Source organism: Thermobia domestica, chromosome 6 (assembly GCF_964235325.1).
Source record: "Thermobia domestica chromosome 6, izTheDome1.hap1.1, whole genome shotgun sequence".
NCBI classification, from domain to species: Eukaryota; Metazoa; Arthropoda; class Insecta; order Zygentoma; family Lepismatidae; genus Thermobia; species Thermobia domestica.
The window spans coordinates 26728967-26801055 of record NC_137459.1 but is presented as its reverse complement, the minus strand read 5'-3'; the positions used below and the strand labels follow the sequence as shown (position 1 = coordinate 26801055).

Below are 72089 nucleotides of genomic sequence, written 5' to 3'. Positions count from 1 at the left end.
AGATTTAATAGTGGCGGAACTCTTGGTCATTTTCGTCCCATCTTGGAAGCCCATTTTGACCCACTTCCGGTGACGCACTAAACGTGGAAATAAGGGCACGAAACGGCACGAAACGTTCACTAATTGATGCGAAAGGAAGAACCTCGAAATTCGGTAGTGGCGGAGCAGTGGGTCATTTTCGTCCCACCTTCGAGGCCCATTTTGACCGTCTTTCAGTGACGCACAAAACGTCGAAATAGGCGCACAAAAGGGTACGCGATGTGAAATTAACGACCTCGAAATTCGATAGTAGCAGAACTCTCGGTCATTTTCGTCCCATCTTGGAAGCCCATTTTGACCCACTTCCGGTGACGCACTAAACGTGGAAATAAGGGCACGAAACGGCACGAAACATTCACTAGTTGATGCGAAAGGATGAACCTCAAAATTCGGTAGTGGCGAAGCAGTGGGTCATTTTCGTCCCACCTTCGAGGCCCATTTTGACCGTCTTCCAGTGACGCACAAAACGTCGAAATAGACGTATAAAAGGGTACGCGATGTGAAATTAACGACCTCGAAATTCGATAGTAGCAGAACTCTCGGTCATTTTCGTCCCATCTTGGAAGCCCATTTTGACCCACTTCCGGTGACGCACTAAACGTGGAAATAAGGGCACGAAACGTTCACTAATTGATGCGAAAGGAAGAACCTCGAAATTCGGTAGTGGCGGAGCAGTGGGTCATTTTCGTCCCACCTTCGAGGCCCATTTTGACCGTCTTTCAGTGACGCACAAAACGTCGAAATAGGCGCACAAAAGGGTACGCGATGTGAAATTAACGACCTCGAAATTCGATAGTAGCAGAACTCTCGGTCATTTTCGTCCCATCTTGGAAGCCCATTTTGACCCACTTCCGGTGACGCACTAAACGTGGAAATAAGGGCACGAAATGGCACGAAACGTTTACTAATTGATGCAAAAGGAAGAACCACGAAATTCGGTAGTGGCGGAGCAGTGGGTCATTTTCGTCCCACCTTCGAGGCCCATTTTGACCGTCTTTCAGTGACGCACAAAACGTCGAAATAGGCGCACAAAAGGGTACGCGATGTGAAATTAACGACCTCGAAATTCGATAGTAGCAGAACTCTCGGTCATTTTCGTCCCATCTTGGAAGCCCATTTTGACCCACTTCCGGTGACGCACTAAACGTGGAAATAAGGGCACGAAACGGCACGAAACATTCACTAGTTGATGCGAAAGGATGAACCTCGAAATTCGGTAGTGGCGAAGCAGTGGGTCATTTTCGTCCCACCTTCGAGGCCCATTTTGACCGTCTTCCAGTGACGCACAAAACGTCGAAATAGACGTACAAAAGGGTACGCGATGTGAAATTAACGACCTCGAGATTTAATAGTGGCGGAACTCTTGGTCATTTTCGTCCCATCTTGGAAGCCCATTTTGACCCACTTCCGGTGACGCACTAAACGTGGAAATAAGGGCACGAAACGTTCACTAATTGATGCGAAAGGAAGAACCTCGAAATTCGGTAGTGGCGGAGCAGTGGGTCACTTTCGTCCCACCTTCGAGGCCCATTTTGACCGTCTTTCAGTGACGCACAAAACGTCGAAATAGGCGCACAAAAGGGTACGCGATGTGAAATTAACGACCTCGAAATTCGATACTAGCAGAACTCTCGGTCATTTTCGTCCCATCTTGGAAGCCCATTTTGACCCACTTCCGGTGACGCACTAAACGTGGAAATAAGGGCACGAAACATTCAGTAGTTGATGCGAAAGGATGAACCTCGAAATTCGGTAGTGGCGGAGCAGTGGGCCATTCTCGCCCCACCTTCGAGGCCCATTTTGACCGTCTTCCAGTGACGCACAAAACGTCGAAATAGACGTACAAAAGGGTACGCGATGTGAAATTAACGACCTCGAGATTTAATAGTGGCGGAACTCTTGGTCATTTTCGTCCCATCTTGGAAGCCCATTTTGACCCACTTCCGGTGACGCACTAAACGTGGAAATAAGGGCACGAAACGGCACGAAACGTTCACTAATTGATGCGAAAGGAAGAACCTCGAAATTCGGTAGTGGCGGAGCAGTGGGTCATTTTCGTCCCACCTTCGAGGCCCATTTTGACCGTCTTTCAGTGACGCACAAAACGTCGAAATAGGCGCACAAAAGGGTACGCGATGTGAAATTAACGACCTCGAAATTCGATAGTAGCAGAACTCTCGGTCATTTTCGTCCGATCTTGGAAGCCCATTTTGACCCACTTCCGGTGACGCACTAAACGTGGAAATAAGGGCACGAAACGGCACGAAACATTCACTAGTTGATGCGAAAGGATGAACCTCGAAATTCGGTAGTGGCGAAGCAGTGGGTCATTTTCGTCCCACCTTCGAGGCCCATTTTGACCGTCTTCCAGTGACGCACAAAACGTCGAAATAGACGTATAAAAGGGTACGCGATGTGAAATTAACGACCTCGAGATTTAATAGTGGCGGAACTCTTGGTCATTTTCGTCCCATCTTGGAAGCCCATTTTGACCCACTTCCGGTGACGCACTAAACGTGGAAATAAGGGCACGAAACGTTCACTAATTGATGCGAAAGGAAGAACCACGAAATTCGGTAGTGGCGGAGCAGTGGGTCATTTTCGTCCCACCTTCGAGGCCCATTTTGACCGTCTTTCAGTGACGCGCAAAACGTCGAAATAGGCGCACAAAAGGGTACGCGATGTGAAATTAACGACCTCGAAATTCGATAGTAGCAGAACTCTCGGTCATTTTCGTCCCATCTTGGAAGCCCATTTTGACCCACTTCCGGTGACGCACTAAACGTGGAAATAAGGGCACGAAATGTTTACTAATTGAAGCAAAAGGAAGAACCACGAAATTCGGTAGTGGCGGAGCAGTGGGTCATTTTTGTCCCACCTTCGAGGCCCATTTTGACCGTCTTTCAGTGACGCACAAAACGTCGAAATAGGCGCACAAAAGGGTACGCGATGTGAAATTAACGACCTCGAAATTCGATAGTAGCAGAACTCTCGGTCATTTTCGTCCCATCTTGGAAGCCCATTTTGACCCACTTCCGGTGACGCACTAAACGTGGAAATAAGGGCACGAAACGGCACGAAACATTCACTAGTTGATGCGAAAGGATGAACCACGAAATTCGGTAGTGGCGAAGCAGTGGGTCATTTTCGTCCCACCTTCGAGGCCCATTTTGACCGTCTTCCAGTGACGCACAAAACGTCGAAATAGACGTACAAAAGGGTACGCGATGTGAAATTAACGACCTCGAAATTCGATACTAGCAGAACTCTCGGTCATTTTCGTCCCATCTTGGAAGCCCATTTTGACCCACTTCCGGTGACGCACTAAACGTGGAAATAAGGGCACGAAACGGCACGAAACATTCAGTAGTTGATGCGAAAGGATGAACCTCGAAATTCGGTAGTGGCGGAGCAGTGGGTCATTTTCGTCCCACCTTCGAGGCCCATTTTGACCGTCTTCCAGTGACGCACAAAACGTCGAAATAGACGTACAAAAGGGTACGCGATGTGAAATTAACGACCTCGAGATTTAATAGTGGCGGAACTCTTGGTCATTTTCGTCCCATCTTGGAAGCCCATTTTGACCCACTTCCGGTGACGCACTAAACGTGGAAATAAGGGCACGAAACGGCACGAAACGTTCACTAATTGATGCGAAAGGAAGAACCTCGAAATTCGGTAGTGGCGGAGCAGTGGGTCATTTTCGTCCCACCTTCGAGGCCCATTTTGACCGTCTTTCAGTGACGCACAAAACGTCGAAATAGGCGCACAAAAGGGTACGCGATGTGAAATTAACGACCTCGAAATTCGATAGTAGCAGAACTCTCGGTCATTTTCGTCCCATCTTGGAAGCCCATTTTGACCCACTTCCGGTGACGCACTAAACGTGGAAATAAGGGCACGAAACGGCACGAAACATTCACTAGTTGATGCGAAAGGATGAACCTCGAAATTCGGTAGTGGCGAAGCAGTGGGTCATTTTCGTCCCACCTTCGAGGCCCATTTTGACCGTCTTCCAGTGACGCACAAAACGTCGAAATAGACGTATAAAAGGGTACGCGATGTGAAATTAACGACCTCGAGATTTAATAGTGGCGGAACTCTTGGTCATTTTCGTCCCATCTTGGAAGCCCATTTTGATCCACTTCCGGTGACGCACTAAACGTGGAAATAAGGGCACGAAACGTTCACTAATTGATGCGAAAGGAAGAACCACGAAATTCGGTAGTGGCGGAGCAGTGGGTCATTTTCGTCCCACCTTCGAGGCCCATTTTGACCGTCTTTCAGTGACGCACAAAACGTCGAAATAGGCGCACAAAAGGGTACGCGATGTGAAATTAACGACCTCGAAATTCGATAGTAGCAGAACTCTCGGTCATTTTCGTCCCATCTTGGAAGCCCATTTTGACCCACTTCCGGTGACGCACTAAACGTGGAAATAAGGGCACGAAATGGCACGAAACGTTTACTAATTGATGCAAAAGGAAGAACCACGAAATTCGGTAGTGGCGGAGCAGTGGGTCATTTTCGTCCCACCTTCGAGGCCCATTTTGACCGTCTTTCAGTGACGCACAAAACGTCGAAATAGGCGCACAAAAGGGTACGCGATGTGAAATTAACGACCTCGAAATTCGATAGTAGCGGAACTCTCGGTCATTTTCGTCCCATCTTGGAAGCCCATTTTGACCCACTTCCGGTGACGCACTAAACGTGGAAATAAGGGCACGAAACGGCACGAAACATTCAGTAGTTGATGCGAAAGGATGAACCACGAAATTCGGTAGTGGCGAAGCAGTGGGTCATTTTCGTCCCACCTTCGAGGCCCATTTTGACCGTCTTCCAGTGACGCACAAAACGTCGAAATAGACGTACAAAAGGGTACGCGATGTGAAATTAACGACCTCGAGATTTAATAGTGGCGGAACTCTTGGTCATTTTCGTCCCATCTTGGAAGCCCATTTTGACCCACTTCCGGTGACGCACTAAACGTGGAAATAAGGGCACGAAACGTTCACTAATTGATGCGAAAGGAAGAACCACGAAATTCGGTAGTGGCGGAGCAGTGGGTCATTTTCGTCCCACCTTCGAGGCCCATTTTGACCGTCTTTCAGTGACGCACAAAACGTCGAAATAGGCGCACAAAAGGGTACGCGATGTGAAATTAACGACCTCGAAATTCGATAGTAGCAGAACTCTCGGTCATTTTCGTCCCATCTTGGAAGCCCATTTTGACCCACTTCCGGTGACGCACTAAACGTGGAAATAAGGGCACGAAACGGCACGAAACATTCACTAGTTGATGCGAAAGGATGAACCTCGAAATTCGGTAGTAGCGAAGCAGTGGGTCATTTTCGTCCCACCTTCGAGGCCCATTTTGACCGTCTTCCAGTGACGCACAAAACGTCGAAATATGCGCACAAAAGGGTACGCGATGTGAAATTAACGACCTCGAAATTCGATAGTAGCAGAACTCTCGGTCATTTTCGTCCCATCTTGGAAGCCCATTTTGACCCACTTCCGGTGACGCACTAAACGTGGAAATAAGGGCACGAAACGGCACGAAACATTCAGTAGTTGATGCGAAAGGATGAACCTCGAAATTCGGTAGTGGCGAAGCAGTGGGTCATTTTCGTCCCACCTTCGAGGCCCATTTTGACCGTCTTCCAGTGACGCACAAAACGTCGAAATAGACGTATAAAAGGGTACGCGATGTGAAATTAACGACCTCGAGATTTAATAGTGGCGGAACTCTTGGTCATTTTCGTCCCATCTTGGAAGCCCATTTTGACCTACTTCCGGTGACGCACTAAACGTGGAAATAAGGGCACGAAACGTTCACTAATTGATGCGAAAGGAAGAAACACGAAATTCGGTAGTGGCGGAGCAGTGGGTCATTTTCGTCCCACCTTCGAGGCCCATTTTGACCGTCTTTCAGTGACGCACAAAACGTCGAAATAGGCGCACAAAAGGGTACGCGATGTGAAATTAACGACCTCGAAATTCGATAGTAGCAGAACTCTCGGTCATTTTCGTCCCATCTTGGAAGCCCATTTTGACCCACTTCCGGTGACGCACTAAACGTGGAAATAAGGGCACGATATGGCACGAAACGTTTACTAATTGATGCAAAAGGAAGAACCACGAAATTCGGTAGTGGCGGAGCAGTGGGTCATTTTCGTCCCACCTTCGAGGCCCATTTTGACCGTCTTTCAGTGACGCACAAAACGTCGAAATAGGCGCACAAAAGGGTACGCGATGTGAAATTAACGACCTCGAAATTCGATAGTAGCAGAACTCTCGGTCATTTTCGTCCCATCTTGGAAGCCCATTTTGACCCACTTCCGGTGACGCACTAAACGTGGAAATAAGGGCACGAAACGGCACGAAACATTCAGTAGTTGATGCGAAAGGATGAACCACGAAATTCGGTAGTGGCGAAGCAGTGGGTCATTTTCGTCCCACCTTCGAGGCCCATTTTGACCGTCTTCCAGTGACGCACAAAACGTCGAAATAGACGTACAAAAGGGTACGCGATGTGAAATTAACGACCTCGAGATTTAATAGTGGCGGAACTCTTGGTCATTTTCGTCCCATCTTGGAAGCCCATTTTGACCCACTTCCGGTGACGCACTAAACGTGGAAATAAGGGCACGAAACGTTCACTAATTGATGCGAAAGGAAGAACCTCGAAATTCGGTAGTGGCGGAGCAGTGGGTCATTTTCGTCCCACCTTCGAGGCCCATTTTGACCGTCTTTCAGTGACGCACAAAACGTCGAAATAGGCGCACAAAAGGGTACGCGATGTGAAATTAACGACCTCGAAATTCGATAGTAGCAGAACTCTCGGTCATTTTCGTCCCATCTTGGAAGCCCATTTTGACCCACTTCCGGTGACGCACTAAACGTGGAAATAAGGGCACGAAATGGCACGAAACGTTTACTAATTGATGCAAAAGGAAGAACCACGAAATTCGGTAGTGGCGGAGCAGTGGGTCATTTTCGTCCCACCTTCGAGGCCCATTTTGACCGTCTTTCAGTGACGCACAAAACGTCGAAATAGGCGCACAAAAGGGTACGCGATGTGAAATTAACGACCTCGAAATTCGATAGTAGCAGAACTCTCGGTCATTTTCGTCCCATCTTGGAAGCCCATTTTGACCCACTTCCGGTGACGCACTAAACGTGGAAATAAGGGCACGAAACGGCACGAAACATTCAGTAGTTAATGCGAAAGGATGAACCACGAAATTCGGTAGTGGCGAAGCAGTGGGTCATTTTCGTCCCACCTTCGAGGCCCATTTTGACCGTCTTCCAGTGACGCACAAAACGTCGAAATAGACGTACAAAAGGGTACGCGATGTGAAATTAACGACCACGAGATTTAATAGTGGCGGAACTCTTGGTCATTTTCGTCCCATCTTGGAAGCCCATTTTGACCCACTTCCGGTGACGCACTAAACGTGGAAATAAGGGCACGAAACGTTCACTAATTGATGCGAAAGGAAGAACCTCGAAATTCGGTAGTGGCGGAGCAGTGGGTCATTTTCGTCCCACCTTCGAGGCCCATTTTGACCGTCTTTCAGTGACGCACAAAACGTCGAAATAGGCGCACAAAAGGGTACGCGATGTGAAATTAACGACCTCGAAATTCGATAGTAGCAGAACTCTCGGTCATTTTCGTCCCATCTTGGAAGCCCATTTTGACCCACTTCCGGTGACGCACTAAACGTGGAAATAAGGGCACGAAACGGCACGAAACATTCACTAGTTGATGCGAAAGGATGAACCTCGAAATTCGGTAGTAGCGAAGCAGTGGGTCATTTTCGTCCCACCTTCGAGGCCCATTTTGACCGTCTTCCAGTGACGCACAAAACGTCGAAATAGACGTACAAAAGGGTACGCGATGTGAAATTAACGACCTCGAGATTTAATAGTGGCGAAACTTTTGATCGTTTTCGTCCCACCTTGGGGACTCATGTTAACCCACTTCCCACGACGTACAAAACGGAAGTAGACGCACAAAACGGCACAAAACGATGTGAAGGAAACAATCTCAAAATTCATTGGTGGCGGAAGAGCAATAACTTGTTCCGCCATATTTGTAGGCCCATTTTGACCACTTCCGGTGATGCACAAAATGTGGGAATAGGCGCATAAAGCGACACAAAACACGCACAAAAGATGCAAAACAAAGTACAGTGACTCACATTAATATTCGGACACCATAGATATTACACATAATTTGCTTGCTATACATGTAAAAAATAATAAATGGGAAACCAACGGAAAACAAGCAAAAAGGCAATGGTTTAGTCGAACAAATATGTTATCAGTTAATTAAATTATGCAAATTAAGTCCACTTCATGAGCGCGCAATTGTAATAAACTGTATTTTGGACGCCACTTTAATATTCGGACAGTTGTTTTAACGTTTGTTTATCGATAGCGAGCGAGACAGTGGAAGAGTTCCAGTTGCAGTTTAAGTTGTCCCGAGACAGGACATGTGTATCTACTTAGTTTACGAGTGATTAGTGTGACCGAGAGAAAGCATAAAAGGAAAATGGGGCACAAGGGACCAAGTACAACGTTTAAGCAAAGACAGTTAGTAATTTTTCACCGTGCGAAAGGTCTACCGTACAAGGAAATTGCAGATCTACTCAATATTTGTAAAAGCACCATTTTGACATTGTACAAAGATTTAATAGAGATTTTGAATCGAGTCAGTGCCTCAAAAGGGCCGACCTGTGAAACTGAATAATGGAGAGAAAAGCAAATTGATTCAGAAAGTGAAGCAAATTCCGGAATAGGTGCGCTGAAATGAACAGTAGAGCTGTATGAAGACACAGGGAAGACGGTGCATCCTGAAACTGTGCGGCAAGTGTTGTGAAGTGAAGGGTTTAATGGGAAAATAGCTAGAAAAAAGCCTTTTATTAGTAAAATTAACAAAGATAAAAGAGTTAAGTTCGTTAAAGTTCATATTGAGAAGCCCCCAACTTGGTGGAATGGCGTGTTATTCACGGACGAATCACAATTCAATCTCCATGAGTCCGATGCCAAGATAATTGTGTGGCAGAAGCCAAATACAAAGTTAGATCCTGCAAATCTTCAACCTAAGGTAAAGCATGGAGGAGGAAGTGTGATGATATGGGGGTGTATTTTTGCATCGAGAGTGCGAGAATTGGTGTTTGTTGAAGGGATTATGAGAAAGAAGGTTTATTTGAATATTCTCCGGCAAAATCTCCACCAAAGTGCTGAAAAATTAGGAATTATGGGTATGTTTAAATTTTACCAGGATAATGACCCGAAGTGTAAAGCACATGTGGTGCGCAAATGGTTGCTGTATAATTGTCCGAAAGTGCTTGAAACACCACCGCAGAGTCTCGACCTTATCCCTAGAGTGCATATCTGGGATGAGCTACAGCATAAGGTCAAACGGGTACAAGTAACGTCACGAGACGATTGGAAAAGGGCTCTCCGTGCAGCATGGGATGACATATCGCCCCATTCTACCAACAAACTTGTTGGAAACATGTCCAACCCTTTACAGGAAGTCAGGAAACGTCGTGGGTTTCTCACTAAGTACTAGCGAAGCGTTTGTGAGCAAGCAACAACACACACAAAACATCTATGTATTAGGTGTCCGAATATTAAAGTGGCGTTGCAAATACACAGTGTCATCAGTATCTGTAAGTTCTTTCTGCTTCTTTCGTTCAAGACACCATATTTGTACTTCTTTTCTTTCTATAAGTATATGAATATCTAAATACCTAATTTTTTCACTCACACGGCTCTCATTTATTTCATAATCCTTCCTACTTTTAACAAAATGCAAGTGTCCGAATATTAATGTGAGTCACTGTACCTTGAAATTCGTTGGTGGCGGAACAAGTTAATGACGCCGTGAGCACCAATATAAGTATATACTGTAGTTCTTACCAGTTGGCGCGATGGGTCAGTGGTAGAGCGTTCACCTCCGGTGCTTGAGATCCCTGGTTCGATCCCAGCTCGCGCAGTTTGTACTTTGTGGTGGACAAACACCGTGCTCGTGGATTTTCTCGGGGTTCTCCCGTTTCCTCCCACTTTCTTCATTTCATTCATTTCCTATTATCACAGTCTCCTTTAGCCTATCCGGCATAAGCGTGAGACGTAAAACTAAAGATTTCTTATCATTTTTTGTAGTTCTTACCATCAAGGCTGAGAGCTGCACGGTACAATTTTTTAGCCAAAGTAGAAGCCCAACCGGAATAGTGATGTCAACCGACTCGGCTTGGTTCAGCTGAGCGTACAGCTTGAGCTGGCTTGGTTGGGATTACCCATCGACTTGGCTCAATTGAGCCAATGGCTTGAACCGGCTCGGTAAAGACGAGTCATCGGCTCGGCTCGATTGGAGCCAATGGCTCGAACCAGCTCCGTTGAAACGAGTCCATAGGCTGGATTCGAGTTAGCTCAACTGAGCCGATGGCTCGAACAGGCTCGGTTGGGGTAAGCAATCAGCTCAATTCGGCTCGGCTCGTGTGAACCATCGGCTGGAGCTGGCTCGGTTGGATGAGCTGTTGGCTCGGCTCACTTCTCGTTTCGGCTCGATAAGTGAATAAGCTGTGAGCGAGCCGCTTGAGCTGTTGACAACCCTAAACCCGAGCAGTTTTGAACATGTTTGGCTGGAGTCCCATAACTTCTAACAATTTTTGGCTCGAGCCCGAATACTTGCTCCTCCTGAATTCAAACCAAGAACCTCGTGACCGATGTCCTTGCCTCCTGAAGATTTCTTGACGACCGAGATCGACAGTCAACTAATTTTTAGTATTCCGATACAAACCGCCTATATTCCATGTTTATACAGGTACACGGTGTTATAATGATAATTAATTATAGTAGTAGTAGTAGTATCATTGATTATTATATTGTCTATGTAGGATACTTGAAGATAGTAGTACTTGGAACTACACAAAGGATTTAGCTCGAATTGGCTCGACTCGACTGGAAACTCGATCCGAATTCGAGTCGAGTTGGGGGAAATTTTTCGATCCGAGATCTCAAGTCGAGCTCAAAGATGTCTGCTTCGAGTCGAGTCGAGTTTTAAAGAAAACTCGCTCGAACTCGCTGGTGCCCATTCCTATTGTATGCATGACGGGCATATAGAGTTCTTTCGAGGGGGATAGAACCATAAACATAATATATTTTAAAAAATACTTAGTTTCCTGGATTTCTTCCCAGGGGGGGGTGGAAGGGATGGTAGGTATCCAGCATTTCTTATAAGTACCTTATTTGAAATATGTAAAACAATAACAAGTGGACAACACAATACACACACATCTTCTTATCTTCAGTTTTAATTGCTGATTTCAATTGCAATTAACAATTACAAGTTTCAATTGTCAATTGCAATTAACAATTAAATGTTTCAATTGCACCCTTTGTAATTGACAATTAACAATTAAAAGTTTCAATTGCCTGGTGACCAATTAACAATTAACAATTGACGAAAATTTAATTGCAAATTTTATGATTGAATTCAATTGCAATTGAAATTAATTGTCAATTACAAATTGAAATCAATTGCAATTGAAATCAATTGCAATTGATTTTCAGAGCAATTACTTTCAATTGATTGATCAATTGCAATTGATTTCAATTGATTTTGCCCAACACTGTCTCATAGAAGCCCTTGTCCCTAGTGGCAAAAAATTGAGACAGTCGATTTTCACAAACCTCTAATGAAGCGACTTTCTCACCAGCAAACGTGTTCGCCATGCAGAGGAACAGATGGTAATCACTCGGTGCCAGGTTCGGACTATAAGGTGGATGCATAAGAACCTCCAAACCAAGCTCCCGGAGCTTCTGGCGAGTCACTATCGATGTGTGTGGCCTGGCGTTCTCCTGGTGGAACATAATGTCTCTCCTATTGGCCAAAGCTGGCCGCTTCTGGGCGATTGCTGCCTTCAGACGGTCCAATTGTTGACAGTACAGTTTCGAGTTAAGGGTTTGGCCGTAGGGGAGCAGCTCATAGTAGATAATTCCCTGCCAATCCCACCAAACACACAGCAAAACCTTCCTGCCCGTCAATCCTGGCTTGGGCACCATTTGCGCCGGCTCACCGCGCTTCAACCACGACCGTTTTTGCGTGACGTTGTCGTAAGTGATCCACTTTTCATCGCCAGTCACCAACCGCTTTAAAAATGGGTGGATTTTGTTGCGATTCAGCAGCGATTCGCAGATGGAAATTCGGTCCATGAGGTTTTTTGCGTTAACTCGTGTGGCACCCATACATCAAGCTTCTTTTGTATCCAGCCTTATGCAAATGGTTCCACACGGTTTTTTGTGCAATGTCTAGCTCTTGGGCAATCGACACAGTGCTTACATGACGGTCGGACTCGACAATGTCCATGATTTTATCGACATTTTCAACACTTGGCCTTCCAGTGCGTGGTGCATTTTTGACGTCAAAATTACCGGAACGGAATCGACGAAACCAAAATTGTGCGTGATTGGCTGTTACAGTATCAGGATCATAAACACTATTCACATTTGCAGCCGTCTGGCTTGCGTTTTCGCCTTTATCGAAGAAAAACTGTAAAATATAGCGTATTTTCTCTTTGCTAGTGTCCATTTTGACTCGCGTTCACACAACACTGAGTCAACTAATCATAACTATCTGAACAGTGTTTGTAGTACTTAATCTCATCATTTGAACGCCATCTCGTTGAACCCGATCGGACTTATACAACGCGAGATACAGATCACTGAAGCCATCTTTTGGCAAAATAATGGATTACTTTTTACTACACCAGATATATATATTAATACAATATCGTGTTACTTTTATAAATTTTTGAAACATCTAAAAAGGTTGTTCTGATTTTGAATTCCCAATGCAGTATGTTCCTTGGCACACATTTTATTTTATTTTTTCAGTCATACCTAGATAATCCTCCAAGTAACAGGGAATTACCACATAGTTTGTTGATTTTTCACTGGGATCCGTGTAATTAACTCTTAAAACTGGTAATATTTTTGTCCAAAGTTTATTGAGTTATAATGTTACCCACAAACCGGACTGTGGGAAAAAATCAATTCAGTTATCGATCTGAGAAATAAAGATAGTACAACACATTTCCTATCAACAGTCTCGATTCCAAGTCTGTCGAAACTTAAATATTCTGTTAACCTGATCGTATCAAACTTTCGATCCTCAATAAATAATAATTCCTATCCTAAAATTTGATTTAGGATAGGAATAAACAAATAAAAAGGTTTATGACTTGCAGAAAAAAGTTTTTCTATGTATTTGTTTCGGTAATTGGATCTACGAAGGTAATTAAAAAAAAAAAAAAAGAAATTCCGTTTGCGCCTGTGTGAGAAATGGTCGGGAAGAGTGACTTCAGTAGCGTTGTGTGCAGTAGTTTAGTACACAGTGAGCAGTATGAGGAGGAGGAGGAGGTTGTGTTGCAGTTCACTCGTCCGCTATAATAATTGAAAATGAACACTCCAATAGAAAAGTCCGCCAAATGTGAAGTGCGCGCGGTAATACGATTTCTGAGTGCGAGAAAACTTTCGGCAACTTCGAATCTTCGCGAACTGTGTCGTGTTTACGGAACAAACGTGATGAGTGAAGGTGTCGTATGTGAATGGTGTCGCATGTTTCAAGATGGACAAACTGATGTGCACGTTGCGGCTAGAAGTGGGCGCCTATCTGCAACCACTGTATAGGCAAGATTTGGCGCCAACCGACTGCCACTTCTTCAGGCACATGAAACACTGGCTCGCATCGCACTGCTTCGACAATGACAATGCGCTTCACAATGCTGTTAGCGGGTGGCTTCATTCCCAGGGGGATTTTTTTTTTTTTTTAAGAAGGAATTTCAAACTTTGTTGTGAAAGGTTATAACAAATGCCTCAATTTGAATGGTGAATATGCTGAAAAGTAACATAATAATACTTTTCTAATGTGTACGTCATTTATAACCAAACTGTTTTTATTTTTTTTCGAATTCTCCTAGCATAAGGTACTGCAAATCTGGGATAAGCTTATGCTGAGCTAGTGGCGAATTTGGTATTTTGTCTAAAGTTACGAAATGCAGTTATCGTTCAGGATACAGAATTTCAAGTGAAATGCTTCTCAATATTTCTAAGTATGTCAGCATACTATCTTAGAAAGTTTAGATCTATGGAGAAATTATTAATTACTGGAACATCATCTTCATTTAGAAATGAAGTGCTTTTAGTTTGTTACACATCTGCTCGACAAACAATACTAATTTTCAAATTATTTTCCAGCTGAATATAAAAGAGATTGGGAAACTTAGGTCTGTCCTGTTGGTTAAAAACCTTAAGTTGCTGGTTGATTTGGACTTCCCTTCAGCACGGGATTCAAACCACATGAGCTCCCTCCGGGAATCGAACCTGAATCTCCCATGCCGAAACCTTAACTTGTATCAACCGTGAAACTTTCACTGAAGTCCAAACAGAAACCACGAGCAATTCCCTTGCTAGTCCAATATATGTTAATAATTATTACATTGTTAATAATTATTATTTATAATATAATAATTGTTATTCTGTCGTTAGTAAATAAATTTATGTTAATAAAGAGTTTTGTTGATAAGGTGTAGCCGGTAGATATACAGGGTGTTTAAAAACAACATCGACAACGTTTGGGAGGTGATTCCTGACACCAAAACACGAACAACAAGTACAGACCAACTTGGGTGCACAAATGTTTTCTTTCTGACTAACAGGCTGCCGAAATATATATATAAATTTAAAGGTCCATAGGTCCAATATTATCTGGACCTACTGTGGTCGGGTCAAGATTTCACCTATGAACTAGAACGTGCCCTATCCAAATATCAATGTTTCAGAATACTGTGGTACTTCCGCAAAAATTTTTATAGATGTAGTTGTTGAGTACGTTAAATTTTATGCCCTTGGCCAAAGTCCTTCTATAAAAATTGTTGCGTGAGTACCTTAGGATTATGAAATATGTATTTCATATTCATATTCCCACAGTTTTGGACCTATGGACCTTTAAATTTATTTTTTTTTTTCATGTTTTCGGCAGCCTATATCTCCGAAAGGAAGCATCTGTGCACCCAGGTTGGTCTATATTTTTTTGTCTTATCTTAGTGTCAGGAATCACCTCCCAAATGTTGTCGCTGTTGTTTTGAAACACCTTGTATACGGACACTATTTGAAGGAAATTCAAAATAAATAACTTCTCATAAATTATCATTTATAAAACAATCTTGTAAGTTTTATTTTCTAATTCTCACATCTAATTACAAAGCTGTGAGCATTTAGAATTTACAAATTTGACAATATCCAAACGGAAAGTGTCTTGAACATCGTTTTAAGAAAATCTTTTTTTTTTTTTTTTTCCGATTTGTGTAATACATTGAAAACTAATTCTAGAAGTTCATTGAAATTAACTTTTCACTGCACCTAGCTTACTCTCTCTGAAATTTCAACAAACACTGTTCGCTGAGAAATGAAAATACTTCACTACATACAACCTCTAGATGTATTGTTTCCTTTTAACTTCGCAAACAAACAAGAGTAAAACATAAGCGCCATGAGCTGCTGATCTGAAAGTCACAACGCATTTTAAACTACGAATATTGGTGCTTCTCAGCTAAAAACTTTGGCAAGAAAATTGTAATAAACACATAACAACGTAAAGTGGTACATAAGAGAATTACAAACATGCAAATCTTGAGGATAAATGTGTTGTCTTTGTTATGCTAAAATAACAAAGCAGTGGACATGATATTTCCTTCAAGTTGTACAACACTTTCAATTTCCATAATGTTTTGTCCTATCCCTGAATAAAAGACAAATAGCCCAGAGTATTTATTATTCTAGTGCCTTATTCTTGGTAGTCTGTTTAAGTAACTAGTTGCAGGTCCGGAGAGAGTTAATTATACTTACATTGGACACTTTCATATCACGGTAATGGTGAATAGATATAATTTTATGAGATGTCGCATATGTGCTACATTTCTGAGAGATGTAGCACATATGCGACATATCACAAAATTACATTAAACAATGTGATCAGGAGAAAAAAAAAAACTAGCAAACAAAACTCCACAATTTTTGTTTGTACTTGTGTTGCTAATTTGCTTACAACTTCCAAGAGAAAAATACATCTTAATGTTGACGTACACAATAAAAATAGAAACAATCAACACTTCACAGCGCCTTTAGCTTTTCGCTATCACAGACCTAGCACCATCAAAAATCCCTTTCATGACAAAAAATGATTATCATCATTTTTTAAATTAATACATCTGGAAGTTCCTTACGTTAGTATTTGCTACACAATATTTTGTATACAATTAATTCTGTAACATACCAGTAGTGCCAAGAATTACTAATTTTAGAATTCAATCTTTTTCATCTATGCGAATGTTTATCCAAAATTTTTATTATTATTACTATTATTTCAAAGAACTGCGTAAATATTTGACCCGTAATATGCACAGTTTAGAAGAAAAAAGTGATTAAATTTGACCGGACCATAACATACCACAATACACATATAATGAAGAAAAAAACAAAAGATTTTAGTTTAATAAGCACATTTTTTTCTTTCTTTTAAAATTGCATTTGAAAATAATACACACACTTTAAAATCTTAGTAGATAGGTAGGATTTCTTAACATATGAAATGTGCTACTTTAAATACTAGAATGAAGCATACCTATATTCAACGAAAGATCGAACTATCTCAAATATTTACAACATGATTATTTAAAATATATTTATATATTTTATAATACTGTTTGTTACTGAACTTCAGTACACCACCCTAAATATTAATTCTATGAATATGACCAACCAGCAGTCAATGCTAAAAATCAAAAGGGTGTACTGCTGCAGGAAAGACTTACTTTTTCTTTCGTAACATACAATAATTAACGAAATTACACTACTAAAGGAACCTCCTAATATCACGCTTTTTAACATTCTTTTTTTTTTTTTAATGGGTAAAGTACGCACAGCCCGCTCTAGTTTATAACACTAGCAATACTACGATGTGTATATATATATATATATATATTTAACAATGCATTACATGTTTAAACCTAAAATAGCAGGGACAAATAAATGCAAGGTACTTGTGTTAACAGGATAACATAGGAACATCATTTCTTTATTTCTATTTTGCTTCCAGCACGATTCAGAAATATCTTCAACTTGTTTATATATCAGTGTTTTCAATGATATTGCATCGCAAATTTGTACAAAAACATGCCACACAAGTGAAAATAATTGCTTACTGTAATGCGACGAATTTAAATGGTAATTTAACACTGAGGTTAGCAACTTTTTGACCAAAATAAAAACCCAGTGGGTATATAAGAAATAATGGTGAATGCATGTTTTTTTTTTTTTTTTTTTTTACTTCATTGAAGTAGCGGTAAAAATATTTACCTTGCTACAGAACATTCATGAAATGCTATTTAAGTTGAAATAAATAGCATTTCATGAATATATATATATAGAGAGTTTCAAAACAACACCAATAACAACATTTGGGAGATGATTCCTGACACCAAGACAAAAAGTATACACCAACCTGGATGCACAAATGCTTCCTTTCGGAGTTATAGGCTGCCGAAAACATGAAAAAAGGAATTTTAAAGGTCCATAGCTTCAAAACTATGGAACCTACCGTAGTCGGATGAAGACTTCACTTAGGAACTAGCATGTGTCCTATCCAAATATCCAAGTTTCAGAATCCTGCGCTACTTCTGCGATAATTTTTATAGAGGTAGTTGCTGGGTACTTCAAATTATACATCCGTAGCCAAACTACTCCTATAAAAATTGTTGCGGAAGTACCTCAGGATTCTGAAACTTGGATATGTGGATAAGTCACACACTAGTTCCTAAGTGAAATCTTGATCCGATTACATTATATCCCATAGTAATGGAGCAAATGAACCTTTAAAGTTCATTTTTTCATGTTTTCGGCAGCCTATAGCTCCGAAATGACGAATTTCTGCACCCAGGTTGGTCTATACTTTTTGTCTTATCTTGGTGTCAGGTATCACCTCTCAAAACGTTGTTGATGTTGTTTTGAAACACCCTGTATAATGTGTGTATGTGTACCCCAAAAGTCACTATTGAAACTTTCCGATCTATCGTGTAAAAGGACCTTGTCTTCTGAAGAGATCCACTATATTGTTTTAGAATTTATTAATTTATTTATTTACCTTTAATACGTAAGTTATTCAACTCAAGAGTAATTCTTTGGAATGTCCACGCACACATCAAAATTACTTCCATACTCTTTCGTTTATTCCCACTTTCAGACTCGGAGATTCATATAGAATACATAAGTGAGCGCTACCAAGGCGTGGAAAACGTAAGTTCTCAGTACACTGAGGTACCTTCTATAGAGTATACGCATTAATTTTAACAATAATAAACAAATTTTTAAAAAAGATCTCAAGAGAAAGTGGTACGAATACATTAATGTGTCTCAAAGTAAAGATTCGAAAGCAAAGAAAAACAGTGATCTACCCAAAACTGCCTGTGAAATGCAAGCTACAAAAATATACGGAAAAAGATGAATGTTTGTTTATAAAATTAAATGAAATCTTTGTTTTACATTTCACGATTATGTCGTATACGCTGAAGGAGACTGTGATGATAACAAGGAATGAAATGGTGGAATGATGAAAATGGGAGGAAACGGAAGAACGCCAAGAAAACCTATGTACACAGATTTTGTCCATCCCAAAGCCTATTTGACATGAGCTAGGAACAAACCAGGGACTCCATGCACCAGAGATAAACGCTAATCACTGAGCCACCGCGACCGTAAATGCTTGCTTACGTATACATTTGAACTTTCTGACATGGATTTTATCTATTCATCAGATATGTATTTAGACCTACTCTCCATCATGGGCAAGACACGTTTCTAGCATTCTGAGGGGATCGCTGTGGTTCAGTGGTAGAGCGTTCGCATCTGGTTCATGAAGTCCCTGGTTCGATCCCAGCTTGCGATAACTCGGGTACTCCAGTTTTCTCCCTCATTAACATTCCACTCATTTTTCCATTGTCATTCACTTGCCTTAATCATCCGTCTCCCTTAGCCTAAAGGACATAATTGTGGGACGTTAAACTCAAAGATTTCATTTGAATGAGTAATTTGAACATCCATCTTCTCTAATAGTTTCGTTGAGTCAATGGTATAAATAACAAAATATATATACTTGTAAAAGGTGCTAAAAGGTAACTTTTTTTATTTTAATATATAATCTTTGGCTTAGTAAAACTTACAAAGGAAAAGGAAGAATATCCTAACGAAGGTATTATTACGATGCCGAAACGTCACAAGAAATGATTTTATTTTTATTTATTGTTATTTTCATACAAGCCAGGATTTGGTGGAACTTGTAACTGCCTGATATAATAAGTGGTTGTAGCTGGATTGACAGAATATAAACTAGGCAGCTACCTCTTGTAATTAATATATCCGAACACTAAAACCAACGATCTTCCACTTTCTGGATCACAACTCACAGGTGAGTGAGTCCTGGAGAGAAGTTCAATGAATCGGATGGAACAAGATGCTGCTCACAAACTTTGCATTAGCTGTACAACGTAGCAAATAAACGTCTAAATGTCTACGAAATTTGGTTTCTATTTTAATAGTAATTTTTACTCTCGCGCGACGAGGTAGAATAAATACTCCGAAGTGGGCCTCAAGTTGAAAAGGCTGAAAAAGAAATATACCATAAACTAAACCAGAAGAAACACTGTCAGAATTCTAAATGTACTTCAAGATCAGAAATGACATCAAACAGCAAGTGAGTTGAGTTTAACGTCCCATTCACCAGCGAGGCTATATGAGACGTGGACCTACTGATTAAACAGGGAATCCGAACCACTTGAGCTCCCGCCAAACAGCAATCGAGTTCTTGTACGTATTTAACAGCGAGTTCTTTGGAAACCAACTAGCCTTTGTTCTGATCATTTCATGTGTTCTATTGACACTACAATTTGCAGTAATGCAACGACACAATAACATCAGTCTAACTGTTAAACATAGCGGTAAAACGACTACACATTATTTTTTTTTTTTTTTTTTTTTAAGTATACACCTATATATTTTCCTTGGAAACAATGGACTTGCTGTTCTTTCAAAGAAAAATTTACAGAATTGTGTCACGATCACCAGTCCTGGCGCACAGGCAGTAAAAAATAGTTTGTCATAACAACATCGAATCTAAAATTACAGGGAAAAAATATTAAAACACAATTCAAATGAAGACAATGCATTTCCTTCGTTGCTGCACTATTTGATATAAATTTTATTATCTCGCCTTCGTTACTCAACCAATTAGGCTTCTGCGTCGAGAGAGAGAAAGAAAGAAAGAGAGAGAGAGAGAGAGAGAGAGAGAGAGATATGGAGAAATATATATACATAAGAATTTAGGAATGTGGAAGGAAAATGCGGGAAGAATATAATGGAAATAAAATTAGACCAGAATAGCACGAAATGGAAACAATTTATTCAGGCCCTAAGCCGCAAATTTTTAGGATTAGGAGTTCTGTTTTTGGGGTTTACCAGCATCTATAATCTCTTCAAACCTGTTATGTATGAGGCTCGTCCCAAGCCGACCACACTACCCGGACAAGTTAGGAGAAATAAAGAAATTGGAAGGAAAGAAACGGCCTGGGACGTTTATGTTATGTACCATCCCGGGGCTTCCTTGCTGAGGAAAATCTAGGAAAAAGTCTCACGCAGGATGGCTGGCCTAAAAAGGTTTTTACACCTTTCCGACCAAGTATTCCTACCGGGAATAAAAAACCGGGACAGCTATGAATTTGACTACGACCGGAATCGAAACGGGGCAGACGAAAGCGTAGGTGACTACGCTAGACGGGGCCACCCTAAGCCGCAGAAGCTGAAGACAAAATCATTGGGCAATAGTGCACTATAATTTACAAATTCTGCTTCTTATATTGGTTTTGAATTTCATATCAAGCTAATGTAATATGTGGTTTCAAGGCATTAAAATGATCGTAATGAATGCATCTTTTGCTATTTCCTTAGCGCTGTCGCGTAATGCTGGTTCGAAATGAAAGCTAAATGCACCAAATTTCAATTTCAAACCACCGTTATTTAAAATATCTTGGATCACGAAGTTATATTTTACAGCAAATGCAAAGAAAGCTGTAGCAATGCCTTCCGACACCTACAGTTTAATATCGAACAAGTTCTCAGAAAAGAATATTGAGTGCTCACTTTCTCTTACATTCGGATCATGGTATAATATAAACCAGTGGATTTTAAACCGGGATCCGCGAAATTATTTTGCCAATCTGCGTTACGCGGATGCTCTGACATGGTGTCGTGTCATCCATGAAATTTACTCCTGACGTAACTTTCAACTCTAAATTCAGAAACAAGTTATTAAATCAGTTTCCGTTATCTGTGAGTGAAGAATAACCCAATATCAGCAGAAAAAGATTTGAAATTCTTACTGACGTTTATTACATATTTATGTGAAACAACTTATTTTCCTGTCTAGGCAATTAAGGCAAAATTTAAATACTGGCTGGGTGTTGATGATCTTGTGATTGTAAAATTTGTATCTGAAAGTAGAATGTAATTATTGCTCAAAGCTGTAATTTTCTGCATTCATTAACTCAATAATAAACAATAATTAATACCAGAACTGCACATGTAAATGAAATGTGTGCTGCTTTGTACTTTGCCAGTCCGCAACATGTGTTCGTGTTTTCTGCCGGTGTGCGAGTATCTAAAGGTTGAATACTTCTGATATAAGCGAAGAAAATTCTACAGATTCTTAGTTTAACCTCTTTATGGATTCCTTTTTACACTAGTTTCATATATTTTTTTAATACCTTGCGTAAAGTATCAAAAAGAAGTGACAAGACATGGGTTACTTCAAAGATTGGAAACTGCAAACAGAAATTCTTTTATTTTCATATATTCACTAAGAGACACACTGCTATACCACTTGGACTGAGTAGATATATTAAGAAGTGAAAAAAAACCTACAAGAATGCCATACACGCGGATGAAAAGTCGACAAGCTAACATAGTTACGATGTAGTAGCATTTTAAAAAGAAGTTCTGAATCTCTTCCTTTCCAACAATAATAATAATAAAAAGGTTTTACAATAATAGTAAAATGACTTTCTTTCTGTGATTTTCTATAACGCTCTTGTATATTTTGGTAAGTTGCTGATACGAGGGTCATTTTAAAAGTCTTGCACACAGCGCATGCGTGACCATTTGAGTGGTGTGATCAAGTTCAATTTTGTGTCAGTTCTGAGTCAGTTTGGGCTTGATGGTTGTGTCTATGTTTGGTGGTTCACGTGGTTGTGTTGAGAGAAATTTAGTGTTAAAATGGAAGGTGAACCCGACTGAGGTCGGATTACATATAGTGACCAGCGTTCCTATAGCAGAATCGAAACTCTACGTGGAAAGAATCCAACTGAAATTTACAATGCTTTGCAGAGGTTTGTGAAAATAGTGTAGTGGATCGTAGTACTGTATCACAATGGTCAGCTCGCTTCCGTGAAGGTCGTGTAAGCACTGTGGACACCCCAAGAAGTGGAAGACCATCAACTGCAACAGAGTACACCTCTAAAATTATTGTGAATGACATTTTTGAGGGAGGATCGACGAACAACATGTGAGGAAATTGCATATGAAGCCAGAGTGTCTATCACTTTAGTTTACAGAATCATTACTGAAAAGTTATAGATGAGAAAAATAACTACCAGATGGTTTCGGCATGATCTGAGTGAAGAGCAAAAAAGCATGTCGCAAAAGAATCGCAGAAGAATTGCTTCAACGTTACCGAACAGAAGAAGATCACTTTCTACGAAGGATTGTAGCAATTGATGAAACCACCATATAGTTTTGATTTGTTTCCCAAATTGAAGGAACTACTCCGTGGAAAACGCTTCGGTACAATTGGCGAAGCTTCCAGTGAGATGATCCGAGTGATCAGATAGCTCAACAGTGAAAGTGCCGTATCTGGAATACAGAATTTACCAAAACATTGGAAAGTTGTCATAAGCAAGAATTGAGATTATATTGAAGGCTTGTAAAGGTATTTTGTACAATAAATAATTTACGTCCATAATATATTTCAGGGTGCAGAACTTTTGAAATGACCCTCGTATTAAATTTCCAAGTTGCTGATTTAAAGTTGATGATATCAAGTTCCCCCCCCCCCCAAAAAAAAAAGATATAAAATACTAGCAAAAGAAGGGAAAAAATACGTTTAGATCCCCAACTTTTTAATGGTTTACATGGATAAACCTTGTCTAAGAGTTTCAATATTTCCAACTTAGTAAACTTAAAACAGAGCAGCCACAAATCCAAATCAAGTATGTTTCGTGCTTTATATATATAAAAAAATAATCATATTCATCTCTTCTTTTTAATTAAAGCAATTTAATTTCTCCTAATGATTAGACGTGAAAAAAATAAATAAAAAAACTCCAAAATATTGATATTTGTCATGTCATCAGGACTGGGTTATCCAAACAGAAGCCCTTTAACGACGATTGAGAAACAAAATAGAAACAATAGAACTAATAAATGCCGAGTACAAGGTTTGTAAAAAATAAAAATTAAAAAAAAAAAAATCCGTCATTTTATTTTTACCGCTCTTTCCAACCTTTGCAAAAGACGAGAGAGGATTCAATTCCAAAGCATCTAAAAGATCATTTAAAATAACAAAGTTTTGTCCCCTTGCCGTAGCTTTGGTATAACAAAAAATAATTCATTTCTAAAACAAACAAATTAGGATATTTAAACATTAATACACACACGATATATTCATATAAAATAAAGCTCTCTTTAATAAGTTTGATATGATTCTTAAAACTTGATCATGTTTGATTCCACAATATGGCAAGGCACAAGGCAAACTTTCATGTGTATGGGTACAACACGTATAAAATGAGAATATCAGGCTTATTCATACAGGATTCACTCATTGTTGCGTGAGCTCATGACATATACGACATAGATTTGTAACATCGTAAGAAAGAAAAAAAAAATTACATCACAGCCTATTTATTAAAGAAATGTGATACAAGGTTATTGTATTACTACGAGGGTAACTCAAAAATTATCCGCAGTGTAGCTCTAACTTTTCTTACGTTGTTCATAATGACCTATGTCCTCGTTTATTTTATTGTTATGCTGTTCTGGTAATCCTGTCAAAATTTGATCCTGATTCCTCCATTTGTCTTCCTTTTGTTGCAGATAGATCATGGCCGCTCCATCAGAAGTTTGCACCAAAGAGGAACAATGAGCAGAGATCCGGTTTCTGTGGTCGGAAAGTGTATCAAGGGCCGCAATCTATTGAAGACTTTCGGCACAATACGGGAACAGTGTCTTGCCGCAACGGAGTGTCTACGAATGGATTGAAAACTTACAAAAATGGTCGCACAAGTGTTACCGCACAAGCAAGGAGCCGGACGGACTGCGGAGCCTGATACACCTTCCGACTACAAAAACCGGATAGCTGCTCGTTATTCCTCTTTGGTGCAAACTTCTAATGGAGCGGCTATGAACTATCTGCAACAAAAAGGAAGACAAATGGAGGAATTAGGATCAAATTTTGACAGGATTACCAGAACAGCATAACAATAAAATACACGAGGACAGTAAGAAAAGTTATAGTTACATTACGGATAGTTTTTGACTTACACTCGTATATTTGCAGCCTTTATGATGCTTGAACAACAATATTTAAGAAAAAGTTGTCAACTACGTTACCCACCAAAATCCTTACTTTATTTAGGCCTTAAAAGAAAAATCCCTCTTAGAACAGTAGACGGAATAGTTTTAAAAATATGGATGAGTATAGCCGAGTTATTTGAAGATGACTGTACAGTTGAGTTGATGTTTGTTCTTTGTAAAATTACGTTCTTGTGGAACAGTAAAAGCCTCGTAGTTTCTCCGAAATAAAATTAGTGTTCAAACAAGATTTCAAAAGATTGTTATTGCTTTTTAAAGGAATGAAATTAAGACAACGTTATTTCAATTTGACTTGTGTCTTGCCATGGTTTTGATTATATCATTATCTCTCTCTCTCTTTTCTTTCACGCCAAGATTTCACAATAATACTTTATCATTCTTATTTTAAGATAAACGTAATTTCGTTTTTTAATTTTAATTTTCCGAGTGATCTCAAATGTCGGACAATATTTTAAAATGGTTTGATATTATATAAAGTACAAATTAAAAACACTACAATACATGATTATTAAACGAAACCTTCTTGTCGGAAAATCAGCTTCACAGCATTCAGAACATTCTTCACGATGAAGTTGGGCTCCCGAAGCTTTTCTTCGACCGGCAAAAAATCTCGAGGAGAATGATCCAACAAACATTCTGATCTATGCTGCGAATACACGCCCGTCTGAAAGAAAGAAAGAAAAACTCAAGACAGGAGCTCCATCTTCTACATGTAAAAGTAAAATATAAGGTACTAGGATCGTTTTATAGGCGCCCACAGAGAGGAAGACCAGCCACTTTTAACTCATGCCATTATACAGAGTTGAGATTTTATGTAACTATCTGGAATTCAGAATTTTATTCAATACTAGCTGAAATACCCATTCTTCGCATGGATCAGATAAAATATCTATGTAAACAAACTAAACAAAGAAAGGAAAAAAAAATACCGGTCACTTTTTACTACTATTACATATCCCGGTAAACGCCCTCTGAGAACCCCTGGTTCCAAAAAACGCCTCTAGCTCCCAGCTGATGGAGGTTGTATTTGGAAGTCAACGCCTGGGGGAGTATCACCATTGATTTCAGCGACCGCGAAAACTATGAATTTGACACTAATATCGGTCATTTTCCACTACTTTTACATGTCCCGGTAGAGACCCCTCCCCCGAGACCCCCTGGTTCAAATTTTGAAGAAAAAAAAAAAAAAACGCTTCGTCTTGGTCTGGGGCCTGGACCAAGGTACCCGTGACCAACATTTGGTAACTCTCGGTCCACTCGTTTGGTCCCCAGCTCGCACACAGACAGGGACACACACACACAAACAAACTCTTTATTTTATTTATATTAGATTACATTCGATTTCCACTCCGATTGAGGAACAATTCTTGGGCATCACTCGGGTTTCTGACAAATGGGCGCCCTTAGATCCTTCTGACATTAACTGGAAATAATCACTACAAAAGCTCAAAACTTGTAACCATCAGTTGGTTTAAATGTAACTTAACATACGCGATATTCATAAAAGAATAGTAAACTAAATAAAATAAGTTTTTTTTTTTCTTATAGGTACTACTTAAAATATTAAAGAGAGCAATATTCAAAGTTTGAGGTGCGTTAGTCATTGTTAGTCATTGTGTACACTTTGCCACGAAGGAATATATCACGGAAACCTAAATTTTACCATTCTCGATAAGCCATGTCTGCAGTACAGATGTCATCCAACCACAAAGATCACGGAACAATGGAGATAACCACGTCTTTAACGAATTCTCACTGACTGACTGGCTCACTCACTCTCTCTCTCTCTCTCTCCCACACACACACACACACAAAGAAAGAAAAAAAGTAGAAGATCCAACTAACGAAGTGGCCAAGAAGGAAGAAGGATGTCACAGCCAGTCATAACGGATCAAATGTGATCTTCCGCCACTCACAATTGTTTCGACGAAAAGAAAGAAAGAAAAAGACGTGCTTTCTATTGACCGTAGCAAGAACTCTAGACACCTCGAGTATGCACAAACAACAACAACTGCTGACTCGTACCTTACGAAATTGTGGTCCCCAAGTGAGTGTAAATGAACCTCCATCTTGGACAAGTATCTTTCTAATGACAGGTTCCGCGAGGTAGAAGAAATACACAAAGTGTGTAAGAATGTACCGGACCGAGAATCATACTATACAGTTTTGTTACAATGTGGTCTGAGTGGCGAAGCACGCACCTCGAGAGTAATGCTGTTTGTGGCTATTCAGGAGAAGGGCTTGTATGTAATGAAAATTTAAGAACAGAGTTAAAGGAAAAGAAGACTGAAATTGCAAATATCATTTTTGTGGCAATTTAAAAATGTGAATATTAGGTGATGGGAATCTAAATGTAACAAAAGAATTTTTAGTCTCGGGCGATCACGTATCCTCTCGTGTAATTTACTACCATTAGGAAAAAAAAAAAGTAATTATAGTGGACCTCAGGGTTCAGAATGATGCAATTTATCAAATATAAAAAGGTTCACGTTAGGACTCAGAACAAACTCACAAGATCCTGACTCGAAGTATGGGTGGACGACAAAGAACTGGACACCAATCCTGTTTAATGTAAGTTGTATTTTTCATTAACAAAACGCTGTTACTTTTGGTGGCCTAAGCTTTTGTTTTCCTGCGATAAAGTTAAGTCTCAGAATTAATGGCTATCTCTTTTCATATGTAATTATTAAATTGATTTCTGTAATTAACTTTAGGCAATTTAGTGATAATGACGGAAGATTGGCTACACTTCGACCATCAACCATCTTAATCGACGTGCTCCTTACACCGAAAAACGAGAAAAGTTTATTTTGCACTTTGTTGAGATAAACACACAGTTTTCTCGTTTAATGTAAGGAAACACATTGACTGAGTTTGTTAATGGTCGCAGTGTTGGCAACCTGGAGTCTTTATCACTAAATTGCCTAAAACTGCCTGTATCTCCGAAACCAGGCACTTCTCAACAAAGTGCAAAATAAAATTTTCTCTTGTTTTGATGTGATGTACATGTGTAAAGTTTATCGGTTTCCTCCCGGAACACCCTGTATAAGGGTCAATCTAATGATGGCAGATATACTAATGAAAGAAGGAAAGGACCGATTTTTTATGTTACACACCAAATCCTCTATAGGTGTACATTCTAATGTGAAGAGTGAAAAGGTGAACGACTGGACCGACTCGAACCTGGGACCTCTGGCACACGTCGATGCATTAACTACTACGTCACCCAGTCCGTTGCTCAGACTAGGCACCCATTCTCTCTCGAGGTCGGTGCTTTTATCTCTGACCATGTGGGTTGTACCACAGACTCCTGCCTGTGATTGGACAATCCTGTGTCCGTATACCGAGCATCTTATGAAGGTTGTGATTTCATATATACTAATGAAAGGAGGGGGGGAGGGGTATTTTTTATATTAAAGATCAACTTTTCTATAGGCGTGTATTGCGGACTGGGTGGCACAGTGGTTAACGCATCGGCACGGTATGCCGGAGGTCCCGGGTTCGAGTCCTGGTCCAGTTGGTCACTTTTTTTTTCTGTTTACGTTAATGATGGCAAGTTGATCATAATCAAGTAACTAGATTTTTTTTTTTTTTTTTTTTTTTTAAAGGTACAGAGAAAAGATACTACAAAACTTTCCGGATAAATAGAATCCAGCAATAAACTTCAGTCAGAAAGAAATGGTTGAGTCAAGTAATTTGGTCATTTCCGCTCTCAATCTTGGTGGAAGGATCTAAAATTCAAATTTTTGGTTAAAAACAATACGGTCTACTAGATATTAAAAAAGCATAGGCTGGTGTACGTTTTAGTTTATTTTCATGTAAATATGTTTTCCTCCCTTACTTATCTTTGATCTATTTGCTCGTTAAAGTATCCCCTTTCAGAAACTTAAACAAAAATTGAAATTCTCTCTTACTATAATATTTATAAGTCAATGTAAAAACTAACCATTGCAAGTTCCATTCATAGCTCACGACTTTGGAACCCAGCGGAAACACATGAGCAATAAATACTGGCGGAAATACGTCATGCTTAATTTGTCCATAGTCAAAAAGGAGAAAAAAAAAAAAAAAGAGACTAATACTAAATTTCAAGGATTGGTAATCAGTAGCAATCTGGTAGTATACAGACCTCAACTAAGACGCTATAGCATGAATCAGCTCCTTGCTCCCATCCATTGGAGTCTTCACCACCCAACAGATGTTCAATACTCCTTGCAAACTGAGCAACGCGTTTTGAGCTCACAGCTGATCTTTGAAGCAGATATTGGTGATAAAGGTTTGCACCGAATACATCAGTGTTGATATTATCTCTGAAAACAGGAAAAAAACATGATATAGTTCATGTCTATTTATTTTTATAATCTTAAACTATAGTAATGTTTGACACACATGTGTTTTCATGGAAAAAGAACCGGTTTTGACCAGCTTCTGAACCGGCTCAGGCACCATGAACCCATGCTAAAGATAGGAACCTGTCCGGAGCGTTTTCACAAGAACCGGTTCATTTTCCATCCTTGGTTTTCATATTTTATCATTTGCGCCTTCTTCATAGAGCAAGAAAATAACTGAGTAGTCGAAATGATTAACTGCTCGAACCCCTTTCAGTGCACGTTATATAACACGTGGATTTCAGTTTTAACTTAGGGTCAAAACTACCGTGGTCTCCAGTTCGATGCCTCAAGGAATCCAGTGTCTATCAGCTTAAATGTCATACCCATGAGGCGTACAGTTACAGAAAAATATCCACTGCACCGCATAGCATATTCTACAATAAATGGAGAACACTCTAGAAAAAATGATCTAATCGCTCTATTATTAATATCATATCAGGGTTCATACTGAAACTCTGATAATTGATTTCCTTGTATTTCTATGTCTCTGAGTTAATTTTCCCTGATCCGCGACACCGCGAGCACTATTATTTATGGTTAAGAAAAAGCACTTTTTAATTGACCTTCATTATGCCCACCATAACCGTACAACGTGCTCCTTTTTTTTTTATTTTGTAATTGTAATTATAAGCTGACTTTTTTTTCTGTAAATACAGGGTGTTTCAAACTGAATTTCTGGGTTTTAAGGCTTTGTAGTATTTATGACAATGAACTTACAATTATAATACATCAAATGCAAGAGCAACTCAAACAGTTTTGTGCGCATGCACTGTTTCCTCTGTCTGCCGTTAGAAAGCGCTAGTAGCAAAGATGGCGGCTAGTGAGCAGAAAGCTTTTTGTGTTTCACATTTTGCAAAGGCTGACTCTGTAAGGAGACCGTCTGTGTGGAGAAGTATAAGGAGACGCTTAGAACTATTTCTTTACGATTTGCTGCTGTTACAAGCTCTAAAGCTTACAGACTACGGTTTACGTGCTAAATTTGTAAATGAAATGTTGCTACATGAGGATGATGATTTTCTGGATCTTGTCTTCTTCAGTGATGTGACGACATTTCACGTAAAGTAGCGTTGTGAACACTCAATGCTCGCATCTGGGGGAGTCAGAAAATCCCCATGAGATTGTACAGTTACAACGAGACTCCCCTAAATTGAATGTTTTGTGCCATATCCCGGAGGAAAGCTTATGGGTCTTTCTCGCCTATCGACTCGATGTGTGCTGCGTGACAAATGGTGCTCACATTGAACATTTGTAGCAAAAACTGTTTGAGTTGCTCTTTCATTTGATGTACAGGGTTATTCAAAAAGAAAGAACAATTTCAAACATTTATTTCTTCCAAACTACAAAAGATAGAAACATTATTCGAACGTTACTTGATTAAGAAAAGTTTACAATTTAAACAGCCCGGATAGAAGTTCCAATCACAGCCACATTGGAGCTGTTGTTTGTTGTTGTTTGTCTGTAGTGAAATGGCGGCGTCACCACAGGAGAAGTCTTTTTGTGTGCTACAATTTGCAAAACTTGAGTTAATTGTTGCAGTTCAGCGACCATTTCGCCGTCAATTTAATAAACAACCGCCGCATCATAAGCAAATTTACGAGTGGCATCAAAAGGTGGTTGCATCTGCAAAGGGAAAAGCACGGGACGTCCACGCACATCGAACGAGAATGTCGAGCGTATCGGTACACTTTACGAAAGGAGCCCAAAGAAATCCACATCACGAGCAAGCAAAGAACTTAACATTCCTCAACCAACGGTATGGCGAGTTCTAAAACATCGTCTGCACATGAAGCCATACAAACTGTGAATTTGATAACTAGAGACCAGCTGATTCGTGTGTGGCAAGAAATGAGCCACCGTTTTGACATTTGTCGTGTAACACACGGTGCTCGTATTGAATGCTTACCATAATTACTAACAATAAATTGTAAACTTTTCTTAATCAAGTAACGTTCGAATCATGTTTCTACCTTTTGTAGTTTGGAAGAAATAAATGTTTGAAATCTGTTCTTTCTTTTTGAATAACCCTGTATTATCTATAATTGTATGTTAAATGTAATAAGTACTACAAAGCCTTAAAACACCAAAATTCATTTTGAGACACCCTGTACTTATTATAAATCAAACTTTCTGTATTTGGAATACAATAAAACATTACTATCAAATAATAATTATTCATTAACGATATCTTCACTATCTCAGCATTCTGAATACTTATAAAAATAAACAACTAAATGTGTTATAATTTAGCCAATCTGTGATTATCTGCAACCAAGAAACCTAACTTTTTTTCCTGTAACATATGTTTCTTTTTTTAATTTTTATTTAATTTGTTCTTTCAAAGCTTAAAGTTTCAATACCTCTCGGCGCTCCTCAAGCTTCGTTATTTCTGAAGACAATTTTCTTTTTCCAATTTTCCTTTTCTAACTTTATTCTTTCGGGTGTTCTTATGTTTTGTGGTTAGTTCTAATGTTCGTTAATATCGCTTGAGTAACAAAGAACATTCTGAATACTTTTGTGAAATCTGATTGTATTTTTCACTGTCCTCTAAGAAACTAGACTATGTTCATGTCAATTCTGTACAAGTATTTATTTATAGTTTAACTAAACTCTATTGTCACCTTTTAGGGGAGTTCTTAGTCAACAAGCAATTGGAAGACCTATCTCCAGTCTAACCAAAACTCTTGGTAATAGTTAGAAGTGGATTGAATCATTTATTCATATTAGAACTGTAAACATAACATGAAGTTATATCTACAAAATGTAACAGTAGTAATTTTAAATGTACAAGCCAACTTATCGTTGCATATTCAGCTTTCATCATAAATACTGATTATTGTAGAAATAACAAAATAAATAAATAAAAACGACTTCTACAGAATACAGCAATTTCCCTGACTCATTTTAATTTTCCGCACTTTCAAGGTCAGTGTGAACAGTACATACCGCTATACATATGAATAAATTAATTGAAGTTTATGAATGGTCAGAGGGTAAATTGAGTAGCGCACCGCCACAGTTAAGTCAGAGATTTGAGTTTCATGTGCATTGCTCACTCATGCATTTTTTAATATTTTGAAGAAAGAAAGGATGTTTTTTTTTTTTTTTTTTTTTTTTTTTTTTTTTTTTTTTCAAGAACCAATGAAAATCAGTTATTCGACAAGAAAGAAACAGAGTAAATCGTTGGACGAGTAGATTCTCTAATTTTAACAAATTATTTATAGTACTATTAAGAGTACTGTTTTATGACCAAAATGTTTTACTAGAAAACATTAATAACGTCGACAATAACTCTTCTAAAAATGTAACAATTACATTTCATTCCGCTTTATCATCATTTAAATTTATACATAAACTAAAATTTCAGTTTGTAACATGTTTTACGAGCTAAAGACGCACTTCAGTTGGAAACAATGTGAGTAAGTATATACGGTGTGTGTTCCACTCTCTAGCGGTTTTTTTTTTTTTTTTTTTTAAACCATAACCCACAATAAACACGGGAAAAAAAATATTCGTGGACCTACTTTAGTTTGTGGGTTGCCAGTTTACTACATAAAGCTGATCTGACAGATGACTGACTGAAGTGTTAAAAATGGCCGCCATTGGCCTGTACACATATTTGAATGCGACGATCCATGTTAACAAATTTAACAAATCCAGCCCTCTACGTCCATCCATATAAATTTTGGATTTTTAGTAGTTGCTATTCGAGGAAGAAGTAAATGAAAATGCCATTTCCTAATGTTCTACTTCTAACATATTTAACAGAATATACGAGAGATGTTCAGCAATTATTGTCCCTGATATAGAATGCATTATCTGAACCAGACGAAACTGTAAATGCAGCATAATGTACCCTTTGAATTTAGACAAAGTTTCCGACATGTCGGGTGTATAATGTTAATGTTCTGCTTTGTTTTTCAGATCAAGGTGAGGGATGATTGCGAAAATGGACAAATCTGAACAAAGAGCCGTCATTAAGTACCTCCAGAGGAAGAGATTAACACCCAAGGAGATTCATAAAGACATGGAGAATGTATTAGGTAATGGCACCTCTACATAAAAAATCAAGAACTGGTCACGCGACTTCTGGTGCGGCACGGAGAGCTGTGAACATGATCAGGTACAGGCCCGCCCGTAATTGTGTGCGCACCAGAAAACATTAACATGGTTCAAGATCTGAAAATGGCTGATAAACTACTTCCTGCGTCGAGGCTAGCTGAGGTTGTTAGCTTATCACTCGCTCGTAGACACAATTTTACAGCAATACTTGGAGGTGCACAATGTGTCAGGCCGATGGGTGCCACGAATATTAACCATTGATCAAAAGCGTGAACAAGTCCATTGTTCAGAAAGAAATTTGGCCTCGTTTAAGAAACATCCGAGTAACTTTCTTGCTAGATGTGTGACCGTAAATTAAACCTAGGTACATCATTACGATCCAGAGTCCAAGCAACAAAGTATGCAGTAGTGGCACCATAATTCTCCCCCCCCCCATCCTTCCCCAATAAATTCAAGACAATGCCACAGCTGGCAAGAATTTTGGGATAGTACGAGCGCAATGCTCGTTGATTATCTCCAGGGCCAAAAGACAATTACAGATTAGTGTGATTTACAATTGATTCAAAAAGTAGGGAAGGCAATCAAGGAGAAACGCAGAGGGATGCTACACAGGAAAATGCTACTGCTGCAGGACAATGCTCCTGCTCACATAACTCTCTTTATCGCCGCCGACATTGCTGATACCGAGTTTGAAATACTTGAGCACTCTCCATACTCTCCAGATCTTATCCCAATTGACTTTCACTTGTTTCTCAAGCTTAAGGAGCACCTGTGAGGCACAAAGTTACGCAGGGTGTCGAAGAATGGTTTCTAGAACAGCCAACAAGTTTTATTTTTGAAACTGGTATTCGTGCTCTCTTATCATAGGTGGGAGAAGTGCATTACAATGAAGGGAGACTATGTGGAAAAATGACAGATTTTCTGTCAGGGATAATAATTGTTGAACACCCCTCGTAATACAAGAGTAAGAAATTTTGTGAATAATGAAGTTTCATTACCATATTAAACTAACATCATAGCAAAAATGGCTACCTATTGATTTTTTTTTTTTTTTATTTTGCAAAATTAAGCTCATATTTGATTCTTTCAATAAAATACATGAAGCTCATATTTTCGTGTTTCTTTGCTCATGGTAGTATTTTCTTGCCTAATAATTACAATTCAGGCAACCAAACCATCAGGGTTAGACTGGGTTAAACAGAATACCGTACTGAAAAACTTACCCAATTGCATAAAGCCTTTTAATAGGCTGAGTAATGCCCATCTGCTTCGCCTGGGTCAGCACAACATAATGAGCATGATGGTATGTTATTTCGCTCGGTTTTCCGATTAGAGCTGTGTAAATTAAATCGTGGCCTGTAATCTTCTTATAGAGGTTCTCCAAACACAGAAGAAAGGCACCGTGTCCAAATCTGAAACAACAAAGAAAGAAATAAACAATAATAATAAAAAGTAGATTCGTTACCACTAGTATCTATTTAGTTATGGAGATTTTAATAAAAGAAAACTTAATTTTGATATTTGGAAAGTAACTGAAACAATAAGTCTTACTTGTTCTAAAAATATTTATTTTTTTAAACCACAAACAATGACCAATATGCTAAAAGAAGTAACAATTCTAAGCTAAACCCTATTTAAATTTTATGAGAACATTAAATGAGAATACTTTCAAATATCTGGGATCAGTATTAACAGACCAAAATCATATTTACGAAGAAATTAAATGTCGACTAAAAAACACGGAATTCGTGTTATTATTCAGTTCAAAATCTCTTGCTGTCGCGAATTCTGTCGAAGAATTTGAAGCTTAAAATATATAAAACGATAATCATGCCTGTTGAGCTCTATAGTTGCGAAACATAGTCGCTTACTCTGAAGGAAGTACTTGGGAATAGAATCCTAAGGCGAATAATCGGACCCAAGAACGGGAATGGCGGAAACTTCATAATGACTAACTGCATAATTTATACGGTTTACTAAACACTATTAGAGTCATCAAGTCTAGGAGGCTTAGATGGGCAGGTCATGTAGCGAGAATGAAAGAAAGAAGGAACGCTTTCAAAGTTTTAACTGGAAATCCAAACGGAAAACGACCATTAGGCACACCTAGGCGCAGATAGGAGGGCAATATTAAAATGAATCTCGCAGAAACAGGAATACAAAGTAAAAACTGGATTCAGTTGGCTAATGACAGAAGTCAATGTTCAGCTTTTGTGAATACGGCATTGAACTTCCGGGTTCCATAGGTCATAGAGTAAGTTCGAAAACATTAAATGTAGAAGACAGCGTAGAAGATGACAGTTCGCCTTTACTGTAACCGTGAAGATTGTTTAAGGTTAAAAATTAACAGAGAAGCTGGTGAAAAATATTCAACATTATTATGTTACAGATTGACTCTTTCAAGTGTTCAGAAAGAAGAAGTACGTTTTGGAGCAAGGTGCAAGGTGGCGGTTTATGACAGACCCTTGAGTGAACCATGCCAAGCTACATAAAATTGAATATTAGTAGTGTGGTTATGTTGCGGTGCATTGCTTGTTTGTTTTCATAGCATTGCAGCAATAGTTTTTGCTAGTTGTAAATACAAATTCTCGCAATTACGTGATTTTAAGCAGTGTTGCTAACTTGACCAATGTTCATCATATCCCCGGAACGGGTTGAGATTTTTAAATTACTGTAAACAGCATTATGATCTTAACGCTTGTTAGAAACCATCTATGTGACTAGGTGTGACACTTATCTAAGCACTTTCTGGAAACAAAATCTTTTTTAAAAAGCAAGATTTTCAATCCCTTGTAACCGAATTAACTAACTCTATGGCCCATAGAACCCGGAGGTTCAACGCCGCATTTATAAAAGCTATCCATTGACTTCTGTCCTTATTCAACTGGATTCATTTTCTAATTTCCATTCCTATTTCTGCGAGATCCATCTTAATATTGTTCTCCATCTGCGCCTAGGCCTTCCTAATGGTCGACAACAGGCGTGATACAGCACATCAGGCATGATTATCGTTTTATATATTTTAAGCTTCACGTTCCTCTACAGAATTCACAAAAACAACAGATTTTGAACTGAATAACATCAATTCCCGCCTTTAGCCGACATTTAATTTCTTCATGAATATGGTTTTAGTCTTGTAATATTGATCCTAGATATTTGAAAGTATCCACTTTATCAGAAGTATTATTTGATATTTTAACACATCCATAATTCGCGATAAGTATATAACACATCGAGATCTACGGACTTCCATGTATTTAGTTTTCTCTGCATTTACTTCTAACAGATGTCCCTGTAAGAGATTAATAAGACCTCAGCATTTCTTTCTATTGTTCTTCTGTCATCCCCTATTAAATTTACATCATTACCATACGCCATAACTTGGTGAATACCATTCAGCCCTAGGCCCTGGTTAGGGTTTTTGATTTTCCTTATAGTACTCCAGAACAAAGTTGATAATATTGGCGAGAATGCATCTCGTTGTTTCAGGTTATTTCTCGACGTGAAAGCTTGTGGACAAGAATTTTCCTAATCGGACTTTACTTTGGGATTCATTTAAACATATCTTAATTAATTTAATTTTGTTTCTTCTTGTTGGAAATATGGCAATTCATAGCCACAGTATTCAACACTAAAACACTTTCGATGTGCATTGACACATCCGTCTAACTTCCATTATTTCTGCTGTAGAGGCATTCAAAATTTGGATGTTTACGAATGTTTGGGATACTATAGCGTCTTAGTTTGTAACACTGAATAGTACCCGTAGTATTGTTTGTTTACGCTTGATATATGAACTTGAAATATGCGATAATATGACGTACCGCTATTTGAAAAAACATAATATTGGGTTGGCAGTACTGTTAATCTGATGGTATTTCGGAGCATCTCAAACAATGTCTTTATGCTGATATTTGAATGGTGCAAAATTTCAGCGTTCTGCATCTATCAGTTTAAACGTTACTACGGTGTTTCAAGATAAATGTTCCACCCTATATATACTGTATATCCCACGTTATCACATGTAAGTGGACACTTCCTTTAAAAGCATTATCTATTAAATGTATCAGGAAAATTATATCTTTACCTGGGCATGCAAGCTTCTGCCATCCACTGAAGATCCATATTGCACGCCAAGACCGGTAGATGAGGGTAGTTAATGGACCGAGGTGGTTCGATAGGCAGTCCATTAGTCATTAGTATGTCCACCAATAGTTGAAGTGCTGTCTCCCACCTGACCGGTTCACCAAATAGTACTACAGCTTCAATACGTGGGAAGTACTTCTCGAAAGTACATGGCTAGAAAAGGAAAGACAGATGTACAATAACATTCCGGAAAAATCAGGTAAATTTGGAATTTACATTAAAGTTATACATTCAGAGTTCACCGGCAAGTTTTTAAGATGACCACAAACTGACGGCGTCATTTTATTAAAGAAAATAATGTTGCAACTAGTTTCTCAATTTGTCGAATAGCTACTTACTCTTGGTAAACTTTTTATTTAAGGTTGGTGTAAAGGGCAAGTTTTGCCGATAGATGTCACTACGGTCTTCGTATTTCTCTCGTGTATCTTTTACCTTTCACGAAAATTTACAATTTCTCTTACAAATTTCAACCTAGAGATTTCAAATTTTTCGAGGAGAAACTTCAAAACCTATCGAAGGCAACAATCCGTGCCGATTTTTTATTTATTTTCTTCATTGTTGAGACAGTTCCATTGTTAAAGGTTAGGATATCCATTTCAACAATCAAGCTATTTCAACAATGAAAAAAAATACAAATAAAAAATCGGCACGGATTGTTGCTTTCAATAGGTTATGAAGTTCCTTCTCTCAAAGTTTGAAGTGTGTAAGTTGAAATCTATAAGAGAAATCGTGAATTTTTGTGAAAGGTAAAAAATACATGAGAGAGATACGAAGACTGTAGTGACATCTATCGGCAAAACTTGCCCCTTTACACCAACCATGGTGGAAAGACTACAAGGTGGTTGCATGCGCATGTCGTCTGAAGCGCTGTCGTGGCGGTGACGTCATCTGGTTTGCAAGAGACAACGGGAAACGGCGCGGCTTTAAGTGACAAGTGAAAATTCTTTGTTACTTTGTTCTTTTAAATGATATCGAGAATGCCTAACTGTGCAGTGTACGGCTGTAGTAATTATTACATAAAAACTAAGGGAACTAATATAAAATACTTTAGATTTCCTCAAAAAGAGGGGGAATGTCTCCAGAAATGGATTTTAGCTTGCAGGCGACAGGACAAAATAAACCTAAAATATGGTACATAAAAGTAATAAATAAATGCAATGTTAAATGAAATTATAAAAAAGCGATTTCATTATGTAGTTTCTTTTTAGTATTAATAGCATAATAGTATATAGAGTTACAGTAGCTTGTGTTGATTCTGCATACAAAAATCCAATAGTACGATTTAAAAAGACGAACTTTGGGGCAAGACCCGGATTCGAAATCATGAGGGAGGGGAACAGACAGAGGTGATCATTTCTATCATCATTTCCTTCTACATAAGATATTGAGATAAACTTTTCCCCACAGAGGCAGGCATGTAACTCGAGAAGGGAGGCACGATGATCTAGGAGGCTTACCTCCCTCGAGTTACGCAAATGGAGAGCATTGAACGCGTTAAAGTAGTTCAGGTCCCATTACATTCTGGAGGTCTGCATTCCCTGTAGCCTCGGTGAAAAAACGGGACGTTGCACTTCAAATTAACTAACGAATGGAAGGTTCGTAATAAAGATAAACGGTTACAAAGATATATAACAACGTATTAGATCAAGAGAATAAAGTGTCCACCTACCATGTCAGGGCGACATTGTCGGGACATTTTTACACTCAGATTTTGAAATTTTTGTTCATTTTAATCATAACTTTGGATACATATTTAGGGGTTCCCTCCAGAATAACAAAATTAAGAATGACTTCAGTAAATTTTAAAATATGGTAGATTCTCAACCAATCAAGGAAGCACAAGGCTCACCTCTGGTACAAGGGATACTGGTCCGCTTCTCGGCCAAGTGAGTTTGTGGTGGACAAGATCGTGTCCGTGAGTTTCTCGGGATACTCCCGCATTCTCATTCCACCAAATTCCACATAATCATTCATTTGCATTTATCTTTTGTCTTCTTTAGTCCACGGAACAGAAAAGAGAAAACATATCAAGAAAATGAAGAAAATTATGTAATTTTATGGTATATATCGTCGGCGGCAATTCAAAACCTGCTATGTGCATTTTGCAGGAGAAGCGAAAAACAGTATCCTGGTTAGCTTTTTGGCTTTATAAAAGTGATGTTATAAGTAATATTTGATGCTGCACGTAACTGGTACCTTCTCAAGTTACTTGAGAAGGTACCAGTTACGTGCAGCATGAAATATTACTTATAACATCACTTTTATAAAGCCAAAAATCTAACCAGGATACTGTTTTTCGCTTCTCCTGCAAAATGCACATAGCAGGTTTTGAATTGCCGCCGACGATATGTTTTCTAGTCTAGCTGTAACACTCCTACATCGTCTTCACCTACGCCTAGTATTTTGTTTCTTACTTGAATTAGTCATGTTGCAATTTCTTTGTTTAAGGTGCTTTGTATATACATATTTATTTCTATATATTTTTAGAACACAATAGTATATGTAACGTTTTATTTCGTACAAATGTTTAATAATACAGTTTGTTATGGCGTAAATTTTGAAACTAATATTCAGAGAACTGTCAGTTTCACCAAACCTTTTGTTCAGATACAAATTCTATAAATAAGCGATCAGCGATTTCAAATAAGATGATTTTTTAGTAAATCAAAAATAAAAGCGATGTTTAAAATATTAAATTCGTGCATCCCTGCTCAATAAAGTTTTTAACCTCCCTTAAGATTCTGACGAAACTTACATGGGAGCAACCTCTTTTTTTTTTTTAAAAAAAAAAAAAGTCCAAGCATAAGGAAAATATACGTATGTGCATTTCTGTTTACGAAAACCATGAATTCTCCCTTGAGATATTCTCAAAATTTATATGGGGTCATCAGTAAAGAATTATCTTTCAAGCAAAATAATAATAGTAAATCAAAACCGATCAATGTGTTACAAAAATATACTTGAGCATACATAAATATATAATAACGAAATGCATTAACGACACACTGTGTTATAGATTATTCAGGCCTATACATACTCGAGTGTATTACTTCAGATGTTTAAAAAAGAAAAGAAAGAAAGAAAGAAAAAGAAAATGTAGTGAGTAATATTGGCTTGTTCAAGCTTCAAAGTTGTTTAATATGAACTGATTCTGCTGTTTCTTTTGCTATTGTAAATATCTTCCTTTGAATTCACTTAGCTTAAGCATTGATTACATTACGTTTATATAATTATTGTTTGTACTAAAATTTTTACTAAAATTTTTACTAAAATTTAAAAGATCACTATAAATAGAAGAGAAGTTTGCGTGTAAGATACCGGCGAGCAAGCACTTGTTAAAAGTTCATCTGACTCTCGCTGGCCACGTCTGACAAGTGGGACCAAGATGACGCCATGCGCCAGAGCGACAAGAATGTAGCAGTGCATTGCATCCACCTTGTAGTCTTTCCACCATGACATCAACCTTAACGTAATGATTTAATAGTTTTTCAACGCTATCTGAAATTCTAAAATGTACGATAACACAGCTGTATGTTAATTTGGTTCTCGTTTCTCACTGCAATCCAAAGATTTGAATTTTCGAAACACATTTCGAGTTTCAACAGCAAGTACAGCCCAATATGTTAATCCTCAAACAAGTGAACTAGATATATAAGTATCATCATCATAGTACAATACCATACTTAAACAAAATCTGTCACAATACCAATATCAGAAATGAGCGACTCTTGCCACTTTCCTGACTTAATACAAATTGCTTACCACTGATATTCTGCGCTTGTGGTCCACTGCATCTAATACTGGAAATGTGTTCCGCAGAGTTTCGAGGGTAGTGACCTTTTTGAACCCAAGATTTCTGGCAATTTCTTCTACAGGGCCCTGGCCTGATACCAGTACGTGTTTCTCATGAAACTGATGGAACATCCGAAGTGGCGAGTGAGCCATTACTACCTGGTCCTCGGAAATCTAGAGGAATAAACATAGTGCTGAAGGTTAAATACAAAAGAAACAAATAAACATGTCGAAGGTCTTAGTGTACAGTTTAGTTTTCAAATAAATCTCGCCATTTACCACTTTTTGTTGAAAGACCCTGTATTCGTATCAATACACTACATGAAAAATAAAACAAATAAATAAACAGGACGCTATTTTTTTATTTTATTTATTATTATTGATTTTATTTTATTTATTTATTTATTGCCTCTTTCAGATCTTTATTATGGCCTCAAAAATTAGAATATACTCACCATTGCAGGGTGAGTGCTTACGGTATTATAAACATAGTAAAAAAATCCTTACACTACTCTAAAAATGCCTGAGCTTTATATCCCTAAAACGTGATTATTAGTATAACAATCTCTCTATATTAAAGGTTTACAATTCCTTCTGAGGCTTACGAGTTTCCTCGAAGTCGTACTTCTGAAAGTATACGTCAACAAGCGATAAAATATCAATTTCCGATAGCAGGCATTTACAAATCACAAAGTATGACCATGGCACTATGCCATAGAATCAAACTTGAAGCTAAGAAACGAACGTGCAACCGCAAATCAATGTAGTCCATGCGAACAGTAGTTTGAAAATATCAATTCGTTTAATGTAAAAAAGAAAAAAATCTTACGAACTATATAATTTAAAAAGATGAAAGTGCCTCAAACTGTTTACGGAAACTGAACGAAATCTCTAAAACTCTTCGGCATTTACAGAACGAGAAAGCGAAATCCATGGAAGTTCACTAACAATATCTCTTTTCACAGCAAAGAATGAAAATTACATTATATATATATATATGTGATCAAAAGTATCCGGACACCTGGCTGAAAATGACTTACAAGTTCGTGGCGCCCTCCATCGGTACTGCTGGAATTCAATATGGTGTTGGCCCACCCTCAGCCTTGATAACAGCTTCCACTCTCGCAGGCATACTTTCAATCAGGTGCTGGAAGGTTTCTTGGGGGATGGCAGCCCATTCTTCACGGAGTGCTGAACTGAGGAGAGGTATCGATTAGGTCGGTGAGGCCTGGCACGAAGTCGGCGTTCCATAACATCCAAAAGGTGTTCTACAGGATTCAAGTCAGGACTCTGTGCAGGCCAGTCCATTACAGGGATGTTATGTGGTCGTGTAACCAACCTCTCCACCACAGGCCGTACAGTATGAACAGGTGTTCGATCGTATTGAAAAATGCAATCGCCATCCCCGAATTGCTCTTCAACAGTGGAAAGCAAGAAGGTGCTTAGAACATCAATTTAGGCCTGCGCTGTGAGAGTGCCACGCAAAACAACTAGAGGTGCAAGCCCCCTCCAAGAAAAACACGACCACACCATAACACCACCACCTCCGAGTTTTACTATTGGCACTACACACGCTGACAGATGACGTTCACCGGGCATTCGCCATACCCACACCCTGCCATCGGATCGCCACATTGTGTACCGTGATTCGTCATTCCACGCAATGTTTTTCCACTGTACAATCGTCTAATGTTTACGCTCCTTACACCAAGCGAGGCGTCGTTTGGCATTTACCTGCGTGATGTGTGGCTTATGAGCAGCTTCTCGACCATGAAATCCAAGTTTTCTCACCTCACGCCTAACTGTCATAGTACTTGAAGTGGATCCTAATGCAGTTTGGAATTCCTGTGTGATGGTCTGGATAGATGTCTGCATATTACACTTTACGACCCTCTTCAACTGTCGGCGGTCTCTGTCAGTCAACAGACGAGGTCGGCCTGTATGCTTTTGTGCTGTACGTGTCCCTTCACGTTTCCACTTCACTATCACATCAAACACAGTGGACCTAGGGATGTTTAGGAGTGTGGAAATCTCGCGTACAGACTTCTGACACAAGTGACACCCAATCACCTGACCACGTTCGAAGTCCGTGAGTTCCGCGGAGCGCCCCATTCTGCTTTCTCACGATGTCTAATGACTACTGAGGTCGCTGATAATGAGTACCTGGCAGTAGGTGGCAGCACAATGCACCTAATATGAAAAACGTATGTTTTTGGGGGTGTCCGGATACTTTGATCACATAGTATATTATATATATATATCAATAAATTATACCGAAAAAAATGTAAGAGGTGATTCCTCACATGAAAACAAGAAAAAAAAAAAAAGAAAAAAGAAGCTCATACGGACCTGTGGGGAAAAATGATAGTTTCAGACCTAGGGTCGTCCAAAAGTGTCGAAAAAAATAAGTTACAACACGTGTTATTTGGAGCATGAGGGACTGAGGAATGGCGACCCATATCAGCGTCACATATGACATCCAAATATGTTTATTTTAGCAATGTGCAATGGGTGCGCAAGGGATTTTCCACAGGACATAATTCCCAGACCTACTTCCAGCAGAATACTCAGATATATTCAAGACTTAAGAGCCTAACATACTAAAAATAATACAGAATTTACCATTTTTCTTTTGCTTGTTTTTCATAAGTGAAAGGAGATAATGAAATGCAACTTACAAGAGTCATAGTGTTGTTTTGAACAACATGATATGTAATCAAATGCAGTTGAGTTCCTTCCTCTAGTCGCTACCTTAACTTAGATTTTGGGGGAATTGTTATTCTGGCAACACTGTAATTTCTATGGATGGCAAGACTGAAAATTCTTCAGATTCATATTTTCTGTTGTAGAATAACATTATCTATGACTCTTGTAAGTTGCATTTCATTATCTCCTTTCACTTATGAAAAACAAGCAAAAGAAAAATAGTAAATTCTGTATTATTTTTAGTATGTCAGGCTCTCAAAGTGCGTCCAAACCAGGTAAAAAGTAAGCCATGAAAGTAGTGAACACGAAATGCGTCGGCGCGAAGTCGGAAGTATTACGAATCGCCAGCTCCACGGTTTTTCTCGTGTTCGGAATATGAAATTAAAATTTTCAGTTTTACATCCCGCATTATGCTCTGCAGTCTAAAGGAGACTGGTGATGAGAATGAATGAAAATGGTGGAATGAAGAAAGTGGAAGGAAACGGGAGAACCCCAAGGAAAACTACGCACACGCTGTTTGTCCACCATGAAGTCTACTTGGCGCGATCTGGGATTAAACCAGGGATTCCATGCACCAGAGGTGAACGTCCTGCCACTTAGCCATCATGCTTTTCAATCGTACCAGACACTTGGATTCCACAGTGATAAGGCATGTTAAATGAAAAAGCAACGTTTCCAATTGAACACGTCGTTGAAAGGGAACGTAAGGGAATGCAAAAATCACACAGGGAACGTGTACATTGTTGTGTGAGGGAACCTAAAACAATCCTAATCGTCTCCCAACAGTGCTACATTGTTGGTATTGTGAAAACCAAAGGGAATACCCTGCTGAAATGGGAATGTAGCTTTTTCATTTAATATGAGGCGTCAATTTAGACTGAAAACCACGTATTTTCAAGAAGTTTCTCGCCACTGTTTCGTATCTTTATTCATAACGGAATTGGCCTCTGATCCCGGACTTCTGGTACACCCTGTATTATAATAATAATAATAATAATAATAATAATAATAATAATAATAATAATAATAATAATAATAATAAAGGTGTCAAAAGATGAGACACATATTAATCACTAAGTTCAACAAACTACTATGCCTGAAAATACAGCTTCATGCCTAGTTCCCGAGAAAATCGACAAAAAACAAATTTTTATACTGCTAAAAAATACGTTATTTGTGACCAACAATAACAGACTAAATAAAACGTTACCTATTAAAATGAAACTGGGAATAAAACATATCCCATCAAGCATTTTATTATGACACTAGAAAGAGGACAGTATATACAGGATGTTTCAAAATGAATATCAGGGCTTTAGGGTTTTGTAGTATTTATTACAATTAACTTAGGTATAAATAACACATCAAATGACAGAGCAACTCAGTTTTCTGCGCACGCATGCACATGCACTGTTTCCTCTGTCTGCTGTTTGACAACGCTAGTAGCAAAGATGGCGAATAGTAAGCAGAAAGCATCTTGTGTTTTACATTTTGCAAAGACTGAATGCATAGTTATAGTGCAGCGTGCTTTCCGTATTAACTTCAATTGCAATCCACCAAGTGATAACCCGTAGATGCTATCATAAGTTTGAAAACATCAGTGGTCTGGGCAAAGGGAAGAGTACGGGACGACCAAGAGTGACTGAAGAACGGGTTGCACGAGTGAGGGAGTCTTTCACGCGTAGTCCCAAGAAATCAATTCGGAAGGCTAGTCGTGAATTAGCAACTCCAGTGACGCCTGTGTGGAGAATTTTTAAGGAGATTGATGAGTTTACGAAAGAGGATTGAAGCAGTTGTTATAACAAATTACTCCAAACACACTGATCAAAGTTTGGAAAGAACTCGCCTATCGAATCGATGTGTGCCGTGTGACGAATGGTGCTCACATTGAACACTTGTAGCAAAAACTGTTTGAGTTGCTCCTTCATTTGGTGTATTATCTATAATTGTACGTTAAATGTAGTAAATACTGCAAAGCCTTATAACTCCGATATTATTTTCAAACAGCCTGTACTACGATAAATGAGATACAAGCTGAACCTGCGCTTTCTACACAGCACATGAACCTCCTTGGCACGTCTTCACTACATTTGTACACGTTCCTTTACAGACACAAATGAAGGACGGAAGACTTACAAAGAAAGTGATTCTAAAACGACCTAAACCAAGAATGATCAAAATGGAAAAAAAGATTAGGGAAAAAAAAGAAAGAAACGCTTCAGTATTTGTTTACCTTAGCAACGCTCTACCGACAATGTTAAACTTATGGTTTAAAAACGATCCCTAAAATGTTGAATACAAAAATAACGGGATTTTCTTTAAAATTTTAACGAGAACTGGCAAATCTATACAAAATGTGTAATCGACCTGCGAAAATGGCACGTTTCTAGAGCTTGTAGTTTACGAGATCTCATTATTCACAGGAACTGGCTACGAACATATAAACGTAGCATTTTAATACGTAGTTAATAACTTCATCCATTTCGACCCTCGAACTATTACTTAAATAATTAAAAAAAAAAAAAAAAAAAAAAACCCTTTTTGACCAGAGTACATACTTATTAATTAAAATTAAAATAAGTCGTAACAGTTTCAATAACTTAAAGTTATCTTCATCACACTCTCTCAAAAAGTTTTTAATTATTTAAAAGTTAATAACTTTAAATTATCACTATTACACTTTAATTCTAAATATCTTCATAATTACTAATCTTCACAGAATAATAATCATTCAACTAATGTTCTCAGAATCGTACATCTTTCTTGTAAATTGGGACTTAAAATAAAACTTACCTCGACGCCTAGCCAATTTGTCAGCTGTTGCGCCTTCTGATGTCGCAGTGCATTTCCGGCGTTAGTAACAAATACTGTGGGAACTCTAAACTTTCCTCGAGAATCCACAAGTTTCTGAAATGTCTCCGGTGCAGATGGCAGGACCCTTTTACCTCTCACAAGGACGCCATCAATGTCAAACAGCAGCCCAAATGACGGCTGAGAACACTATGGGGGAAAAATGATCATCATCTAACTACAAATAGTTTTAATAAAAGTGTTACATTTTACTTCATGTTATACCAGGTTATCACAAAATAAGTATCGCTGTTCAGAGAATTCTGGAGACGTAACCACTTGACAGAATGCAACCAAACTTGGTAGGAGTATATTTCGGAACATGCAGAAGCGATTGGTATAGAGAACAAAATTAGTTCCAATTTTCGCCACCAGAGGTAATTATGGCGCGGTACAACGCCAAGTAAATGCAGCATACCGAGTGACCACCGAGTAGCACTGAACCGCTGGCAGTCTCAGACGTTTGCACCAACGAAGCTCAAATGACCGTTTATGTGTAAACAAGTTTCAATTTGATCTTTCTAACTTGAACGCAGTTATAGGAATTTTGTTGCACCATTGAAAATCCAAGTTCAGTATAAGTGGTTTCGTATTTGTAGACTAATCAAGATCAACAAAGTTAAACCTCGAAAATTGGCCGTTCAACATTAAACCTAGCTCATCCACCACTTCATAGAGACTTCGTTGGTACACACGGCCGAGATATCCCACTTGATCCTCTCCTTGTTAGTATAGGGGCAGAAGGAGAGGGGTAAGTTCTCTTATTTTTTTATCTCTTCCTCTCTCGCTTGTTACAAATGGCGCACACTAAATATGATGTACCCCTTTGATACAGCTACATTTACTGTTTTTCAAATGAGTAGTAACATTACGATACAACAGTTCGGGACTGAGACAAAAGTTATCAAAGGGAAGAGCCATTGATAGAACTGTTAATTTTTTCTCCTTTCGCCATATTAATCTCTCAACATACATTCTAAATCTAGGCTTCCAAACGATGTGTATGGTTGCACGGGTTATATACAGCCTAGTCCAATCAGTAAAAAGTCGTGTCAATAACTATATAAAATAAGGGTGGATCAATAAATAACGTACATTTTTTTCACGCGATATTTTACTCATATGGGACAAGAACATTGAAAGAGAAGTACTTAAGTTTGTACTGTAGTAAGCAGTTGTTCGATCAGATGTACTTCTAGCAGCAGAAACGTGAACCAATGAGAAATGATGGCGCGCGTGTTGTTACAGTCGTCTACGCGTGAAGAGCAGAGAGGTGTTAATTCCCTTTTTTGTAGGCAAAACAACAAAACCCGACTGAAATTCAAAGGTAAGTAGTGTGCGTGTGGGAGGAAGATTGTATGAACCATAGTAGTACGTCTAGGTATTGGAAATTCCTTGAAGAGGGCCGTGTAAACTTTGCGGACTTTTCAGCTGCCGGCTTTGTATCATGTGGTACATGACAAACTGATACATGTCAAGTGAATGCTTGGTGGGTGGCAAAAAGCCGCACAGACATCCATAAGGGGTAGCAAATGATGACATGACTGTACAATCTGTAACGGTACGCTGAAGAAAAATACACTTTTCTGGAGTGAGCGATCACCACGGATTACATACAGGCAGCAAGTTTTGGGTATACCACTGCAGCTTGAAACAAAGCTGGCATCCACGGAATGGAGACATACGAGGTACATATCAAAAGTACGTGTCATTTTGATGTAGGTTCAAAAATACATTGAGAGCATTTTTGTGAAACTGCAGAAAACTGAACTTTAGACTACGATAAACTGTTAAATTGCAAATTTCTAACTACAGTTTTTATTTTTATTATTTTTTTTTTTTCAGTTGCGTCGTTGAATAATAGTTATTTTGGACCCTAATGTGATATCATAGATTTTACACTGGAGGAGCAACGAGCTGACCAAGTTTTTGTCCGCATCACGTGAAAAGGTTGTGGATTTCCATCGGCAGCTAAATGTGTGCGAACATATTAAAGATGGAGTGGTCTACTACCACGTATTTGCCATGGCGTTTCCTGCTGCGGCCGTTCGGCCTATTTATAAGACTGGAACCACGTACACCCAGTCCGTAGTTAAGCTATATTTGCATTCTGTTGCACTTGTGTATTATATTCGCATTCAAGGTGTGTTCCTTGACCTTGATATTCACATAAGGGAGTGGGAGACGCTCACTACTCGACCAGACAGATGTTATGACTATCTACCAGTTAAACTACTAGTGAATCAGGTCCTTGCATGCTCTTCAGTCATGGTGCCCGAGCATTAAGGCAAACTCACCTCCCACAAGCACGAGCATTTACTACCGTATCCCACGGTTTGATCACAGCCCGGCAGAGTCCAACACAATCCGGGAGCCAGCCACGCTCAAGGGAGCTTGACCATTCTTTGCCCTGCCTACCTCTATCGTTCAATGGCTATCGCCTTCAGCGTAGAGGTACCGCGTACACGTCGAGATACTTCCGTACCTCATCCCGGTTCCAATAGTATGTGTTAAATCACTATTTGCTTTCGATGCCAATCCCTTATCCCCGAGAGATTCCTCCCTTCCATTGAAATCGGAAACCTTTACCCAGGAACGTGGAATCGCATTTTTCTCTAATGCTGTTTGTTCCCCTCGAGACAGTAAACCGGCTTCCCTCTTCCGGTATTATCGTTCAAGCAATATGGGACTTCCCCTCATTATGGTAGAGGTACACCGTACATTACCACAGCCAATGACTGATGTATACCGTCTGAGTACAGGCATGTTCATTTGGGAGTAGGATAGCCTCTGCTGGTACGCTCACCCAAACAATACGGGGTTGCCTATCTTTAACATGTTAAGGTACCACGTACACGCTGTATGCCTATACACGACGGAGAGTGTAGCTAAGCTACTTTTCAAACCCAATGTAGGCCACCATTGGCAGGGACCACCACACTCCGTCAGTAGGGCCGTTCGAGCAATACGGAACTTCCTTTATTTACGGAAGAGGTACACCGTACATTACTAGACCCAATGGCTGATGTAGAGTGTCTTAGGATAGAGATATCCCATTCTGAACCCAAGAGCGATATGTTACATCATCCTCCCGATACTGCGTGGATCCGCCCCACTGGGCACACCAACTACCCCTTCTTTCATACGTAATCTTATCTCCGGATTCAAGGGTACAACCTAGTTGCCCATTTCGGAAGTAGAGAGCGAGTTCTCACCTCCGCCGGTAGGAAGCGGCAGTTTTTGCTACCTACCTCGATGAGGCCGTGACCCTTCCAGATTAAATAGTTAATCTAGGGGTTAATCGCCCATTTGGAATATCCGGCCGAAGCATTGATTCCCCGGTAGGTTGTTGCCATCTTACTCACAACTGCCCATATTAGGGTAGTGGCATAAGAGAGTAACATGTTTTCATGCACTTCCCGACTACCTATCTCCCCTTCTTGGTGAACCTGGACACCACAATGTGTCTGAACCAGGAAGAAACAGAGGGGGTTCCCTCTCCTTTTTCACTATGGGCTTGGGTAAAGAGAGCCGACTTCTACAAAATATTGTTCGGAAGGGGTGTGTGAAGTACACGGAAAGGACGAAAAACGGATGATTTGTCAAGGACTAGACGCCAAAGTGGGATGACAACACCTGAAAGCATTTCCAGAATTGAGAATCTGGCAATGGAAGACAGATGGTGAACTATGGAGGACATTTCCAACCTAATAGGGATTTCGCACGGCGTCGTGAAATGCATACTGACTGCCCACCTGAAGCTCAGAAAGTCAATTCACGTTTGGTACCTAGGCAGTTGGATGAGGTGAAGATGTACCGCAAGATAATTTCCAGTATTCTATTGGCACGAAACAGTGCTGCCAATGAACCATTATTCGACTCTGTAATCACTATGGATGAAACATTTATTTTTCTGTTCAATCCCGAAACAAAAGTTAGTCAAAACAATGGAAACACTCCTCACCCCCCCCCCCAAAAAAAAAGAAAAAGAAAACGCACGGTTCCCTTAAACGAAAAAGTTATCTATGCCATATTCTGAGGTAAAGTGCAGTAATTCTAGCTTAACTTGTACGACAGGACATATTACAGAGAAGTACTGTGTGCAACTTTTGGAAAACGGCTTTTTTCCTTCATTGCATGGAAATCCATCGCAACTCACAAGTTCATGGTTTATGCTGCACTGAGACAATGCACCGTCACATAGTAGTCGACTTCTTGAAGCACAAACGGATCAAATCTCTCCCACACCAACTGTATTCCCCAGTTCTTGTACCCAATGACTTCTGATTGTTTTCGAAGCTCGAGGATACCTTGCGGAGCAGATTTTTCATTCAGACGTTCCCTCGGAATTGGCGCAGCGTCTGAAATATACACCACAAAATTATTTAGCCGATGCTTTGGAAGGGAAATACAGGCTGCAACGGTGTATAGATGTGGATGGAGCTTACGTTTAAAAGTGGAGGAAACATCTTAGCCAAATATAGAACATAAAGTTATACGTGAACGGCACGCATCTCGTACCGATTTCTCACCACAGAAGAGACTCAATCTGCGCAAAAAAAAGTGCCAGTGACTATATTCTAGAATACGTAAGGGGTTCTGCTGGTGAACTTTAACACACGTGATCACTGTGAATGTTGCACTGCATGAAACAAAACCCGCACAAAGTTCCGTCGTGTACTTCGTGACAAATGTCCTAACATTAATCCTGAAGTGTCAAACTCTTTCACAACAATGCACGTCTCCGTGTTGATGCTTCTGTTTGTGGAAAACTGGAGAAGTTTGGGTGGGAAGTGCTCAAGTTCACGCTATACAGTCTTGATCTAGAACTTCCACACTATCATATTTCTAGAACGATGAAGAAATTCTTGGCCGGCCAACGTTCTAATTTCGATGACGAAGTCAAATCGGCTATGCGTAGGTGCCTATACTCTAAAATGACGGACTTCTATCAAGAGGGTTTTTTGAAACTTGCACAACGATGGGAGAAGTGTGGCGAGAGATTCTGTCGGCTATGTTGAAAAGTAGCCTTAATATGAGCCTTTTATTTTGTATATATTGATGTGTTACCTACTACACCTTCTACATACGTTGCAAAAATTTGCTGTACGTCACTTATTGATTCTCCCTCACATATCAGGTTGTCTCGAAAGTACTGAGCCTTTGGAGGTCAAGATCGAGAAGATATTTGTTGTAATTTCAAAAAACACTAGGACACCACACAATATTACTTTGTTCGATAGCCTTCTGCCATTTATCCGGCATCATCATAATCTCATTACTATAGAACTTCTGTGATTTTTGGTAAATAATAATAATAATAAAATTAAAAAAAATAATTGTGACACGTGGTTTCCATAGGCCTTTTTCGAAACTCCATTCATGGAATTCTGCAAAGACCGAAACCATAGTGTGACGGTGCCAGGTCGGGATTATACAGTGGATACATTAAAGACCTCCCAGCCACGTTCTCGCAATTTCGGGTCGTTAATGATATATGTGGTCTGGTGTTCTCAGCGTGTTATCTGATAACCTTTCTGCTGACTAGTCCCGGTCATTTCTTTTGAATTCCTAAGTGCACTCGCGCTAATTTTTGACATTACGAATAAATACTACTACAGGTACAAGTAGGTACCAGTACAACACTAGTACAGTAGTAGAGGTCCGAAATGAAATGAGATCTGAGTTTTAGATCAAATGATTATGCCGTGTGGACTAAAGGAGACGATGATGATGAGAAATCAATGAAATGATGGAATGAAGAAAAGGGGAGGAAACAAAAAAACCCTGAGAAAATCCACGCACACGGTATTTGTCCACCACAAAGCCTACTTAGCGCGAGCTGGGATCGAACCAGGGATCCCACATACCAAAGGTGAAAATCTACCACTGAGCTACCGCGGCCCAGTACAGGTCCGGGTCTATCGTTCTGCCCCGCAGCAACTCGTGATAAACGATGTCCTTGAAATCCCGCCAAACACATAACTTTTTTGCGTGTCACTGTATGTTATGCCACAGACACTGGAGAGTCTCCTCGCTTTAAACACGATCTTTTTCACACACTGTTATCGTACGTTATTAATCTTTTATCACTCATGATCAATCGCTTTAGAACTGGCTCGATTTATTTACGTTTTAGTACACATTCACAGATAGAAATTAGATCGAGTACATGTTTTTGAGTCAGATCATGTGGAACCCAAACGTCAAGCTTCTTTTTGTAGCCAACTTCCTCCAAATAGCTTACCACTGTATGGTGATGGATATTTACGTTCTTGTCGATGTCGTGTCTGCTTGGATGCCGCTTCTGCTCGACTTCTGTCAGAGTATCATCCACTTTTACTGTGGTTGCACGTCCACTGCAAGGAGCATCTCGGACATCAATATTTCCAGACCTAAAGCAACTAAGCCCACTTTTGGCTTTTGCTTTTGATAACGTATTTTGTACATAAACATTACAAATTTCTTCACGGGCCAGCGCAGCTATACGGAAAAGTCACTCACTTTCACGGCCCGCGGCGCAATATCTTATGTCTGGTAAGAAATTCCCACTTTTTCCACATCAACTAGCATCAACTGTCAAATTACTTTAGGCCTGATCCGGTTACCCTGAGATTTGGAACACTAATGAAAAATTGAGCGCCAAAGGTTCAGTACTTTTGAGACTACCTAATATTACTCTACATATACAGAAGAAATATTACATTACAATAAAAGATGATAACAGGAGAAACTGTCAAGAATAATAGACAATACTTACCTTTTAATTGACTACATATATTACAAATTAATAGTGGTAAGTGCACGCACAAAATCTTTGATAGCACTTTGGTTCGTCTTTCTGCTTCAGTGAATTAAAAAACATTATCCAAGTTTTATATACCTTGTTCTAACTTACCTTCTGTTAAATTATTGATGACTGTATCAAGAAAAAAGGATCAATGAAGCAAAATAAAAATAGCAAAAAATATATTAAAAATATAACAAAAAATAACATGTGAAAAAATTGCAATTTTACAGACGTACTTAGCTTCGTACAAGTATACAAATCGATTTCTGCTAACATAAAATCCAAATATAAATGTTACACGTCGTACAAAGTACCCATATATTACATTATGTGGAGTGTATCATGTAATAGTAAAAGCAAAACTTTCAAGTTCACCCCATTCTCCGTTTTCCTCATTTTCTATAGTACAAAATTCTATAAATTGTAATCTAAACTATTATGTAAAGAAGAAGTAATTGACTCAGTCATCCAGGTCGTACTACTATATGTATAAACATCAAATTTGAACAGAGTATTGCTTTTGTTACGATAGCTAGTTAAGGATAAATAAAGAATTTTGGAAATACGTATCCTAAGTTCTATTACATTATATAAAAAGCTACATTAAATTACATTATGGAGACAAATGACAAATAAATGTCAACACAGAATTTCCAAAGAATTCAGGGTGTCTACTGGAATACCAGAAAGTAAATTCATGACTTTTTCATGACTTTTCATGACCTTTTTGTTCAAATTTTCATGACCATGGCGATAAAAATTTACCATTAGTAATAATAAACCCCTACCATCAGTGGTGCATCGGAACTATGCGGGTTGCTAGTCTTAAATATCACTTATTGTGAATCTTAAAGAATCTAAAATTCTGCCGCCTTGTGCTCGAGCACAGAATAGCACTTACCTAAATACGGGCCTGCTCTTACCAGTTAATCACTCTATACTGTATTTGAAGTTTTAATTCTCAGTATAATTATCCATTTGGCAGAAATTTGTCTAAAATTAAGCACTCAGAGAACTGCCCAAAGACAAAACAAATTATAAAAGAAATTAGTTTTAAAAAAAATAGATCATCAAATTTAAAATCTGCAAACTCAAACGAATAATATTATTTGCATAAGTCTAAAGGCCCAAAAATACACAATTTACATTTCTTAGAAGTAAAGAAATAGCAGATCACAAAGTTGGACAGTAAAAAGTTGTTACTATATTACAGAGACTAGAAGATGAAATGGGGAGCAGCTAGGAAGACAGTAAAGTACCAGTTAGCCAGCACTAACTGGCGGGAGAAATTCTCACAATTACTGACCTGATACAACTGTTTCAGTACATGCAGTATGAGGTATAAAAGTATGAAGTATAAAAATATACTCTGAGATTTCAGATTTTCATGACCAGTTGGGTAAATAAAGGACTTTTTCATGACTTTCATGACCACTAAGCAAAATATATGACTTTTTCATGACTTTCATGGCTTTCATGACCAGTAGACACCCTGGAATTGAATATTGCTTGTTCAGTATTCCACTGATTACGAAATAATACTAGAATGGCAAAGTATTTTTTCTAGGAAGTGTACGATTGCATCTGATGAAGGTTTGTAAATTTGTTAGTACTTACTGTATTCATCCCACAATTTCATTTGCGCAGAAACCAAAGACAAAAGCAATCAGTATTAATACAACCATGAAACACATGAATGACTACGGTGAATGATTAATGATTAAAAAAAAAAAAAAAAAAAAAAAAAAAAAAAAAAAAAAAAAAAAGACTTCCCTAATCTTCGAATGAAACCATGATTTTTTTTCTTTCTTTTCATATTATATTTCAAACCAAATGACATACTATGTGTAACAGTGACTGTATTCTCACTTTTTCCTCCATAAAATGAGTAATTTCTTATATTGAATGTAGCATCCGTTTTCATCACTTTTTTTTTTTTTTTTTTTTTTTTTTTTTTGTATGTCCAGGTTTAGCATAACTTTTCAGCACAGGGGCTATAGGACACAGGGATCTACAGCTCAAAGCGGATTCTGAACCATAGTAATGCGTTCAAATGAGGGCCAGATTAAAATACTTTTGCGCCTTAGGATATACTTCAGGAGAACCGTTTGCACCCTCCTCCCTGCGCAAAAAATGTAATTTTAAATATATTTTTCAATACCGAGTTCATGTTCTTCCGGTTACCCATTCTAGTTTAATACCTAAAGAAATTTGTATATTTTGGTCTGAAATTTTGACTTTGTTGTAAGTTACAGCGACCAAATGTTTGTTGATAATGGATCGAGCATTCAGTTGCGGCTATACAAAGGCCGACAGTTCAACGCAGAAATGCCTGCATGTAAAATTTCCAGTACAATAAACTAAATTATTCTGTAATGTGTGAGGATACGGAGAGGGAGCCACATATGCTCGCCCAGGCTCCAGCCCCGAGTTTCTGCGCAAAGGAGATCAAATCCCTTTTATCGAAAGTATCTAGACGAGACCACTAAGACAGTAGAGTAGTTACAAGACTTTTTCACGGGATTCACCATGGTATACAGCAAACCGGAAATTACGAAGCTGAAGTATTGTGGATAAGTATTTTCTACTCACACTTACACTCACTTCTAAGTCTTTTCAATGAATCAAAAAAAGGTAATAGGAACATGTAAAATTCACAATCTGCTGCTACCAGATAACAATTATCCTTTGAAATATATCGCGGATGATTATTCCCAAATATATGTATCCAAGAAGCATGACGGCAAGGTAAAAATGGTAGCATATATGGTATCATTACACAGATATTAATTTGCGTACACAAAATAACATACCTCCGTTAAAAAAAAAAAAAAAAAAAAAAAAAAAAGTTGGACGAAGAAGGTAGATTATTAATGCAGGTTCAATTAAACATTGGAATGAATAATTGCACGGAGGGAACTGTGCTGGAATAGACTTTACTTCAATTCGTTTACTTTAGAAATGACCTCGAAGTTTCCTTCTATAATTCGTCAGTTTAGTTCAGGACTTGAAAAATTTTCTTCTGATCTACGCGCCAGTACTGAAATCCAGGCGCTCTAATAATAAAATCAAATTTGACAGGGCTTCAACGGGGCTGGAAAAGTAACATCGTCTCTCGCTTCACATGGCTCCCAATCAATACCTGAAGATAAGTCTTTCTTTCCCTCTAGCAGACTAAACATTCCCCAATCGAAATTGTTGTAAATTCTTTGTTTTTGAGTATTTGATGCCACACGTTTTATGATTAACCAGGAAGCAACAAAACTGTGTTAATTCTAGAGAGAAAAGACAGCACAGAAGAAAATGATCAGCAATATTCAAATACAACGGGATTAAATATATTTGAGGTTCAAAGCAAATCGCAAACTTTGAACTTTAGAACGAAACTTAATCCATCCAAATTACAAGAATACAGAAATCACAACTACTAGCATGTAAAAATTGGGAAATATTAACGTCAAAAAGAAGTTAAGCGCAGGAGATTTTTCGAGCTCTGGTTATTTTCCCTCAACTATTAGACCTTCAAAATTTAAAGTATTCTTATTTCAAGCTGGTCCTTTTAAAATTTATCTCAGCTTGATTAATGATGAAGAAACCATCAATTAAGGAAATCTGCTCAGCTTTACACATAGATTCCCATTAACCGATAATTTTCATCTAGACAGCAATAAAGATTAGAAACAAGTCTTAGCAACATGATCTTTCAGTAATAAAACAAAACAAAAATAAATATAAAAGGGTATTATTTAGTTTCTCACCCAAATCACATGAAGGGAAATAACAAGGAATGTCCACGTGAGTTCTTTAACGTGTGCTTTGTCCTATCTGTGGATGACTCTTGGTATTATTTGACTGTATACGCCATGCATACGTAGATGTAGAAATGTCCATCTAAAAAGGGCAAAAGATTTGACTAATCCTATTCATTTTGTACGCAGTTTTCAATATTAAAACGCAGTCTTCTCGAAAATGCAGTTTTGTGACATTCCTTCCCCCCCACTCCCTTACCCTTCACTTCGTAGTAATTTCGGTTCTTTATTTGTAATGGTGATGAGTATAAATACAGTGTGGACGTAATGCATAAAAATTACTGTGCATGAAACACGAACAAACTTGTGCTAGGTGGTCACTAAAAAGCATGAATGCTATGTAACTGAGTCAGGGCAGGAGCGTAGCAGAGGGGCCCGAGCGGCGTCGAGGAAGTGCGTCCGTAGGGAGCACACGCGTCAGCGACGGTGGGTCTGTTCTTTATGTTTCTATATTTATATAACTTGTTTCATCGAACCTTTTGACATTCATGTAACATCCATCCATTAAGCAAGGAATTTTGATTAGCTTTTCTCACTCTTTACAAACAACGTAAAATAAATAAACTAAATTTACCTACTCCTTAATATACAATAGATAATACGAAATGGTAGTATTCGTTTGGACAATGGGAATATAAATATACTAAGAATACTATTGGAAGTATTGCCTAAATTCTGTGATTGACTAACTTTACTTGTCTATTTTATTGATTTTCTTTATAACTTTGTTCGCCTATGAAAGGACACAATACTGAGTTTTAATTCACAGTTCATTCCTTGAATGTCAGTAGGACAATAGACAATCGCTGGATAATCCGAAATCATCATCACAATTCGAGTTTTTGAGATCCACATTTGGCAAGAATGAGTAATATTTGTGGGAAAAGAGCATGTTAATTATTCCGAGAAAATAACTCCTGATAATTTAAATACGTCTTATTTAATTGATGGTGTATTTCAACGTGAACTGAATTGACAAAAGTAACATGTTCTGATAATCTAAAGAACACTTATTTTCCTTTATTAAGCCTATTAATCTTCGGTTTACAGATTACCAGGGTGCGAATTAACTTCAATAGAGCAGACAGTTTCATTTAAAAAGAGTGGGTGACAAGACAACTAAAAATATTTGAAACTTTGTGAGGATCAAGAAAATGTTACAAGAACAAGATATCAGAAACTATCTCGAACCAGATTCATTTTGACTATGAGTTTCTTCAACTTCTACTGTACGTTTTCGGTTGGCTTTCAAATACATAAAATTACATAAATAAATTCAAAAATTATCGTAGAAATCATGAAACTACCAAATGATTTACATTTATGGTTTGTAAACTACGTTAAAGTCTTGCTAACAGAAAATTCAAGATTACCAGTATTTACAACTTGTATTCTAAGAGTTAATTTCTAATTAAAATTTCAACATGTACCCGTTAAGTTCCCTTTCTTTTCTAGTGTGTTAAATTTTGATCTCTGAGGGTAAGGAATACAGCAATTACATTGGAGCAAGACAAGAACTGAAGACCATTTCTAAGGTACTCGTTCTCCCTGGAGAATATGGTGGAAACAAATGAAGTGCTACTGTTGAAAGATCTTGTAGGGATAAGCTGCTGAAGATGGAAACAAATTACTGTTCAGTATATTCTGCTACCTCTATTGGGAGATAGAACTATAACTTTTCTTACAAGAAATTCCAATATGTTACTTTTCTGTCTGCTACGTAACTATTACGTAATTATTACGTAAAAAAATAACTTTCCAATTGTCTGCTTTGTTTAAATATTTTGACAAGCACAGAGAATGATGTCATTTCCCCTTACATCTCGGCTGTGTTTCTTGAACCTAATCATGAGTTCATCATGCCCTCACATCTTTCAATGTATTTGTCAGTGAAACAGCTCCTGTACTCTGAAATAAATTTTTCGAGTTATAGCTAAGTTCCGCATTACATCTCCACTAATATATAAAATTCTTGTAACAATTAATATTCTGAACCGATTCCATGATAAATTTTCCATATCTGTTGTTCCTCTCTAGTTCAAAGAAAGGTTCCCGCTTCACGTACAAATCTGATAGTCGACATTTAATTTCTTCGTGAATATGGTTTTCAACTGTTAATATTTCGTAAAATTTAGCAAACTTAAAAATAAGAACTGAGCTAAAAGGTATGTGTTGAAATATTAATTATTCTTATCCCGTGCGTAGCTTTACTGATTTACTTCTGATTATTTTTAATTACATTATTTATAAAATGCTTAAAATGCAACTGGGAACACTTACATCTATGATTTTGAGGTAACCTTGTACAACGAAAAGAGCGACTTTGAGTATCTTAAAGTTGGGGACGAAATTATTAAAGAACCTAAGCGGATTGCAGATGTCTTCAATGATTATTTTCTAGATAGTGTACCATTACCTAACCCCATACAAGCGAGTTATGACGACTCGATGAAATTTCCAATACATTCACATACGATTTTTTTTAATTTCAGCAACAGTAGAGGAGTTATGGAAAATATTGAGTAGGATGTCTAATTCGGGATCTTCAGGTTTTGATGAAGTTTTAGTGACTTATTAAATTTTGTTTCCCTTTTATTGTAAATCATCTCTGTTATTTAGTAAACCTATCTCTTGAGAAAAGATATTTTCCATCAGTGTTAAAAGTGGCAAAAGTAATTCTACTCCATAAAAAGGACAGTATGCATGAGGTAAGAAATTATCGTTTAGTCTCCATTCTTTCCACGTTTTCAAAAATTTTTGAATATGTGATGAAGTCACGACTCTGCAATTTTCTGAAGTCATGTAACTTACTATCACCATCACAACATGGCTTCCAAAATAAGAAAAGTATTGAAACAGCCCTGTTTGATTACATGTCCAATATAGCTCTAGAATTAAAAAACAGTAAATATGTTGTTGGCCTATTCATCGACTTATCCAAAGCTTTTGATACAATTGATCATGCTATTCTTTTAAGCAAGTTGTATGCATATGGTATTAGAGGAGTTGCTCATAACTGGTTTCTCTCTTATTTATCCAGTAGACAACAAGCGGTACAAATATCTAAATTAGCTGCAGATGGGTTTCAAACAACTTGTTCGTCTTTATCAACTGTAATCAGAGGCGTTCTTCAAGGTTCCATTTTGGGTCCTATTCTCTTCCTGATATATATAAATGACTTGTTAGAATTTATGCATCCACCAAAATGTGTTCTATATGCTGATGACATCAGTCTAATAATATCAGGAAAATCAATAGAAGTTGAGAGGAAATCTGACATTTCTACGGACAAATTAGTAAAATGAATAACAGCGAATAGGTTAATTATAAATCATGATAAATCGATTCTCTTACATTTTCATTTTTGAGGAAAACCGAGTATATCACCTAGAATAAAAATATCTTCTAACTTACTCCAATATTCTTGCATGACAAAGCTTTTAGGTGTAATCATAAGTGACGATCTTTCATGGTCTGCTCATATCTCCACTTTAAACAAGAAACTAAGTAGCGTGTGTTTTGCCTTATACAAACTTCAAGGTACTGTGTCGAGAGAAGCACTTTTTAGCTTTTACTATGCCAAGTTTAATTCATTCATTAACTTCGGCATAATACACTCGGGATCTGCTTAAAATAGTTTAAGCACTTTCCGATTGCAAAAGAAAGCGATTAGAATAATTTTTGGATTACCCACAAAATCGACATGTAAAAAGGTTTTCATAGAAGCAAAAATTTTAACACTCCCCAGCTTATACATCTATAAATCTATTCTTTTTACTGTGAAAAAAACGCATCTTTTTATTTTTAACAAAAATGTTCATTGCCATAATACAAGGCAAGGTAGTGACATATTTGTAATGCATCAAAAATATGCTAATATAAGCAAAACCGTGCACATGAATTGTGTCAGATTGTATAATAAACTTCCTCTGTACTTGAAAAATATGACCAATGTTTCCATTCTTGGTAAGACGTTATATAGTGTACTTGCTGAAAGGTGCTATTACACTATTAAAGAATATTTAAATGATTCATTAAGTGAAGGGTTGGTAACAGATACTCGTGTGAGTACATGCCTGGTGTGGTACAAACAGTTACCTAATTACGATGTAAATTGTCATGTTTTTATACTTAATATATCCTATTATGTGGTTTTGTATTTTAGAAAGATGCATGATGTAGGCCTATATCTCTGATACTTGTCAATATTGTGTTTTTTTTTTTCTTTCTTCTGACAACTGTAATGCTTACATGAGAATTTTTCATGTTTTGTAAGCCGATGAAGCAGGCAAATGAATTAAATGAAATGAAATACTGGGATTTTCTTTTATTATTATTATTATTAATAATAAGGGGAAGTCAATCTCTGGTGATAACTCGCACCCTGGAGATCACTACGGAGTAACCTTATGTTGTGTTATATCCTAATTACACTTGTAAATGCAAATCCAAAGCTTCCTTAAATAAATAGGCTAGGCTTACAACCGTCTGCTACTTCAGGAACATTCTTTCACTGATAATGTGGAAATCTGGACTTCCAAAGCATACCTGTTCTCTTCGATAGCCTACATTCAGTGTAGCATCTTTAACAACAACAACACACGATGGCCTTCGTGGCTCTTGAAACTTGCAACGGAGAAAATTATCTGGCTGCTGTGCAAGATCTAATGTTAAGTACCTGTACTTGTTGTTAAAAACCTGAAACACCATTTACAACAATGTAGACATTCCGAAAGTGATTTTCACTTGTGAAAGTCGCATTATATTGTGTTAGGTGGTGGTGCGTAACGTAATATAATGCGGTAATGAATGCATTCTTACCCATCAACATGCCTGAAAAGAACTAAACATTTGAATCACACATTCTGTACAAGGGTAAGAATGGAGATCATGCACATGCAAACAAGTTTTCAACTGTATAAAAAAACTGAAAATATTATTGAATACAACACTCAAAATAATATATTTCTACATATTGTGCATAGAGCCACAAACAACTATTTCTTCACGGAAGACTAAATATTTACCTTGGAACTCATTTGTGAATGTATCAACAATTTTGTTTCTAAGGCTGTCAAAGAGTCTATAAGCCTAGTAGTAAACACTAACACTGTACCTGAATTCTTAAGGAAAAGCGAACAGCACTTCCAATCAGGAATCCCAATATGTTGGTCCTCTTACCCACGATCCGTAGGGTTATCCAAACACATCGGTAGAAAAAGCAATATCGGAGAATATTTAAACTTAGCATAAGATTAGAGTAAAACATTTAAATGGAAAGCAAATTAACAACGAATTCTTACAATCTTAATTGACAGCATAAAAGTGCGAACAATATAATAATTAGCTCTTATTTAGTACTGAAAACACTGATTTCGGCGAGACAGATGCAGTAAAAGAAAATACTTCATATTCGAAATCATTCCAAGTAAAATAACTAACGATCATGTCACTAGTAAAAATGCCCACTTTTCACGCTTCTTATTAAGAATAATCGGACAGGTCTCATAGATTTAAGATTTGGATTTCTGGACTTTTGGCACCTATGGCCACTTAGCCCGTAACATACGAGGGATGACGTCCTTTGGCTAGCACACTATCATGGGAAAGGGAAGCGGCGTGGGACCTGTAGGTTAGGTACCACCCCGGCATTTGCGTGCTGTGAATGAGGAAAACCTCATTGAAGACAGCTGACCTGAAAAAGTTTTTTAAACACTTTTTCGACCAAGTGGCCCCACCGGGAATCGAACCTGGGACTGCTCGCACTGAAGGCGAGAGTGTTAGGGACTATGCTACGCGGGGCCACAAGAACGAAATTACAGCGCTGTTTATCTATTCCGGGGAAAGGAAAGGAAGACACAATTGGTCGACTTCAAAAGTCACAAAAGCGTTTCAAGGTATATGAACATCATCCTTTGCATCAATCAATTTGCATTTGAATCAATTTTACACGAATCCCGAGGGGACACTTCGCGAATGTACCTTGTAAGACTCACAATTTGTGTAACTCATATAATAAAAATAAGACACCTTGAATACATACGCCCATACTCAAGAATGGGCAGCGAAAATAAGTTCAAATATTCTGAGCCGAGCCATATCTGTATTTTTTTACTATGAGCCAAATAAATAGTATGCTTTATTTTAAAGAAAAATAGATCAAATATTTCCCCTTTCGCGCAGGAAACGAATGTTTTCCCGATCATCGTATTTCAAACTTGTTTCGAAATTGGACCTGTAATTGGCGCCGTCCTTCTCGCTAGACTAGCACCTCGTGCAAGCGCTTCTGGGTACACGGAGTCCCGGATCTGATTACCGATCGGGAAGTACTGAAGTATTGCAAGTCTCAATATAGACTCGGTGCTAAAAAGAGGCGTTAAACATCAATAAAGAAATTTGATGCTGGCTCAGTCTTTGTTTGTACGTAATACGTAACTGTGTACATTCAAGCGGTCTTATTTGTAATGTGTGTGAAATAAATAGTAGTTTACAGCTTGACAAAATGTATGCTCGTATATTCTCATTTCCCACCAACGAACATTGGTTTCCTATTCTGATTATTCAATTTCATATCTGTTCCAAACAGACTATTATTGGCGCCATCTATCTACGTATGACGTTGCGGTATACATTCAGATTCTCTTACTTGTATGATATGAATAAATAGATTATAGGTTTTAGTTTTCTAAAACGTAGATAATTATAAGAATTCCCTTATATTCCAGCTACGAAATTTTTTTCTGATTTTTCTTTTACAACCTTGTTCTGAAATTCGACCTATCATTAGCGTTTGTTATGCTTACAATACAGTGAGGAAAAAAAAAAAAAAAAAACACTACGTGCTTGAGTTTTCTCGGGGCTTCTCCCGTTTTCTGCCAGATTCTTCATTCCACCATTGCATTCATTTCTCATCATCACCGTCTCCTTTAGCCCAGGCGGCATAACCATGAGACGTACAGATTTCATGTCATTACACTTCCCGAGTATATCATATGAGTCTCAACTCAGTAAGTGACATAGTTCTCGTACAGAAGAAATTTTTAGACTCACAAATTAACTGATTTTTTTTCTTTCTTCACTTTCTTGAAAAGCTACCCATGACCTTTTACATTTATACATCAGTTATTTGTAACTGTGATGCAGTCATCAGAATAAATATACTGTGAACGAATGGCATAAAACACGATCCAACTTGTGCTAGATGCCCACCAAAATGCACGAGTGGCATCTAACTGAGTCAAAGGAGAGCGCAGCAGGGGGTCGGAGAAGGGCGAGCGAGTATGTCCGTAGGGAGCAGGTATGTCAGCGACAGTTGGGTATATGCATAAAGGAGGTCGTTTACAAGGTTCACTACCTAGGTATAAGTCACAGTATCGTTTGTGAAGCCGTCGATGGATTTGGGGGGTACTGAATGCCATCCGAAATAAATGATAAGCCATATTTTCCTAAAACCTTTATAGATGCAGAAATGCCTTATGTCCAAGCCAGGGACGTTGTTTCCTAAATTATTCTGTAAAATTTTCTTCTAAAATTCATTAATTTTTGGCTTCGCTTATGCTCGCAAATCGTGGGACTGTGTATTCAGATTGTGTATTTATAGGAGTAAAACCAATTATGGAAGTTAGTTCTAGAAAATCTATATGAATGCACGCATTCCCTAGTGGCCCAGTGACAAACCTATCATCAAATCATTCTATTTGAAATCTGTTCCAAAATAGGACTTGTTATCAGTGATGCGCGTGTCTATATTCAGATTCCTCCTATCTGTATCATACGAGTTAAATAAATCATAGATGGAAGAAATTCCAGGTGAACTTTACAATATCCTCTCCACTTGGTATACTTACGCAGACACAAGAGGTTACATTAGGTTATTTTTAACAAAATGACTCCAAATTCCTCTAACCTAACCTGGGTTAATTTTACAATGCCCACTCCCGCTGGCATCCACACTTAAAAACGACAAATCACACTATTAATTTTGTGGAAATGGATCAAAAGTTCCCTAACCTTAAACTAACCCGTTCCTTCCCCTACTGCACTCTACTCTACTATACCCTTTCAAAGCGGCCGTACTTACGGATGCGCAGCTGGAGCGTGTATTTGAAAGTTTACACCCTAACCCTAATCTACTCTAACCTTTTAAAGCGGTCCTACTTATCGATGCACAGCTAGAGCGTGTATTGTAAAGTTCCTCCCAAATCCCTTATGTTCCAAACAAAAGTACAATTTTCGAATTATTGAACTTGTCGGCGCCAGTTATGTTTGTAACGAATGGGCGTATATATTCAGTATTAATTATATAATACGAGAGAAATGGCCTTAGTTTTCTAAAATCAATACTGATAGAGGTAGTTATACCCTTAAGCCCTAGCTAATTTTTTTTTTCTAATTATTCCCCTTTGAAGTTGTTCCGAAATTGAACGTTATATTCGGTGTTTGCGCCTGTATTGTGCTTGATGTATATTCAAATTGTTTTAATTGTCATCATATGAGCGAAACAAATTGCAGACCTAATTTTTGTAACATGTAGATTAGTCTCATAAACCTTCGAGAAAAATCTATGCGATTTACTCTCATGATTATTTTAAAAATGAAATGTCTTCGAGCATATATATTTCTTTAAAATTTTCGGTAATAGTTAAGAACAGCTACTTCTCATCTCCCGTGCACGAGGATACATCTTACTGTTGCACTACCTAAACACCCTAAGTACAAGGGCAGGAACTCAGTCTATTACCTACTTTTTAACATCCTAGATAGTGATTGAATAATTCCTGAAAGTATGGCGTTTCTCGTCCTTCCCTAAATGGGAAGTACGGCTCCTTAACTATAACCAAATTTTCATTAAATAGGGGCCAATTATTATACTCTACAAACTTGTGTCAATTGGAATTATTACTTTGTTTGATTCCTATTTAAATATTTCATTCTTTCTTTTTTAAATGTTCTTTGTTTGTGTGCTTTCTTCTAATGTGTTTGGACGACCCTGCGGGCAAGTTGTGGCTGGCTTTACGTAGTCCTGGTCGCACTTACTGCAAGAATGTCCCTTGTACTGACTAAACTGTCCGCAACGGGTAACAATATAACTATTATTTTAACATACATACCTTTGAAGCATATTGCCTTACACACAAAAGGTTTGTCTCCTTAAGTATCTTCCCTAAGTTACATCGTTTACTTCCAAAATTTTTCCCGAACATACACACGGAAGCTGCCATATTCCTGCTATATTGCCAAATTAGAACCTGATGTTGTCTTCTGCTTAGAATGAAAACTATTCATTAATGTCATGAACAAATTTTATTCGCTGGTAACGAAATTGTCACAGTTTGTCCTACGCAACACATACAATGTCGCATACACTACTGACAGCAATCACAACCAGCGTTTCATTGATTGACTAGATACTTCCAAAGTCTCCATAACGAACCCTGCCGTTATTTTCGATTCGAAAAAAATGAGCAGTGTGTATGACAGTATTACCAACTTCTCACTATTTCTGCCCTAAAATTCTATACCAAGTAATTTGTTTTAGACAGAAAATCACTTTAAAATAACCTTCTTCAAAGCGCTATATTTCAAACTGTCAGCAACACGGTTCGGGAGATACAATAAAGGTCAACTTTCACTTATTCTGGTTTCTGGTTCTCGCAATTTGGAAGCTTGTAAATGCAGACGACAGTATAGGCTATGTGCATACTCTTTTCACGGTTACTACAAAAGGGACTCAGAGTATGAAAAATCTAAGAGGAAATATAAATCGTATATACTATACTTAAAGGACATTTTTCATTGTCTCTTTGTTTATTTTAATTTAAAAGAACAGTGTATAGAATAAATATATATTCCTTTCTTTTATATATATAATATTAACGAAATAAATGGCTTTGAATAGTTTTTTTAAACTCTGCCTATTGGAAACGACCTCACGCCATGTTTCTGCGGAAATGACGTAAAGTGTTGCTCAAGAATCTATCGGAAGTCTAAAGGGTTATCTGGATATAAAGAGATGGAGTTATTATTTTTAAATTTGACCATAATCCTAGGGTTGCCAGGCGTCCCAGTTTTTCGGGACATTCCCGGTTTCAATGAAAGAATTAGCTGCCCAGAAAAAGGCTTTCGGGACACCTATTTGTCCCGGTTTGCCTTCTTCAGATTGAAAATGTGTCACCCTGCAAAAACTAGTATGTCTTACTTAAGAACGAAAGATTTTCGGAAGATTTGTGTAGCCAAGGACTAGGGAGTTTGAAATTACATCCATTTTTCGTCCTATGGGTTGTTTAGCCTCCAGGGGGTTAAAAAAAGATGATTTTAAAAAATATTCAAGAGGAAACATATGTTATGTAAATGAATTCTTGAGTATCACTTTCAATAGAAAAGAATGTATTTTTTTTCTGTGGGGGCCTTTAATTATTTTATACTTCAATCGTCAGCGCAGAACTGCTCCATTGTTGGAACTTTAATCAACAATGGTGATACTGCTCTTAGTCGCTGTATGTTAACGGCATTTAAACTGTCTTTTTCCTCCTGTCTGTCATCTTCTTAGACACAATTTCTTCTGTGAACGGAGTTGTCTTTAATATGTTTTCCCAAGTGTGGATAAATATTTCTAAAGATGCTGTGCATGCATTCAATAAGTTTGCATTTGTAAATTTTTCCTTTATCTGATAAAATTTTCAATAATTTTCAAGCTGAAGGTATGTGTGTTGTTTAATTTTGATATTGAATTTTGTTTTCTGGCAAACGTTTGGAGAGCCTGACTAAGTATTTCAAGAGATTTAGTTTAAATGTATTTTTTCTTGTTAAATGCTAAATTTGTATTTCTTTTAAGGTAATGTTTCTGACTCAAGTGATGACCCAAAGCAAAAGAGTATCTCTTCAATCATAAATAGGAGGCTGTGTCGTAAAGGACCTGTTAAACACAACAAATCTGAATTCGAAACAAGGGACTCCAGACAGCTCTTCTTACAGTACCTTTTCACATTCTTTGTGGCTTCATCTGTGTTAACTGTGTATAGAATAAACTGAAAAATTGTTAGTTGTAACCTGGAAAAGACAGCTAGTTAATCGATTCTGACCAAATTAGTAGGAACACTGATCTTATATAGATTATAGTCTGAGATTAATGTCCTGGTATTTCGTTTAGAAAATGTGGCAAACCTACACATTCCAAAACTGCACGTATATAATTTACTTTTTACCACCTACGTTAAAGCGAAGTCACTCTTGCCGTATTTTTTTTTTAATTTTAGCACCCACGATTGAATTGGGTGAGTTAGCACACAATGTTATCCTAATTTTACGAGTTAAATTGTGTTACTATACTAGTTATTGAACCTCTTAGCTGTATGCAATGTTTAGATACAAACTGTGAAGATGCCGAATCAAATTTATTACGAATTATTTGTTAACGAATTAGCTTCGCACTACCACAGATAATTTATATTGACTACCACTTTTAGGTCTTATTTCATGAAATATGATTTAAATCTTAAATTCCATAATTGATACTAATATATATTAGTTTACATTGTGCATAAAGTGTATAGAACTTACACAATATTACTTTCCCATCACTTGCAAGTTTGAAATGCATATGTAAATTTTATATTGTATGTGCTCCCGAAATCATCCTAATTCACGAATCAAACCAAAATACATTTTCCCTTTCATACTTATTATTACAGAGATTCGCAAAAATGATGTGAAACTAACTATTTCGATTTTATGTGACATGTTTAAGTAGTGCAAGCTAAAAGAGACGGTGATGATGAGAATGAATGAAAAGGTGGAATGAAGAAAGTAGAAGAACCACGAGAAAAAACACGCGCACGGTGTTTGTTCACACGACTGTTGACTCTTTTTTAGCCTCCACTTCCTCCTACCTTTGCCATTTCACATGGTCTTGTTAAATGGCAGACGCTACTGCTTCTTGCTCGTAATTCTCTCTCTACTACTTTTTTTTAATTTCGTATGATTTCTCTCCCCATTTTGTGATTGGACTCAGTTAAGGTGAGGCGAGGCTTATCTTTCATTGGCATGATACCTAAAACAAAAATTTAAATCATGCCGTATTCTTTATCTTTTCCTTTCTTTTTTCCTTATTGTTTTTATTTCCTTTCTTAAAAAAAGTTTGAAAAGATACACAAAAGCACACACACACACATACATACATATACATGAGCAGGAAACCCCTTGCATAATCTGTAAATGTATAAGCTGAAAGGAGAAAAGAAACAATTAGTAAATAATTTAAAACAAGTTCTTTGAAAGGAAATCGGACTTCAAGATTTCCAATTTTTCGTTACTTGTTAGTTCTGGAAAACACAATCACAACTGTATTGGTCTACCTGAATTTCTCTCATCAGCTTTGTAAAATCTTCTTATTTTCTCTCTTTTCCTTTTAAAACACTTGTTATATTTTAAAACACCACTAGCCACCACTACCAAAACACTAAACAAGGCACTATACACTAACACAAAGAAAGAACGTGAGGTTTTAAGTTCTGGAATTGTCATCGGTACTTAGTTTTTTATGTTTGATTTGATTAACTTTATTTTCTTCTAATTCTTTATTTATGTAGGGTGTAGGTTTTGCTAATTTCTTCTTTAGTCCTTTCTTTCCTTTCAGAAGTTCCTTGATACGTGTCTTGCAACAAATTGTAATTTTCCTCATTTCATTTTATTGTTTATTATAGTTTGTATATTATCCTGTTTTAATTGGTCTCTTATTTATCTTATTTTGTTATTTGTTATATAATTTGTTATATAAATATATAATTCTAGAAGGCATGCTCTGGTGTTTGTACTTCATTACATGTACATTTATCGTCGTTAATTATATTAAGTTTTGTCAGATGAGATTTATACGGTCCATGTCCAGAGTTGTATTCTATTAATTCACTGTTTATTGTTCTAATTTCTTCTCTTATTTATAAGTTTGGGATAATGTTCTTGTTCTTTGTCCGTTTATTGAATCCCTGCATTCATTTTCCCACGTCCGTTTAATCAGTTTGTTAATATCGTCTTCGGTGCTTGGCAATTCTCCCGTGGCAATCTTGCTTCTCTCATCATTTTAGTGTAATCGTTCTATCAGTACAGAACTTGTCGGTATCAGTATGTCGGCATAGGTAACAACTTGATACTTTTCCAGATTACCTTCTTCTATGAGTTCAATTAGCCTTTGTACAGCTGTTTCGGTGTTTTTAATTCATTATTATTATTATTATTATTATTATTATTATTATTATTATTATTATTATTATTATTATTATTATTATTATTATTATTATTATTATTATACATATCACTTATAGTATACGAGAAAAATATGTTAGGATTTTTCTTATCATAAAAAATCCTATCATATTGAGGTGAATGAAACGAACACAAAACACACACAAAATAAAACATTTCACTTACACTATATATTTTTATTACATTTGATATTACGTTGTTTAGTATACATGAAAAAAAAAAACAAATCAATTTTCTTCTTTATGAAGAGAAGTTCACTTCATTGATACCCTCCAAAGGTTGAGTATCGGTTTCTCCCACCATGGCTGTGTCTGTACACTATCAAATAAATCAGCCATAATTGAATCTATGAGTTTTTGTTTGCAAAATACTTTCATTTCAATTTTAATCTTTCGCCATCAATGTTCACATCACTGTTCTTATCAAGAGAGACACTTGGAAAACTGATGTTCATACCATTAATAACACTTTGTTCATCTACACAGGTATGGATTCCGGCAAGTCCTCTGCATGTAAGACACTGTGATTGTACATGATTACGAATAGTATCTGTACATTAGTCAAAATATTCACGTAGCACAACACTACAAACTTTACTGTTTTTCACAGCATGTTCAATACACGTTAATATTTCCAAGAAATAAAGCCAATCACTTGAAGTTAAGCACACAGTGATTCGAGGAGCATGAAGTGTTCCTTTCTTCTCTAACATCACTAATTTTTCACCCATTAGTTTTCGCACCACCAGCTCGTTTTTTCGACCAAGAGATTTTATAAATGTAATTTCCAATTGAGAATTTATAAGTTTCTCCCGCTCTGCTAAATTTAACTCCACTAAAAACACAAGTCTTTGCCAACACGAATCACTGGCTCAAATGTATCACTATCCAGTCCAATACAAGTTAATTTGGTTTTCATTGAATTAAGTCCATATTCAACATTTAACAAGTACTCTTTCTTGGTATCCATATTTGATGCACAAGCTCTCAAAGACATGTTACTCCAGTAGCTGCTCAACACAGAATAACGACACTATGCATACAGATGACTGCGCATGCATGAAGAGGAAGGGGGCGAACAGGAAAATTCATGTTTCATCTTGTTTGTACATGCCACCATACACTTACGATGAGTATACCAGTTCAGTAAATTCAAGATCGTGCGTGTTACGCTGAGATACATTAATCTTCATTCCTTTATATGTTAAACAGACATTTCCACTTTGTAAATACGTTAATAATGCACCATTATCTGCTTCCAAATTTTCAGTACAACGTCCTGGTAAAATCACTTTTTCGCCTCCTTCGAATGTCACACATGCCTTCCTACCATATACCGTTGTAATTATCTCACAGTTTGCAATACGAAATGGTACTCCAATCTCCAAATCTCGCATTTTTGTAAAGGATACCATTGGTGGCTTATTAAGCTTATCTAATAAACTCATTGACGATGACATTTTTAAATTTGACGTTT

At 37.9% G+C, this 72089-nt stretch overlaps 2 protein-coding genes across 2 annotated transcripts; both read right to left on the bottom strand.

Annotated features, from left to right (window-relative positions):
* Positions 1-12283: 12283 nt before the first annotated feature.
* Positions 12284-12646, bottom strand: LOC145687144 (histone-lysine N-methyltransferase SETMAR-like). Its single transcript, XM_081760605.1, has one exon. It carries the CDS (start codon positions 12644-12646, stop codon positions 12284-12286), a length of 363 nt encoding a protein of 120 aa, XP_081616731.1.
* A 4774-nt stretch (positions 12647-17420) lies between these two features.
* Positions 17421-67007, bottom strand: LOC145687896 (haloacid dehalogenase-like hydrolase domain-containing 5). The gene is made up of 8 exons (XM_081761439.1): positions 66464-67007; positions 46698-46904; positions 41169-41372; positions 37348-37559; positions 34484-34672; positions 28940-29120; positions 25330-25474; positions 17421-19770 (listed from the first exon to the last, which is right to left on the bottom strand). The coding sequence occupies exons 1-8, from the start codon at positions 66572-66574 to the stop codon at positions 19757-19759; spliced, it is 1263 nt and encodes a 420-aa protein (XP_081617565.1). The 5' UTR covers positions 66575-67007; the 3' UTR covers positions 17421-19756.
* Positions 67008-72089: the final 5082 nt, after the last annotated feature.

Coding starts and splice junctions, on each gene's coding strand:
- LOC145687144 (XM_081760605.1), bottom strand. CDS start 12,646: ATGGACACTAGCAAAGAGAAAATACGCTATATTTTACAGTTTTTCTTC.
- LOC145687896 (XM_081761439.1), bottom strand. CDS start 66,574: ATGGCAGCTTCCGTGTGTATGTTCGGGAAAAATTTTGGAAGTAAACGA. Junction 34,673..37,347: donor GCAGAAGCTTGCATGCCCAG/GTAAAGATATAA, acceptor TTGTTGTTTCAG/ATTTGGACACGGTGCCTTTC. Junction 29,121..34,483: donor AAAAGGCTTTATGCAATTGG/GTAAGTTTTTCA, acceptor TCCTGTTTTCAG/AGATAATATCAACACTGATG.